The sequence below is a fragment of the Malus domestica genome, chromosome 06 (genome assembly GCF_042453785.1).
Source record: "Malus domestica chromosome 06, GDT2T_hap1".
Taxonomy (NCBI): domain Eukaryota; kingdom Viridiplantae; phylum Streptophyta; class Magnoliopsida; order Rosales; family Rosaceae; genus Malus; species Malus domestica.
In genome coordinates this window covers 23,896,677-23,960,770 of record NC_091666.1, presented here as the reverse complement: position 1 = coordinate 23,960,770, position 64,094 = coordinate 23,896,677, and the positions used below count along the sequence as shown (strand labels likewise).

The 64,094-nt window shown below is 39.9% G+C and overlaps 3 protein-coding genes and 1 non-coding gene across 5 annotated transcripts; 1 reads left to right on the top strand and 3 right to left on the bottom strand.

The window, feature by feature from the left end:
• The first annotated feature begins 11,419 nt into the window (after positions 1-11,419).
• Positions 11,420-14,065, top strand: LOC103400666 (probable E3 ubiquitin-protein ligase RHA4A). The gene is made up of 3 exons (XM_008339334.4): positions 11,420-11,882; positions 12,252-12,337; positions 13,276-14,065. The coding sequence occupies exons 1-3, from the start codon at positions 11,631-11,633 to the stop codon at positions 13,739-13,741; spliced, it is 804 nt and encodes a 267-aa protein (XP_008337556.2). The 5' UTR covers positions 11,420-11,630; the 3' UTR covers positions 13,742-14,065.
• Positions 14,066-14,217: 152 nt separating this feature from the next.
• TRNAS-UGA (transfer RNA serine (anticodon UGA)) lies at positions 14,218-14,299 on the bottom strand. Its single transcript has one exon. It is a non-coding gene; the product is annotated as a tRNA-Ser (tRNA).
• Positions 14,300-18,372: 4,073 nt separating this feature from the next.
• LOC103400665 (auxin response factor 9-like) lies at positions 18,373-23,297 on the bottom strand. Of its 2 annotated transcripts, none has more exons than XM_029103729.2 (14): positions 22,686-23,297; positions 22,473-22,579; positions 22,248-22,349; positions 21,896-21,952; positions 21,648-21,800; positions 21,449-21,533; positions 21,180-21,270; positions 20,847-21,011; positions 20,627-20,740; positions 20,453-20,525; positions 20,168-20,321; positions 19,418-20,031; positions 19,130-19,317; positions 18,373-19,020 (listed from the first exon to the last, which is right to left on the bottom strand). In XM_029103729.2, the coding sequence occupies exons 1-14, from the start codon at positions 22,699-22,701 to the stop codon at positions 18,891-18,893; spliced, it is 2,049 nt and encodes a 682-aa protein (XP_028959562.2). In that variant the 5' UTR covers positions 22,702-23,297; the 3' UTR covers positions 18,373-18,890. The 2 variants fall into 2 exon arrangements, with proteins under 2 accessions (XP_028959562.2, XP_070680104.1); XM_070824003.1 differs by having other exon boundaries at positions 20,174-20,321.
• A 16,956-nt stretch (positions 23,298-40,253) lies between these two features.
• LOC139196887 (uncharacterized) lies at positions 40,254-42,831 on the bottom strand. Its single transcript, XM_070823238.1, has 3 exons — positions 42,229-42,831; positions 40,549-41,622; positions 40,254-40,406 (listed from the first exon to the last, which is right to left on the bottom strand). Exons 1-3 carry the CDS (start codon positions 42,829-42,831, stop codon positions 40,254-40,256), a joined length of 1,830 nt encoding a protein of 609 aa, XP_070679339.1.
• Between the last annotated feature and the right edge of the window lie 21,263 nt (positions 42,832-64,094).

Genomic DNA, 64,094 nt, shown 5'->3' with positions numbered 1-64,094 from the left:
CTTAGTGCGCCTGCGTAAGCGGGCCCACCTCTGATTTCTTGTCGACGAAGCGCGCCTAGTCGTGCGTGCTTCCCACGGGCCTGGCGCAAAAAAAATTTAACATGACCTCCGAAGTCATGCTGGTGTCAGCATGACGTCAAATGGGTCTTCCTATGGGTCTGTCGATTTTAAGCTAGGTGCCGTACTATCCACATGGATTGGAGGGGATTGGTTGGGTGCTAGGCCAAAAATGGTGCTGGGTGCTGGCCTAAAAGTCCCCGTGGACCTGCTCTTACTGAAGCCTTCTTTACCTTTGACGTATATGTACTAATAGCTCAAAATAAGAACAATAATGCTTTCACTTTTTTGTTACACCGAAGTTTGTGCATTACAAGAAAAATGAACAATAGTCACTACTTGCGTGGTGATCAGTGTTGGGATAACAAACAACGTGTATGAAAAATAAAAAAAAATAGGGTTCTACTGTATAATCCGTCCCATTTATTTCTTTATTTTACTTCTATATTGCTGCTTTTATAATGATTTCTATCATATTTGAGTGTAAAATTGTCCCACCCCCTTTTATGTGTGTCAAACTCCTTAACTAATTTGTTTAGCCCTTAAACCTAGCTAAAGAGACCTCTCTTTTTGGTTAATCTTTTCAACTCACTGCGTATCGAATTCAAACATTCTTCCTGTTAGAACAAGTCACAATTCCAGTTCGGATACAACTACCTGAGTTTGTTGTGTTGATCTTTATGCCTTATCCAAGAAGAAGCTGGCTAGGTCTAGGATTGTTTTCAAATGTTTGTTATACTTTTTTGATAGCTGATAGTTTGTCTTTCGTTTTTGTTGTAAATTTGAAGTTCAAATTTGCCATGTAAGTAGGGTTTTCAAACCCTTCATGTAATACTGTTATAAATACAAGCAACCCATCCTTGTGACGGTATGCAATTGAAGTGAAAAAACCTCTAGTGTTCTACGTTTAACATGGTAATATCGCTTTTGAAAAAACAAAAGACTAGCTAGAGGGACCAAATCAGATGGAGAAACAGTAAGAATGTTAGGTTGCACATCTTAACATATACCAACAAATTTGATGTCCATTGGTGAACATGCAGGCCTAATTATATATAATTATGGGTCTGGTCACATGATCTATGGACCAAAACTATATCTATAAGGTGGAGAGGTGTGTCAATCAGTTGAAGTTGAGACAAACCACCATCTATGCTAACAACAGCCTAACTCTTTGCATATATATTTCTCTATCGCTTTGTAGGTTTGTTAGGTCATCGACCTGCCAACCATGGACTACCAGATCGACCAGATTGACCAACAGCTCGCTTAATCAAGACCAATGCACTAACTTGGCCTAAACCAACATTTACACCTAATTACACAGTAACTTTCTTCTTCTTCTTTCCTTTTTTAATTGAATTCAACGTTATACTATAAAACATGGAATTGAAAGAATTTATGATATAATGTTTTGGGTCCCTGGTGTTACTGTGGAGCAATTTAGGCCTCACTTGGTGTGAGGACTGAGGACCCCATGTTTTAGAGATATTCTGATAGACATGGGTTTCCCATCATTGAAGTTAAAGAAGGAATGTAATACCAACATAGCATCATGTAAATTTGATCTCTAGAAAGCTTATTGCTTTAGTTTGTTATTTTATTTCTTTGATAAGATTAACAAAGGTATTATGTTATTTTATTTCTAAAAGCAATCATTATGTATACCTTGCCCTTTGTGAGCTCTCTCTCTCTCTCTCAAGCCAAAAGAAATTCAGAGTCAAAATAGATATTTTGGTTCTATTTATCCATTCGAAGACAGTTTAAAAAGGGAGATGTTTTTACTTGCTAAAAAAGTCATTTTGCACTCTTTATAAGCATATCCAAGTTTGTAAATATAGCAAATTGAGAGTATAATATGACTTTTTAGAATGCAAAATAGCAACATCCTAAATAAAAAGGGCATATGATCTACTTGCAAGCTCTAAGAAACCTTTATCTGATTGATCGACACTCATTTACCAATTGATTATAATACTCATTGAACTCTTATTAAATTATAGGGTTTAAGTTTCAGAGACTTAAAACCCTAAAATATGATCCCTAATTAGCGAGTTCACCCTAAAGTTATAAACCATCTCAGAAATACGATTAAAGATATTGCCATGCAATCACTAAACTCAACGATGCTTGTGAAAAGATTAAAACTTAAGGTGCGTTTTATAATGATTTGGGTTTTTGTGTTATAGATAAAGAGTGTTTATACCATACTTAGGGTCTCCGTATTTAGACCTCGTATAAATACTCGAGGGACTCAAATGTAATTATGTAATAAAGGAATGGGCAAATATGTAATAAGTAAGGAGCCCTTATTCTATAAAAGGGACTCCTCACCCTCACAATGGGGAGGGCCTCACATCCCCTCTCATATTCAGAGAAGCTCATCCTCACATAAGGAAGCTCTCTTTCCCTCTCAATCCTCTCACATCTCAAAGAAATACAATATCAGTGTGGACGTAGCCCAAACATTGGGGTGAACCACGATATATCTTGTGTTATTTACTTTCTTGCAGATTCACGGTCGGATTTACATTGTTCCAAGACCCCTCCGATTTTGTGCATCAACATTTGGCGCCGTCTGTGGGAAACAACACGAAAAGTTGTGTCGATTCTCTTTCATTTTTTCCACCTCCGTCGTGAATCTGCAAAAACCCAAGATCCAAAGCCAAACCCAAAACACACAAAAACTCCAGCTCTCTCTCCCCCTCTCTAAAAATCATATTCTCTCTCTCAAAACATCAACCATTTGTCCATTTCAAATCTCCACACAAGACCCAAGTCTTTTTTCTCTCCCAAAACCCATTAAACGCACTAAAGTTCCAATCTTTGATCACCTTCAAGATCTCTTGTTCCACACATAGGTTCTGCGAAAGCAGCCAGAAGAACCAGGTGAGAGCAGCCGAAGTGGTGTCCCGGCCCGTGAGGGTGAAGCTGATGACGATGTCGGTGATAAACTTTTCGTCGGAGGGGCCGAAGCTCAAGAACTGGGAGAGTAGATCTACAAACTCCAACGCTTTCGCCTCGCTCAGATCCCACTTCTTTTCTTTGACAATGGTGTTCGCGAACTCGCGGACTTCCAATACCACAGCACGGAGGTGCTTTTCAGACCCGATTCCGAGAGTCCTTTTGAGTTTCCACACTGGGTGCGACAATCCAAACCTTTTGCTGCTGATTTGCACGACGTCCTCGAAAGCCATTGCGAATTTGGCTTCGGGCAGAGAGGGTGGGAGGTAATCCGGGTCGTACCCGAACCCTGCAAGATTTCGCTGTTCTGTTAAGCTTTCGACCATGTCTAATGGAGAATGAGTTGTTCGCTTATCCTTACCCGCTTCAAGCACTCTCGTAATCCAAAAGGGAGAGATCACTAAGTGGCCCGTTGACGGCTCCACGGATGCCATCGTTAATCCAGAAAAGAGCAGATGCTTGGAGGTGGTGGTGCAGATAGAGCTATACATGGGGCTGATGGCCCAGATCTTCTGCAAACAAGCTCTTAAACATCCAGAAACAAGCAAAGGAATATGCAGCTTTGATCATGAAAGAACTCAACCCGGACGATGTCGGCTACATCATGGTTGAAAATATAGAAACTCTGTTGCTGCAAGCTCCGGTTAGCCAATCTGTGAGCGTAAACGAAAGCCGGGTTTTGAGTCAGCTTCTGAGCCAGAAGCTGAAGCCGACGCAGGAGGATAACCCAATCCGAATATGCTACCAGAAAACCAAGTACTTCGTGCTAGATAACTGGCAGAGAGTCTAGGTTATGATGCTCTGGCTTGGCATAGTTTCCGGTTTATTTGAAGGGGTGAAATTGGGCGGCGATGCCATTGGAAATGGCGAGTCTGAAAGGTTCAATCGACCACCCACATGGAAAAGCTATGGGTGTGTTTGCTGTAAAGCAAAAGCTACTTTTGCTAAGCTATGGATGTTTGCTGTAAAGCAGAAGCTACTTTTGTTTTTGTCGACCACTTACAGGAAAAACTATGGATGTGTTTGATGTAAAGCAGGCACGCAAATCTGCAAAAGCAAAGAATAAAGGGAGCAGACCATGCCTGCTGACCAAACCTGCCTCCACATGAAGGTTTCCTCCAACAGCTGCACATGTTATCCCACTATCCAACCATATACGTAGCAACTTTTTTTAATGATGTAATTTATTTTTCTTATCTTTCGGAGACATCTGTATAAACCCCATTAGAGGGTAATAAAAAAAATTAAAAAAAGCCCAAAATAATGGGCTGGAATGTTACGTGGAAGGCGAAGGCCCATATGCCTAAAAGAGCCAGGCTCTCTATTATCACCAACCAAGTGATCAAAAGTACGCTCAATACTCCACAATTATTCGGCACCCTGCCGCTATTATCACCAACTAGGTGATCAAAAGCCCGCCCAGTACTCCACAATTATTCAGCACCCTGCTGCTATTATCACCAACCAGATGATCAAAAGTACGCCCAGTACTCCACAATTATTCGGCACCCTGCCGCTATTATCACCAACCAAGTGATCAAAAGTACGTCCAGTACTCCAAAATTATACATGAGCATCACTCATGTCAATCATACATAAACATTCATGAGCATCACTCATGTCAACATTCATGAGCATCACTCATGTCATCATCCATGAGCATCACTCATGTCAATCAACATAAACATTCATGAGCATCATTCATGTTAATCAGCTTTGAAAGCTTCATTTACAGAGCTCTAGCTTCAAAAGCTTCATTTACAGAGCTCTAGCTTCAAAAGCTTCATTTACAGAGCTCTAGCTTCAAAGCTTCATTTACAAAAGCTCCAGCTTCGAAAGCTTCATTTACAGAGCTCTAGCTTCAAAAGCTTTATTTACAAAGCTCCAGCTTCAAAAGGTTCACTTGCAAAGCTTCACCTACAAAAGCTTCAGTGCAGGGTATACAAATACCGCTTCTGAACAACCGCTACTCCGGCCCATACATGGTTCGAATTTGAAGTCTCCAGCCAACAGACCTTATTGACTAAAGACTTGGGGGACTACACTATGTACCATATATTGGGCCTCATAAAAAAATACTTGGGGGACTTAGCCCATTATTTATGTACTGAGGAGCGAGCCCTTATTCTATAAAAGGGACTCCCTTACCATCATTAGAGAGCATCGCCGCCAGCTGAGCAACCGCCTCGTCGCGAGCATCACTCCTAATCCATTATTCATGTACTGAGGAGCGAGCCCTTATTCTATAAAAGGGACTTCATCACCATCATTAGAGAGCATTGCCGCCTACTGAGCAACCGTCTCGCCGTGAACATCAACTCTAGTCCATATTTATGTATTGAGAAGTGAGCCCTTATTTTATAAAAAAGGACTCCCCCACCTTCAAACGCCATAAGCCAAGCCAACCAAGGCAACATAAGCCACAAGCAAAGCAGCCTCGCAACATGTGCTACTTCTAGTTAAACATCATTTCAGATTGGGCACCGCCTCATATCGAGTATCAGTTCTAGACGATATCTAGTTACTTCGACCCACACATGGACTGAATTTCAAGTCTCCAGCCAAAAGACTCTCTTAACTGAAGACTTGGGGGACTACTGTTTATACCATACTTAGAGCCTCTGTATTTAGACCTCGTATAAATACTCGGGGGACTCAAATGTAATTATGTAATAAGGGAAGGGGTAAATATATAATAAGTGAGGAGCCCTTATTCTATAAAATGGACTCCTCACCCTCACAATGGGGGGGCCTCACATCCCCTCTCATATTCAGAGAAGCTCATCCTCACATAAGGAAGCTCTATCTCCCTCTCAATCCTCTCACATCTCAGAGAAATACAATATCAGTGTGGACGTAGCCCAAACATTGGGGTGAACCACGATACATCTTGTGTTATTTACTTTCTTGCAGATTCACGGTCGGATTTACGTTGTTCCAAGACCTTTCCGGTTTTGTGCATCAACAAAGAGAAATATATAAATGAGAAAGGAGGAATGGAGAAGAGGTTGTGAGAGGGGGTGGGAAACAAATAAAAAGCAATAAATAAAAAGAAAATATTGAAAGTGAAAAACATTTTACATTTGACCAATCAAGTTTGACCTGGATTGCTTGTTTCGAGTTTGACCAATCGGCTCTACGTCGGCATTCATTGATGGAATGTGGTTCAATGTCATCGCTAAGCATAATGTCAACAGCTACTGAGTACGCGAATGCATTGTCGACGATCATCTCTTTCCTATTCCAAACCTCATCCAATACTATGTAATGGACTGAAATCTTTCGATTCTCGGAAGGCTGGCATGTTTCGTTTAAAGCATCACCGTAATCTAGAATAACCTCATGCGTTGGAACGGATGAGTAAACAATGGTTGGATTCAAACTAGGGTCACTAGTTGGTGTCATTTTCCTCTTCCGGGGTTGTGAATCCTTTGAACCAAGGGGTCTGCCACACTTCAGGGTTAGAGCAGGTGATTGGCTAGCCGCCAATGTACCTTGCCGTGTGGAAGGTGCGGCCTCCCCACTTTCGGGGACGGTCCGGCCTTTCTAGGCGAGTTGTTGACTTACGCAGGGTATATCTATCCTTGCAGGTGTGTTTGCAGCAGGTATATGTGATCTTGTCACATTTGCTAGATCATTAAAAGCATCCGGCATGCTTTGAGCAATGCTTTGAAGATCTATAATTCATCGCACCTCAGTTTTAGACTGGGCAGTGTGGGGATCTAAATGAGACATAATGGGAGCATACCACAACAATTCGCGATGTTCTACGAAAAGGTTAGTATGATTATCTCCCCCTAACGACAGGAAGATTGTCTCATCAAAGTGACAATCCACAAAATGTGCGGTAAAGAGATCTCCTATCAAGGGTTCTAAGTAGCAAACAATTGATGGTGAATCATAACCGACATAGATTCCCATTTTTCTCTGAGGACCCATTTTGGTACGTAGTGGCGGTGTTATTGGCACATAAATGGCGCACCCAACACCAGTAAATGCGAGACGTCAGGCTCGTATCCAGTGACCAAATGTAACAGTGAATGTGGTTGGGTAATGGTGGGCCTCAGGCCGACCAACATAGTTACGTGCAATATTGCATAGCCACAGGCAGATACCGGCAGTTTGGTTCTTATAACCAAAGTCCGAGCGATCAATTGAATGTGCTTTATGAAAGCTTTTGCCAAGCTGTTTTGGGTGTGAACATGGGGGTACAAGATGTTCCACATCAATCCCCACTGACATGCAATAATCGTCAAAAGTCTGTGACATAAACTCTCCAGCGTTATCCAGTCGAATCGACTTAATCGGATAATCAAGGTGGTGAGCCCTAAGCTTAATGATTTGAGCTAGGAGTTTAGCAAATGCAGCGTTGCGTGTGGACAACAGGAAAACATGTGTCCATCTTGTCGATGCATCAACCAACACCATAAAGTATCTAAATGGTCCGCAGGTTGGTTGGATAGGTCCACAAATGTCCCATTGAATCCTCTGAAGAAATTTAAGGGGGTCGTGAATAATTTTTATATGGGAGGGATGAGTATTCAACTTCCCTAGAGAACACGCTTTGCATGGCGGGAGTCCAACATAGGGATATAACTTATGCATGTGTGAAGATTTGAGGATACTGAGCATTATGTCACATCCAGGATGTCCCAAACGGTCATGCCAAAGCAACAAAGTGTCCTGGAACTCAGGCATAAGCCCGGCCACACTATGGGCTTATATGCCGCAAATGGTTATGATATACAACCCACTTGGCAGACATTCCAACTTCTCGTGAATATGCTTCTGGCCATATTCGTATGAAGTGATACAAAGAAATTCAGAACCATAATTTTCAATGGTTTCAATATGATATTGATTATCTTGAATATCTCTAAAACTCAGCAACATTCTTCCAAAACTTGGAGAATAGAGTGTCTCCTTAATGGTCAAAATTGTACCATTAGACAACATGATACGTGCCTTTTCGTATCCTTCAATTAGGTTGGATGGGCCTGAGAGAGTTGTCAAAGGAGCTTTCTTGGGTATTAAGTTAGTAAAATAGTGTTGTTCACGCAATATGGTGTGCGTGGTTGCACTATCTGCCAGACAACTAACTTCCCCACTAGACATACCTAGAAATAAATTGATTGAATTTGTCACATGTATAAATATAAGTCCATTCATTCAATTAAGCAATTCGAGAAAATAATATCCATTCAAATAACAATCCATAATTCAAAACAAACCAAAACCAAACAAATTATTCCAAATACTTATAAAATTGTTCAAAATTAAACCATAAACCTAGAAAATAGGGAGGTAGAGCCGGCCACTCCTAGTAGGTTTGGCCACTAGGGGTAAACACCCTAAAACCATATCTAATTTATTCATCCATAGGCGCTGACGCCTCCTGAAAATTCGATATCTCCATTGATGTAGTTACATCTTCCGGATGATCCACATGTGCAAAGTTAGACTCAGGACGGGAATGATACTTGGCAATAGCCTTAAGGGAAGCTCGGCATATACGTGACCAATGATCCCTTGATCCACAACGATAGCACATGTCCAGTTCATTAGAAGTGGGCTGAACGAGAGCTATGCCCTTGTTCTTGAAGTTTGGGGCGTTAAGGGTGAGTGGTGGACGCTGCTGGGTCACATTTCTTCCCTTAGGTGCAGCACTCTATTGCCCTTGGGGCCGTGGTAGGGTTTGCCGCCCATTGCCATAGTTACGACGATGATTTCGTTGTTTATGACTACTAGAATTAATCGCATGCGCTTCAAGTGCGGCGTTCGAGCCAGTGGGTCACGATTGATAATTCTTCATCAAAAACTGGTTCTTCTTTTCAGCGAGAAGTAAAACAGAGATCAAATCCGAAAACTTGGTGAATGTTTGTGTCCTATATTGTTGCTGCAGGACAATATTGGTGGCATGGGAGGTTGAATAGGTCTTTTCCAGGAGATCTAATTCGATTAGTTCCACTTTACAGAATTTCAACAAAGAATGGATTCTACAAACTTCAAAGTTGTATTCATTCACGGACTTAAAGTCCTGGAAGCGAAGATGCGGCTAGTTGTGTCTTGCTTCAGGCAAGTATATGTCTCTCTGGTGATCGAAACAGTCAGCCAGAGGGTGTGTGAGTCTTCCTCAGCGAGATACTCAGTCTGCAGTGTATCATAGATGTGTCTTCGAATGAAGATCATTGCAATAGCCTTCTGAGCTTAGTCAACAGGTTTGTCGGCGATAGGTGTCTCGATGGTGGCTCTAATGCCTTTTGCAATCAGATGGAGCTTCACGTCTTGAACCCATTTCAGATAGTTTCTTCCAGAGACTTCTAGAGCAGAGAAATTGAGCTTGTTCAAGTTCGACACGTCCTTAAAATAGAGGGAAAAAACGTGAGTAGTCATATGGTAAGTCATAGACATATATCGTAAAATATACAAGTTCTATAAACATGTATTGGTTTAATTTATACATGAAAACTACAGGTTTCATGTGGTATGTTTTGAATGAAAACTTTGGGTTTCAAAGGCACTAAATTTGAAACTACAAGTTCAATTTAGTTTTATGAACAATTAGTTCATAATGAGAGGTTCCTGCAAGAAACACATAATACAATATACTAATTTAAATATAGTGGATTTGAGGTTCTTCGGGGAACTCAAGTTTGAGAGCTTTGTTACTACGAAAGTATGCGACGGTTCAAAGTATACAAATAAATTATTGAATCGTTAATGTCCAAAAGTGATCTTCAGGTCAATAATTTGGATTCATTATCAGATTAATGGACTGCATGTCACTTTTAATTAATTCAATAAATCAGGCCATACGAGGTCGATTGTAGAAACTAAATAATATTAAAATAATATTATTGGATAAAAAATATAGCCCTAAAAATATATTAGGCTGGGTGCCGTGAGTAGGCAAGGCCTTAAAGGCCTCGGGAGTGGGCTGCAGGCCACGGGTCAGGGGTGTAGGCCCAGCCATGCAGGCTAGCATGTTGGACCAAGGGGGCTAGGCACGGGAGCAAGGCCCAGCAGGTTTGCTGGCCTGTTAAGTCACTGGAGCCCAGCTGCAATGGGCTGCAAGGCTGCACGCAAGAACAAAGCCCAGGCTCGTGGGCTGGCTGAAGCCGGCCGTGGGAAAAAGAACCCAACCAACTGGACTAGTGGGAGCGGTTGCGGGCTCGGGCAATAGCAAGGCCCATGCATGCATAAAAGCTTACGGGCGTTGGCGTGGGCAGGGCTGTAGACCCATGGTAAAAGATCCCAAACCATAACAAGGTGCCACGGTGGTGTGCAATTTTCCCCTAGGGTTTAGGAAACCCTAAATATGCTTCTAATTTATTTTATATAATTTGAATCACATATTCCACATAACAATTTAATTGTGCGATGCATGAAACAAATATATATATCGACAAATATATAAACATATTACAATATATATATATATATATATCAGAAGGAAAATATAAACATAGAGGGGTTCATGCATCATGGGGAATGTTTTCATGTTTCGTGGACGTTTCAAATATCTTCTTTTATTTTAAGCGTACCTGATTAGTAGAAAATGTATAAGCCTTTCAATTTGGTGAATGATAGCCTCCTCCTACGATGTGTCAATTCCTCAACTTTTGGAAAAAGCGTGCTAATAACATTTTGTAGGCCTATTTGATTGAATGATCTAGGGTTTAGAGAGAGAGAAGGGGCCGACTATGGTTAGAGAGAAGAGAGAGTGATTTAATTGTGAGGTGTGTTTGATTCACCTCATTGTGCCTTTATTTATAGTAATAGGATAGGTAAAAATCTTTCTCTTTAGGATTACAACATTTAATAAGTAATCTACTCCTAATAGAAATATAAGATACGTTCCCATATCTACTAGGGTTTACACAATCACATTCATATTCTAAATATGACTGCAACACTTGATATAATTTGAAATAATTTTAATTTTAATTCACTTTTTTCATCATTTAATAGTTATCCTAATTTATCTATTCTATTAAGAGAACCCTCCTTGTCAAATTTTTCCCTTTTTTCCTATTTTGCCCTCACTTTTGATACACACTATTGACAAAAGGAGGGCAAAATAGTAATTTTGTACCTTTTGACAAAATGACAATCATATCCCTATTTTTCCTATTTTACCCTCTTTTTTTTAGAAAATGACAATCATATGCTTGTTTTTTCCAATTTTACCCTCACTTTTAATACACAATATTTACACAAGGATGACAAAACAGTAATTATCTAATATTAAAAAAAAATACACAATTATTAAGATAAATTGTTCAAACACACAAAGTATGTGCTCTTTATTTAAGAATTCCCTTTGTACTAGATAGTGAGATAAGCTCTGTCTTAAAATATGAACCAAATTGTTTAATTAGGTGGGATCATATAAAATCAAATAAGATTTCACATGATCAACTATATATATATATATATAAAAGAGAAAGGCTGTGTATATAATAATATTATATAAAAACCCTCTACATACCACACCAACTTCTCTCCATTACAGTCATCAACAAGGCGTTTCTGATTCCTACATATATTGAGCTAATTAGTAACAGGCAAAATAATCTCTCCAGGTTTTGGAAGCTAGGTGATAAGATATGGCCAGTCTTCCTCAAACTCCAAACAGCCCTAGTAATTCTCACCTTTATCCTCAAGCACTCCAACTTAAACTTTACCAGGCCTTCATATTCTCGATTCCTATCCTTTTTTCCATCATCCTTTTTCTCCTCTTCTACTTGTTCTACCTCAAAAGAAGGGCTTCCGCTCTCTTATCATCTTCTCAACCAGTTCTTCCAAGGAGTAATAACTATAATCTTCAAGCTGCACCTACCACATATTATGTTTCCACTGTAAGTCTCTCTCTCTCTCTCATAACATTAACATAGATGCATGCATACAAACTAACAAAATATTGGTGAAGCTGGGTAAGGTGATGGTAAGAGTAGGCTAGATATATTGCGTTTGAAACCCTTCTTTGTAATAATAAAAAAAAAAACAAAAGATTCCGTAACGATTTAATACTATTTGTGTTATAACTTATGCTTAAATATATCTTGAGTTCCAATTGCAGACCTATAGCATCGATCGTGTTCGTACGCACGATTGTATTAACAAAGCAACATATTCATACAACAATTTGCAGAGTCTGATTATATACATACAGCATCCTTCATTTCCAAATCCAATTTATATCTGATGTTATTACATTATATGTGTAGGATTGTCCGGTGGGTTTGAAGGGGGAGCTCAAGGAGAAGCTTCAAACAATTTTATTTGATGAAGAACAAAGGAAAAAGGATTCACAGTAAGTTTAAATTATTTCTACCATAAACTGTACGTTTTTATCTCTAGCATACTTCTACCCAAATCGAATAGATCTTGTATCGAAGACAGCAATGCGGTCCAAAATCATCGTGCCATACAACACGTGGCATGTGCCAATATGGTGTCATATCACATCTTGAAGTTGATAAGCCAATATGCACTAATTAGCCAACCATCTTTGGATATTTGAGGAAAAAGAAGAAATTAAACAGTTAAGTTTCCACCTCAAAACTCTTTTAGAAAAGGACACGTCCTGGAAATTATCCTCTAGTTATCATGGCGTTTTATTCTTGCTACCGGTTATGGCCTACAAAGGCCCCGAAGGTAGTTGTAATAGAAGGTTTAAATCTCTACACATGTCAGTTTAGAATCTTACATGGCAACCACTACTTTTCTCAAAAGTGCTTTTGAGAAAGATACCCGTTTAGAAATGTTTTTATAAAAAACAAACATTTATGCTCAGAAGTGGTTTCAATAAAAACAACTTCTATTCATAATTTGATATAAATGCAGGTGCTTTTTAGAAAGAAAAAAAAAACAAAGAATTTGAAGTATTTTCTAAAAAAAAGCACAACCATATATAGTAGTATATTTTTAAATAATTTGAAAGTGTTTCTGGTGCCAAACATCATCAGAAGTACTAAAGAAAATGCTTTTTAGTTCCAAACAGAAGTATAGTATGAGAAGTAGTATATTTGGAGGAGACAAAACGTGAATAAAGTTCAATAAAATTGTGTGACCAATTGCTTTCTAAGATTCTTCACGGAAAGTGGATAGCTAACGAACATTGAAATCACGACACCTCACCTACAGCTCAATATTATTAGCTTATTCAACCTCTCATCATGTATTTTTAATTTGGTGTAATTACCAGATTTACGTTAGGCTAACGTAACCCTAAAATTTGAACTGTGACAGATGCTGTGTTTGCTTGGGGGAATTCGAAATGGAAGAAGAGTTGCTGCAAGTGCGATCATGCAAACACGTGTTTCATGTTGATTGCATACATCACTGGCTGCATAACAACACAACTTGCCCACTTTGCAGATGCACTGTGATTCCAATCAGTACCAAACTTGATAGTCCTGCACCACCACCTGCAGCTGCTGGTGTGTCCGACCCAGTAGTACAACAGCAGCACCATAGCATAATAATATCCCATCAGAGTCCAGGTAGTATTGTATTGTTGGACCAACAAAATCAGCAACAACAGCATCAAACGGGCAATAATGCTATTTCTGGTGTAACAACACCAACTGAAGAAGGTTCATCAAGTGACCAAAGTAGTTCGATTTTAAGGGACTCTGGGTGTTTACCTGGGTACTATACTAATCAAGATTTGAGAGAACCAGTCGTTGTCTATATCCAAACTCATGATTCATAAGTCAAGGCGTGTAAAAGAAAAAAACTTACGTGAGACTGTTCCTGTCACATGACAGTGCTGAATACATGACATAAACCACATTCTCGTGGGACTATTCTTGCATGAGGTGGTGCTGAACGAAAGAAGTCGCATCATAGTGAGAGTCCAGTTTTGGCGGCAACTAGTTAGATGAGAGGGTACGTAGTTACATTTCTAATTAGGGAATGGGAGAGTAGGGGGAAGCTCTTGTATTTTCTTAAACCTCGATGAAGGTGTGCACAAACCTAATTTTCAAAGCCTCAATAAAATTTTGAGCAGTGAAAGTTCACAGCATACATGTCATAATGGGTTTTTTTTTTGTTTTTTTTAGAGTGGTAGTAGCCCTTAAAAATTAAGCTATGTGAACAATATTGAAAAATAGAAAAATCACACTATTTGGTAAGGGAAACAGAGTATCATAAAATAAACTGAAAATTAGAAAAAACGAAAAAAATGATCGTCGACAGCAGGGTTCGAACCTGCGCGGGCAAAGCCCAACAGATTTCAAGTCTGTCTCCTTAACCACTCGGACATATCGACCAGTTTAGACGACAAAGAAAGTTCATTTTATAAAACCTTTAATGATCTCCACAACATATTTCTGGCTCTAGGTTTAGTCCACGCTTATAACATGTTTATTAATCTGTAATCAAAACTAAACAATAGGTTGGACTTACCAACCATGGAGGAATCAAAATAGAAGTGGGGTCCATACGGAATAAGAAATTCAATCCCTCATTTTAGAGGAATTAGATTAATTAGCAGACAATATAATGTCTTATAGAACAAGAGCATTTTTATATTCACATTGTTTTTTATTCCAATTCAAGCAAATTAGTTGACTTAGACAATTTTTTTTATTTTTTTATTTTTACAGAGGCAATAGAGTTTCATTACCAAAAACAATCGATTACAACAGTTCCAGATGGATGCATATTCCTTAGTGACCAATTTCTTGGTCTGGAGTTGACTCACACAAAATACAAAAATAATTTTAACCCGTATACGACTACCACACAAACCACACCACTAGAACTAAGAGTCGCGAGGCAGAGATGTCACATAGACGATAAACATAAACAATTTTGTCATAATGCTGTTGGTATCCCATCAAGGCTCAATCCACTACAAACATAGTTCCATTTTATTAGCAATGGCTTTGGCTTTAAATTATGAGTATGACAAGTAATGTACAAATCTCTATTTCTTTGATTGCTTTTATGAGAGCAACTGCTAGAAATGCTGAAACTATGGTAGCTTTTGTTGGAAATTTTCCCTTATCGGTCCTAAGATTAGGGCTTCATAAATTGGTATGTTGTTAACTATCCCAAAACCAGCTATAAACATCTGCACAAACAGCCCGTCCAGATTATTGCTTCCTCTGAAAATCTCCACAAGCCCCCAAATGGAGGCAGCCAAGTTCACAACGGCAGCCATTGTTAAGGGCACAAACATGGACGATGGGACTTCAAAATCCACGATTCCCTGTTCGTACCTTTCGCTTTGATCGTCGTCGAAGATTTTGCTAGTCAGATTGAACCCATGTGTGGAAATGCCGAAGGATTGAGTAAGAACTCAAGTGGATCAAAACAAGTAGCTTGAGAGTCCCCTAATGGTCCACATCATCCACATCCTTTGGTCATTACACCACCTTTGGAATGTTCCTCCCTCCTGCTAAAACAAAGTCTAGAATGCATATAAGAAAAAACTTGGCTCTAACATCTGCAATTGTACTAGTAACATGTCAAATTCGACCCTAGAGCATGAAACTACAAAACAAAACCGAATATTCTGTTTTAAGACATTTTGACTTGTTATATCATCAAATTGTTCATTTGCACTAATTAATCAAAAAATTTCAAGTATGTATTTAGATGATAATATGTTTATTTAGAAGTTAGACAGTTTGGTAATCTAATATATATTATCTTGAAAAATGATTGAAATGGAATGTTACCTTTGGAAAGATGATAATTCCTTTGAGAAGAGCTAGGTTTTTTTTTGGGGGGGGGGGGGAGAGCATACATGGTAAATGGGCCAAAACCCAGAATGAACATAAGCAAGGCCCATTAAAGGCCCATATCTTGAGTGCCAAATGTAATTGGACTATATTTAGAGAAAGCCACCTCAAGGAGGCCCATGGCCCATCGTTTGTTTTGATTCAACATATCAACAAGGTTGATTGGGAAGGATGTCCCCATACAACAGAATATAGACCTCCATCCCTCACACTGCAATCTATTGGAGCATTGGTCATGGTAGCTGAAACTCGAAGCTAATTTGCAGTAATTACAGAATACAGAGTAAGTTAATCTTTATTTGGGTTTCACTTCGATGCTACGAGCAATAGATGGCCTGGATTTACAAGACAATAATTCAAATCAATTTAGGTCATCCAATGCTCGTAGCATTTAGTACTACGTATAACGTATGATGGAAGATATAATAACTTAGCAAAATGTATGAAATGGTGAGCTGATGTCCTACTCTTTTTCTCTAGAGACATAAATCAGGTTTGGCATTAACTCATCTATGATGTCTTTGTCTTTGCTATTCTACAATAAAATTTACTCAGGAACAGATGACACTTTACCGCAGTGACCAACAGTAATGATGTCTATGTATTCTGGTGCATGTTTAATCTCCGCTGACCCCTCTAACCAATAACACTATCGTTTGTAAAACAAAAAACAAAAAAATAAAAAAATAAAAAACAAAGACTACTCGGGGTAAAAGACATATTTTGCATGCATGTTAGTAACATGTTAGTAACATGCATAACCATTGAATTATAAGTTATGTTGTTAGAAAACTTGGCATGCTTGTCGAATTAGAATGGATGAATACATACAACCGTATTCAAATTTACAATTGTAATTGACTAATTTACTAATTGATCTTAACCTAAACCAAGCCGATCAGATTCAATCGGTACTGAATTGGGTTAAGATTGGATGATCACTTGTAATATATCAAAATATGAATCTAATTCCTATCAAATCTAAAAATGAGCAATTAGCTACAATAGACAGGTTTTGACATTTAGTTACACTTTCTAAAAATTGTTATCTTGATCAATTCTGCCTGTGAAAAGTCCATATTATCCTTCATTGATCTTTTTATTGATCAACATGTCCTTCATTCATCATAAGCCACCAAAAACAGCAACGCCCAGGCACCTAACGACACTGTCAAATCCATTTTTCAGTTGCTCCGCCTTGACTAATCAAATCTGGAGCGGTGAAGAACATCTAATTTGAAATTTGGATTGCTCCACCTCTCAGATTAGTGGCTAAGTACTGTTTCGATTGCTCCACCTCTCAGATCCATTATTCTTCGATTGTTCGGGTTTTGAAATTTGATAGTGGTGTTTGGAGAATGAATAAGGAGAGGGTTCCTTGAATGAAATTGTTGTGGTTCGAAATCAGACAATGGAGGGTTTATTGTTGGAGTATCGTTGGGACATCATCAGATTGTTGTTGTGCTTGTGTTGGTTCAAAATCATAATAAGAGGTGCATCGTTGTGGCATCATCAGATTAATATTGTGGTTGTATTGGTTCAAATAAATTAAAGGGGGAGTATGGTTGGAGTGTTGTGGCATCATTAGATTGTTGTTTTGTTTAGAATTATAAAAGAGAGTATTGGAGTGTCATTGTAGCGTCTTCATATTGTTGTTGTAGTGGTAGTTCAAAATCCAAAGAATTTTGGTTTAAATAAAATTGAAATGCAAGTATTTTTTTTGGTTAAACGAGGTTCTTTAAAATGACTATTTGGTTGTTTTTAAAATTACTAGAAGTATAGTTGTGGTGTCAGTGTGGTTGTGTTGTCTGAGGGATGGTGCAACATCGAAATTGAAGAATGTTGTTAGAAGTCGTTGGTGCGTCGCTTCATTTTGTATCTCTTCCTGATTAATTAAGTATAGTATGAACTTTTTACAAGCAAATTCGATCAAAAAAGTAATTTTTAGAAAGTGTTAAAAAGTGCAACGAAATGTCGAAACATTTGTGGCTAATTGCCCGACAAAAATTCAATGCTCTATAAAGTGTTTTGATCCTCTAAATACAGCAGTTCTATGAATTGACTGTAAGTCTTAGTACTGTATTCGACTTTGAAATACCTTTAGGAAGAAAAAGCCAAGAAACTAGATTGGGTTGGGTTGGGTTGCTTCAAAAAAAAAAAAAAAAAAAGATTGGGTTGGGTTGGATATTCTGACCAAACAACTAGACCGAATTATCTCAATTGGATGTGTCCATCAGATCCAATCACATCGCATTCAAAATTTTGTGACTTAATCCGCTCCGCCAAATTAACAACCGATCAAAATTAATTTCGATTCATTAGTATCCAACTTGTCATTCATAAAATTCAATTGAATTCGATCGGTTGGTTTGGGTAGATTGGAGGTTAGTAATCCAATCCGCTTCTAGTTCAAATTCCGTCAGTGACTAATCTAACATCTAATTTAACAAAATTTATCGTTTTACATTATAAAAAATAACAAATAAAAAATAAAAAAAAACATGGCAAGGGAACAAGAGAGTAACAACCCATCCCACCCACAAGAAGCGACATATGCACAAATTTTGAGGGATTAAAACAAATTAGCAAAGGATTATTAAAAACCATTCAAAGGCTAATTATATTAATTAATTAACTAATCCAGCAACACAAGATTGCATACTGCATGGTGCAAACTGTCACACACTAACCACCAAAATATTACACTGCCAAAGTACACATATATTTACAACAGCATCACATGGAACAAAATACCCTAAAAACCCACCAAAACCCTAAAAACACCCAACTCCTCATCCGACCCACCACAAATTGCCTTTAAATATTCACAGATTCCCCTAATCCTACCCACTACCAAACACATTACAATTACACAATTGCCATTACATCTTTTTCAGTTTCCAGTCAAATGTTGTCTAGCTAGCTCTAAAAAAAGGAGCTATCAATTAGCCGATGTCCACTTCTTCCAACTTCAATCTTCTTCCTCCTCCTGCCCAAAAATCAAGTCTTCCCTCCCTCCCTCCCTCCCTCCACGAACAAACAAACAAACGACGTGACCTGAAAATCAACGAAACCAAAGCGGTACCTAAAAAATCAACAACCTGATCGATGTTAGTCCGAGCTTATTACCGGTCCCCCTTCAACTTCTTGTGACGACATTGGAAGTTTGCAGCCGGCGCTAATTTTCTTCATGTTTTGACTCGAACATATAAAGATTCTTTTCACCATGTCACAGAATTCCCTGCAAAGAAAACGACGCAAAGGTTTTAGAACTAAACAAGGAAACATGTTAGGATAATCCAAACACAACACGTTTGTGTGATATATTTTTTGCAATAAAGTATACTTACGACCACGGGTCATCACCCATAAGCATCATATCTCCTTCATTATCAGTAAAGACAATTTGCCAAATGTTGCCGGGGCGAATCTGTCCCTTGATGTCAAACATCTCCTCCAGTTCATCTATAAGCTGATCATATCCTTCCAACGTCGTCAAGTCCACTGCTCGGCCAACAGCTATCCCCTGCATTTGAACCTTTTGGGATGTACAAACACCACAAATCATCATAATCTACGACACAAATACTTCACACTTCAGAGGGAGAAATAATATAAACTAATTCTACTTTGAGCACCTTGGTGCGACTTCTGGCGGACATAGAGCAACTATGCTTGCTCTGTGTTTCCTTCGGTGATAGTTGCAGCTGTCCAGGTTTGCCTTCTTTAGAAGTCTTTGAAAGGTCAGATTTCTGGTCTGACTCGGTTGCTAACATGTTACTAACACGTCCTTCAGGTGTTCCAGTAGATCCACTAATTGGTTGCAGAGGTACCTTCTCCATGGCAGGGGAGCTTGTAGAATGACTTGTAAAGTCTATTCCAAAGATTCGACAACTAGTAGCTGTCTCAGTTTTCTTCTCTTTTTCAACATGGTCAAACATTGAGTCATTTTTCAGCTTTGATGAGTTTGGAGTCGAATATCCAGAGAAAACAGGCCAAGCAGAAGCACTTTTACTATCCTCCATTGTTTCCTGAAACATGTGCGGAGAACCACCTGCCTGAGAAGACAACCATCCCACATCAGTCTGAATCCTTGGAACAGAGTTGTTGCTGATCACATCTGCCTGTTGGTGTTGCCATCCGACATGATTTTCACTTCTTTTGCCTTCAGCAGAGACACTCGGTGGTGACTTGTCATGGGACTGTGACAGCCCAGAATTCCACATAGCTGACGCTGTTGAACTCATTGCATCTAATATCCATACAAGGTAAGTTAGAAGTTAGAATACTCGGACCTAAAAAAAAACTAATCCAAGGCAAATGGAAAAAAGGGGGCCGGTGTTGCTGTTTAGTTGGTTACTGGGAAACAAAAGGAAAAAGGTTCCTACCAAGACCTGGGATTTCAGTGGGTGGTCGAGGCCTTTTGTTCTTCACCACAGCTGGTTGAGGAAGGCTTGGAGGTACAGACGCCACAAAAGGTTCTATCTCCCAAGGCGATACCTTGTCAGGCCTTGGAATGGATGCAGATTCGTCCCAGTGAACCTTGGAAAGATATTTCACAAGAGCAAATTTATGTCAGAACATTTAACGTCCAATACAAGGACAAGGGGGAGGAAAGGAGAAAGGAACAAGACGACAAGAAAAAGAAAAGGAAACCGGTACAAAGAGTTTACTTTAAGTGATCGCCATTTTGAATCTGCCCAGTGAGGAGATATATCTTCAAGACCAACAATTGTGCCTGAAAACCTGGAAAGATTAAAGAACATAGAACAAGAATACATTAGAAAGCCCATAAACAAATTTATTGCGGGTAAACATACTATAGCACTGCTGAATTTGACTTCTACCTTCTCTCAGGAGCATCCTCCCCCTCGAACCTCATTTTGAATCTAATTCCGACTGAAAACTTATTGTTGACAGCCTCCAAATACTTGTTCAAACCAATAATGAACTGACTAGTCCTGGACATTTCAAAAGGAAATCAAGATAGAATATGAGAAATCATGTGTTAAATGATTCGACGTATAGATCATTTTAAATTCATCAGGTTAACATAATACAACATACCTTGGTTTATAATAGACGACAAAAAGAGTTTGGGTTGCAAGTGCATGAGATGCAGTTGCGAGCACCCCTACATGCATGCTTTGACTCGAGATCACAGATGACGGCATGCTGCTCTGCTGACGAGCAAGACGTCTAACTCCAACACGTAACTCCCCGTTGACCCCTCTAAGAAACCAAATTTCAACAGATTAGTTACTGTTTGATCGAAAAACATATGCCCCATATACCATATGGGAAAATTCAATTTTCCAGGCGGTTACACCTTTAAATTTAGTGGACAACTAATAAAGAGACAACAAGAATGAAGGGGCGAGAACAAATGAATATGTATACCTGAGAAATACAAAGGAATCTCCAGCACTTAATCTCTTGGAGGTGACAAAAGTACTCCATCCTGTTGTAAGCAAGTGCCTCCGTGGTTGACCTGTTCAGTTAATCACAGATAGAGGAACTGTGAGCAACGATTGATATGGTTAATTGACATGTCTGAATTTTTTCTTATAGGATTAGCTGTCCAACTCATGAGCTCTTTCTAATAATTATGAAATCAAATCACACATTTGGGACAACTGCAAGAGTGCAGAGCAGATGAAATACGTCACCTCTGAAAATATGCTTAAATCGCCACTCGTAACCATGAAGATCCTTGGCAACCAATTCCTGAGTTGGGGTTGCCTGGGTCATGTCCTGAAAAAGAATACACACATGGTGAAGAAGTACAGACATGCAAATCAAATCAAATAAATAATGAGACCTAGAAAGAACAGTAAAAAAGAAAGCTAGAACAGAAAGAATATATACCAGTGGAGGAAGGCATTCAGTGGCGTGTTTCCGAAGAACAGAAAACCCGCCATGGGTGCTCGTATCAGAGGCAGTTAAAACTTTGCAGAATGAGTGAACTGCAGGTCTTTGAGGTTCAGCAAGGCATGGATCAGGACTAGTAGGTTCCGTTTGCTAAACATATAAACATATAACGTTAACAATGACAACGAAATATTGCTCAGACAGAGAAAAGTTAATCAGGAAGAAGCAGCTCAGTTGAATCTTACATTTGCATCTGGAATTAAAGTAATCTGTGCATAAACCTCATCTGTTTCCTGCTCAGCCTAAAATTGCAGACAACTCAAGGTAAGATATTTCCAAACAAAATAATTTCACAAATTATTCCAAACTTGTTTGGTTACTGAGAAAACCCAGGAAATCGAAGACATATATTCGACAGATTTTAAAGTTGAAGACTTTCCAATCATTGGGACCTCCTAATCAGCTGAAGATGAACTCAACCAACAGATCCAACTGATCTCACTTATCATTTTCCAGGAATCAACAAAAGTTTTCTAATTCCAATCCCTCGTTTTCTCAGCAACCAAACACAAATTAGAGAAAACAAAGAGGAAATACCAGTAGGCTAACGTTAACGACGTGGCAAAGAATCTTCGAGGGAAGATTGAACTGCGGAATCCCTTGATTCAGTTCCTGATTTGTTGGCGTTGACGCCTCCAACTACAAAATAATCCCCAAAAATAGCAAAAAAAATTCAATTTCGACGAAAGGATAATAATTCCATATGCAGAAAAACAAAAATTAGAAAAAAAATAAAATAAAAAAGGATGATGGAAAACTCACTTGTTCCATGTGCCCCTGTGGAAAGTAGAGGACTCTCTCCTGGACGCGAGGCACATCGACGAGTGGGCCCGCGCAGGCCTTCCATAGCTCCGGATACAGATCGCCGCCTGCAAAACAGAACCCCCAAACAAAAATGGGAAGAAAAAACGTTAATTTTCCGGGAAAATCCGAGAAAGTCTGAGAAAATGAGAGAGAAAATCAACGGATATTCACCTTCCCGATTCGCCATCGTTGAACTCCAACCCTCCCGAGTCAACAAATTTCAAACTTGCCCCAACGAAAGCTCAGACGATTCTGATTCTCCTTCTCCCCTTTCTCTCTCTACCTCTCTCTGTCTCTGTCTGTCTCTTTCTCGGTCTACGCAGACAACGCTGAGCTGAATGTATACTTATACTTAAGCACAATAATACCACCAATAATGACTCCTTAATCAGCCGTTAATACGATTTTAATCACACAAAGCTTCCACTTTTTATCGCTTCACACAATCTTCGTGTAACAATCGCTGATCGATAAAAACCGTTTCGCCGAAACCACCAAACCGTTACAATACCGCCTTCTCTGCTCGCAAAACCGCTTCTCTTCCTCCTCGCTCCCTCTCTTTCTCTCTCTAAAAACACTCTCGCACTCTCTCTCTCTCTCTCTCTCTCTAGGGAATTCAGGTCGAGGAAAACGCAGTTACAGAGAGAATCCACAAACCGCTTTGCGCGCGTCTTATTATACGCGACTTTGTGTTCGCTTTAACTCTGACGTCTGACCCTCTCTCTCCCCTCCTCCCTCCACTCTCTCTCTCTCCCTTCCTTTCTGTGTGACTGAACTAACCGTAGTTAGAGAGTAACCGGAGGGGTGGGTTATCGGACAGGAGCAGCGCGTAACGGAAAGGTGGGGTCCTGCGGGGGTGTAAAGGAGCAGAAACACGACGGCGTTTCGTAACGGCTGGTTTTAAATTTTAATTAGTTGACGTGAACGGCGCTTCGGGATGCGTGTGGTTTGGTGTAACGGAGCCGTTTGTCGCCGTCCCCTTCGTTGTCTGCTTCGAAGCAGGCAACAGGGTTGGCTCGAGTTAACCCGGCAGAATATTGGGGTTGGAATTTTAATATCTTTTTTATTTCTTTTTTGTTTTTGTTAATTTAATTTCTTTTTCTTTTTTTGTTTTGTTTTTGTTAATTTTAATTTTATTTCTTTTTTGTTTTTATTACTAGACTTACCCATTGTCGATTTCTACACCCACCATAAAAAAAATTAAAAAACTAAAATCCTATTCATTCACTCCAATTATTCCTCAAATAACCTCAAATATCTAAATCCTTTTTTTCTTCCACCCCAACTGCATCATCAGCGTACGCAAAAGTCACCACGCCGTAAATGCACCATCGGCAGCCTCTTGAGCTGCTTCATCTGCATCATGACATCGTACGGCGTCGCGATTCTCTTCGAGTACGCGAACACCTCGTCATCGTCCATGTTCCTCAAGACCCCGATGTCCCCCCATCACGTGTCGTATAAGTCAAATGGCCTCGAAGATGTTTCCGGTGCCGACCAACAACTGTAGACGAATGGGAGGGTGAGGATCTCGTTCTCATCGACGTAGTCCACGCCAATGGCTTCGAGGATTTGGTCATTGACAAAATGGCCGATGCAGGCCTTGGCCATGACGGGGATGGTGACAGAAAGATTGATTTCCTTGATAAGCTTGGGGTTGGACATTCAGGCAACGCAGCCCCAGGATCGGATGTCGACCGTATGTGCTTAAGAGCCATGACGGCGTAGGCCTCCTTAGCGACGCGAGCGTGGGTCAGCTGATATTTATATGTCATTTGATGTAATTTTACAAAAAAGTAAAAATGGTAGTAAAAATTTTATAAACCAGTGGGTGGTGGGATAAGACATAGCCAAGTCAAGATTATCCATCTCTTTTAGGGGCTGGGAAGACTCATAGAAGCATTTCAGCCTTTTTCTGGCCATAAGTCTGGCTTCCACACCAGCAACGAGTTTCGAACTTGATACCTCCATTTTTTAGTTTTAAGGAAGTTTTGTAATCCGTCATTTACCATTGGGCCACCAGCTCGTGGTTGACATGGAGTGGATTTATCAACCCATCTTTAATTTTTGGATCTTTGATTTGATAATTACGTTACATGCCACTCGGTAATGAGGGTGGGACTCGTCGAAACACATGGGTGAGCGTTAGATCTTGATCGGTTTTTATCACCTTTTCTTTTCCCCAGACAATCTGCAAGCAGTTCGGTGGTTCTTGGTCAAGCATGTCAGCGGAGGTGAACCTCTGGGTCTTATGGCGACGTGTTATTTACCTTTCTTATTTTATCTTCCACGTAATCTTTATCTCCTATCTAATTATGATGATGTGGCACTTTTTCACTTAGTGGGTTGGATGAAATTGAATCTCTGGGATATTATTGGATTGGCAGGGACATATATATAAAACATAATTTGTAACTCATAATGTCCAATCTGTACATTTCATATTTTGACACAACAAACAATTGATTGATAGACTGTATTGAAGTCAATTTTAAGTGGTCACAACCTATTCCAACCAGACTACCAGGTAGGCATTTAAGGCCCTTTCCTGGGCTGTGTGGGATTGTGCATTTAGGATAGAATTGGATTGTCAGGGGCCATATAAAACAAGACTTGTAACCCATGTATAAGAATATATTAAATAACTCATGTAAGGAATTAAAACACTGCATGCATAGAATCACAAACTCGCAACATGCATACGTAAATACAATAGACTTACCTGAAGAGGAAGAGCTTGACATTGCTGCAATTAACGCTACAAAAGGTCTTCTACACTCCACAGCCAATGATCCAGCTAGAATAGGGTTCGCTCAAAAGGGACGGCGCTGTAAGTGCAGGGACCTCCCTATATATATGCATCCATACTCCTTGATATCAGGCCTATTAACTGATATCTCGGATATTCCAACAGATTAGGGTTTCAGTATAGTCCTAGTAAGTATTGAACTCTTGTCAAATCTTGATAAGGTTACGTGAATGTAATTGCATGTTATTAGGACTCTTATCCTTAGCCAAGTAGAATCAGAATTCCCTCAACCTAATAACTCGTATACTGAGCTATTAGTCTGTCGAGAACAAAACTCATTCTCCTTGACACTCATATCTTACATTCTCCCACTTGAGTGTCCAAGAAGAATGATATTACACAGGCTAAGTATAAGGTGATCACTAGTCCCCGAAAGCTGCAATTACCCTTTTAACAACCTGTCACTTATAGCTTTGAATACCGAATCATCAATGCAGTATGTAATTCCTTCTACATGTGCACTTAACGATTACAAGCATCTATTCCATAAGCACTGTGTTGTTTGACAAAATTCAAAAGTTAATTTCAAGTTGATACCCAAAATTCAACTCCTTAACTGAGCCTCATACAAAGTATGGCTCATATTATTACGACAACATATTATGAGAACAAGCATTATGAAAGCATCCAATTAACCAAGAAAGGAAACGTAACAAAACTAACTGTGGGTTTACTACTCCCACTTATTAACGTAATCAAATGGGTTTACTACTCCCACTCATTAACAGAATCAAAATCCTCTCGCATCCCCATGTTGTAAACATGCTTCTTGAACACTCCCACTGGTAAGCCTTTAGTCATTGGATCAGCCACCATAAAATCAGTTCCAATATGAACTATGTTGATCAGCCATTTTCTGACTTCATCCCTTACACGTAAATACTTAATGTCCATTAATCTGCAAGCAATGGATCTTTTATTGTTTCTAGAAAAGAAAACTGCAGCCTTGTTATCGCAGTATATAGTTATAGGTTTCTCAACTGAGTCTACAACCTTCAATCCCATGATGAAGTTTCTTAACCATATTGCTTGTTTGGTGGCAGTGTAACAACCGATAAATTCCGCCTCCATAGTTGAAGAAGCAATCACCTTTTGCTTGGAGCTTTTCCACGAAATTGCACCAGCAGCAAGAAGGAAGACATATCCACTCGTAGACTTTCTGTCATCAACACAACCTGCCAAGTCTGAATCAGAATAAGCCACCATTTCCAAATTCTCAACTTGCTGGTATACTAATGCAAGATTCCTTGTTCTTTTTAAGTACCTTAGTACTTTCTTAGCTGCAGTCCAGTAAGTATTCCCAGAATTAGATTGAAACCGTCCTAGAACACTAACTGCAAACCCTAGATCAGGTCTCGTGCATACTTGAGCATACATGATGCTGCCAACCAATGATGCGTAAGGCTTGTCATGCATTCCATTTCTCTCGAGATCATTTTTAGGGCATTGGTCAGTGCTAAACTTATCACCCTTTGCAATGGGAAGCTCGCCACCTGCACATTTCTCCATGTTGAATCTCTTCATGATTCTGTCAATATAGGACTTTTGAGACAACCTCAGCATCATTTTGGATCTATCTCGCTCAATCTCCATGCCAAGAACGAAATGTGCCTCACCAAGATCTTTCATATCAAAACTCTCGGTTAACATGGTCTTGGTGGTGTGCAAAAGAGTCAAGTCCGAACTAGCTAAAAGAATATCATCCACATACAGTACCAAGAAAATAAATTTCGTGCCACTGACCTTGAGATATATGCAGTCATCAATCTTGTTTTCTTCAAAACCAAAAGCAGAAACCACTCGATCGAATTTGATGTACCACTGCCTGGAAGATTGTTTTAAACCATAGATCGACTTGTTAAGTTTGCAAACCATAGTCTCTTTTCCTTTCTCCTCAAAACCTGGTGGTTGAACCATCACTATTTCTTCATCCAATACTCCATTAAGGAAAGCTGATTTTACATCCATTTGATGTAATTCTAAGTTGAAATGGGCTGTTAAAGCCATGATCACCCTCAAGGAGTCTTTCGATGAGACCGGAGAGAAAGTTTCGTTATAGTCAATACCTTCCCTTTGTGTGAAACCTTTAGCTACAAGTCTAGCTTTGTGTCTATCAACGTTTCCCTCTGCATTTCTTTTGGTTTTGAACACCCATTTGCAGCCAATGGGTTTAGCATTGCATGGAAGTGGTACCAACGTCCAGACTTGATTCTTTGCCATAGCTGCAAGTTCTTCAACCATAGCTGCATGCCATAAATCTGCTTTCAAGCTATTGATGGCTTGAGTAAAGGTGAGAGGATCATCATCATCTCCTATATTGTATTCTGTCTCCTGTAAGTATACAAAATCAGGTAGGATCACAGGTTTTCTTTGTCTGTGTGATTGCCGGATAGGTAACTGCACTGGTTGTAGTGGTTCAACAACACCTGGAGGTACATGGTGCTCAGGGGTTGGAAACTCAGGATCACAAGCATGCGTTGTCGATTGCATTACTTCAGAAAATGACATGTTGTGCACTGGTTGAACATCGTGCAGAACTGTTGGGAGTGTGCATGAGGTTTCTTGAACCCTAAGCAATGATGCATCAGTTGCTTCAGAAGACTGATCAGCGTCATTTCCAATTTCTTCAAAATCTGAGATTGTGTGTTGTACTGTTTCTTCTTCCAAATCTTCGATAAACTTTGCATTATTAGTCTCTTGGATTCTAGTATGAGAATCAGGACAGTAAAACTTAAAACCTTTGGACTTGTCCGCATATCCAATGAACCTGCAACTTACAGTTCTCGGGTCCAACTTCCTCTCGTGAGGATTATAAAACCGTGCCTCAGCTCTACATCCCCATACATGAAAATGGTTGAAACTTGGCTTTCTTCCTGTCCAAGCTTCAAAAGGTATGACTTTGACAGACTTACTTGGAACCCTATTAAGTGTATAATTGGCTGTTTTGAGTGCTTTTCCCCACAGAAAGATTGGAAGTCTGGATCTGGAAAACATGGATCGCATCATGTCCTTTAGGGTTCGGTTCTTCCTTTCTGCCACTCCATTTTGATGAGGAGTACCTGGAGTGGTATATTGAGCAATGATCCCCGAGCCTTCAAGATAAGATGCAAAGGCTCCCTTGTGTTGTCCAGTCTCTGTGAACCTGCCAAAATACTCACCACCCCCCGATCTCACTATTTTAATACTTTTTTCCAGTTGGTTTTCAACCTCAGTTTTGTATATCTTAAAACAGTCAATAACAGAAGATTTTTCAGATATATGATACACATAACAATATCTAGAAAAGTCGTCAATGAATGTGACAAAGTAGGAGTTGCCACATATTGTTTTATTTGGGAAAGGGCCGCACACATCTGTATGAATTATCTCCAAAAGATGATTGCTTCTTGTGGATCCTAACTTCCTAGTATTGGTCATTTTTCCCTTGAAACAATCAATGCAGGTTGGAAGACTTTTAAAATCGATTTTTGGAATAAGATTTTGTTTGGTTAAAATCACAAGTCTTTCTTTGGATATATGGCCGAGTCTTTTATGCCAAAGTATGGAAGAGTTTTCATTTTGAGACAATCTTTTGGAACCAATGTGACAAACTGTGAAACATGCATGTAAATAGTCACACTGCAGTTGCCACATATCAGCATGAAGTAAGGCATAACCAAGCAAGGTGTCTAATTTATTTGAATGGAAAAGTCTTACACTTTCATTGTCTCCGATAAAAGTATAACCTGACTTGACTAACTTAGAAGCTGAAATCAAATTCCTTCTCATAGAAGGTACATATAGTACTGGACTAAGAAACAAAATAAAACCAGAAGAAAGCTTTAAAGAGACACTGCCCACTGACTCGACTGCTACCTTGCTCCCATTCCCGACAAAAACATTGTAAACTTCATTATTTCTCTCCCTTAGATTTGTGAAGCCCTGCAAGGTATTTGTAATATGGATTGAGCAACCAGTATCAAACCACCAACTAAAAGGGGGAACATAAATCAAATTTGACTCGAAACAAACATAAACATTGATTACATTACCTTTCTTAACAAGCCAATTTTTAAAACCAGTGCAATCTTTCCTTAGATGACCAACTTCTTTGCAGAAATAACAAGGCTTTGGTGCTTCAGAAATGGCTTTAAACTTTTGAGATCGTTTAAGGGGGTTAGTATTTTTAAAAGAAGAAAAGTATGAAGTTTTCTTCTGCTTACCAGCAGCCACAGATTGCTGATCAACTGCAACATGTTTGCCCTTTGCAGTGTGGACAAGATTCACAGTCTCCACTTTATCTGTTGACTGCCTCAACTCTTCTTGCGCACACATAGAGATTAAGTCATCGATGTCCCAGGTTGCTTTCTGAGTGTTGTATGACACCTTCAGCTGACCATACTGTGTAGGTAAGGAATTTAATGCCATATGCACTAAAAACTGATCTGTGATCGGATGCTCTAGGTCCTTCAGCTTCTGTGCAATGTCTGACATCTTTAGTATGTGTTCTCTCACACTGCCAACACCATCAAACTTCATGGATGTCAGTTTTGTGAGAAAATTCCCTGTTTCAGCTTTCTCAGACTCCTTGAATTTGTTTCCCACTGCATTAAAGAACTCTTTTGCACTGTCACTTTTTGGAATGCCACCTTTAACACTGCTTGTCATGGCCCTTCTCATGATCATGAGAGCCATTCTGTTTGCCTTTTCCCATTGAGCAAACTTCAGTTTTTCTTCTACTGTGCTTGTAGGAGTCAAGGCTGCAGGTTTGTCTTCCCTCAAGGCTAAATCGAAGTCCATCATGCGGAGAGCAATCTCCATGTCTTCCTTCCACTTCTTATAGTTGGACCCGGTTAGTGTTTCGATATTGGAGAAGTTAAGAGAAGTCATAGCTGCATCAACCATACATGTTCAGTGTGCTTGTTCTCATAAGTTCTTCACTAAAAGTTCAGGATATGAACAATTAATGGCATCAAGAGTCATATAATACCAGTCACATCTTTAGATCGAAAACTGATTATATTATTGTTTGCACAATTGAAATACAAAATTTCACAGTAGCGATGCAATTTTAACACTTTTGAGCAGATAAAATTGCATCAATATTAATCTTGCATTTCACTTGTATACCAATTAAACATGACTGAATATAAGAATTCTTTAGAATTATCACAAAATATATTCACCATCAGTTTAAGCGTTCTGTTCAATTTGAATAGATAAATCATGATACAAACACTTTTGAGTTGAAATTGATCATGATTCACCAAGGATTTCCTGCTAGGTCATATAATGACTGTATCCACATTTGGTTTTAATTCTCCAAAATCTGGAGACTCATCCTCGTTTGTCTGCAATAAAACTTGCAGAACAGGTATATATATAAATGTGTATGTGTATAAGTGATTATTCGTTTTCTTAATGGAGTTTATTCATACTAGTTGAAACTATATCAGATTTATGTGTGGAAGTCTTATGACAGGATCATGCGCTTATTCACAATACATATTTGTGCTTATAAGGATTCTAAACACAACAGTGTGGCTCTGATACCACATGTAAGGAATTAAAACACTGCATGCATAGAATCACAAACTCGCAACATGCATACGTAAATACAATAGACTTACCTGAAGAGGAAGAGCTTGACATTGCTGCAATTAACGCTACAGAAGGTCTTCTACACTCCACAGCCAATGATCCAGCTAGAATAGGGTTCGCTCAAAAGGGACGGCGCTGTGAGTGCAGGGACCTCCCTATATATATGCATCCATACTCCTTGATATCAGGCCTATTAACTGATATCTCGGATATTCCAACAGATTAGGGTTTCAGTATAGTCCTAGTAAGTATTGAACTCTTGTCAAATCTTGATAAGGTTACGTGAATGTAATTGCATGTTATTAGGACTCTTATCCTTAGCCAAGTAGAATCAGAATTCCCTCAACCTAATAACTCATATACTGAGCTATTAGTCTGTCGAGAACAAAACTCATTCTCCTTGACACTCATATCTTACAACTCACTCATTCCGTCTTATCTGTCTCACATTTTAACATGACAAACAATGAATTAGACTCAAGTCCGTTTTAATTGGTCATAACTTATCTCAATCAGCCTACAACACAGGGCCTTACAGTTTTGAATGCAAAACTAAATTTACATTGATCAATAAAACTGCATTTTACCGTAGAGTTGAAATTGGACTAACCAAATGGTTGTACTTAAGTTTCTTTCATGCAGGGTATCGTTTAACTTGGGAAAAGTTATGTGGGAGATCTCTGTTTGGAGAAATATTCCAATAGAGTAGTATAAGCACGTAGTTAGTCATGTCACTCTCTCAAGTAATGAGCCATTTTGATGAAAGTATTTAATTGGATAACAATTTATTTGGGTAATGCTAAAGAAACCAGATTTGTGCACCAAATTATGTATCATATTCCACGTGATACAAACTTTTATTATAATTATTAATCAAATTTCAATTTGAATAGAAATTTAATAAGTTTAGTACATAAATTTAGTATGCCTAACATTATTCAGATAGTTTTTAATCATGACAAGATTCAAATTTGGTTATTTATTTTTAAAGGAGGCTACACCTATGTTGGTATCATTTTGCTCAAGAAAAACTTGGTGATGTACCCGATAGAATGTTGAGTAATATAAGTGTTGTTCAATAAAAACACGTCATATTTTTAAAAAATTAAATTATAAATAAAAATTTGTTTTTACATGACATATTTTAACTGGATGGTACGTGTCGCTCAATATGTCACATAGCAGGAGGCCCTTCACATGACTTATTTTATAACGAACGTACGGTGTATATCACCAAATGTAGCGGGGAGCGATCACTACCAAAGTTTTTTTTTTTCTTTTTAAATTTTTTATATGATTTTATTAGAGAAGGGAAACTAAGAAATAATAAAATATGCTCCTTAATTACCACTGAAACTAAAAGTTGTCACCTGTTTAGTATTTGCTTTTTGTATCAAGACTTGATTACTATTTGTTTAGCAAGGAAAGAATTTAAACATTGAAATTTTTATATTAAAAATACAAAAAGCAGCAGCCATCAAGCTTGATAATCACAGTAAACTGTGAAAAAAGACGATGAGAAAACATGCATGCTACGTCAGTTTAGGGTTTGCTTTACCTCTCCCCTCTCTGGGAAGAACAATGAAAAGGAAGTAAAAATATTTGTTTAAACCCACCTTTGATTAATTTAAACAAGTTAATTACCAGTCTAAGTAGTCATCCTCTCCCTACTTTGCATCTTTTAACAACTTAAGCAACTCTCTGTCCCCACTACCAGAATATATCTTATCATATGTGAATATATGAACATGATTTTAATCAAATTAATATCCAAGATGCCTTCCACACACCCCACTTTTATATGCTCTATCTTAATAATTAAATAGTTTATTAATCTAATCTTTTTTAATGTCATGCATAATATAGTGCTAAGCTTCCTTCTTTTCTGTGGGTAGGACTTTTTATTGATCATACCATATTTATTAATTAATGGGTAATGTTAAGAATACCAAATTTCTAAACCAAATGATGTAAATGTTGATGGTTGGATTATTACTTAAATGTTGATTAACGTGTTTATTTCTAATTGGATCCACATCATTTGGTTGCAAATTCAGTTTAAAAATTTAGCCTCCCTAGCATTATCCCTAATTAACCTCAACTGTATTACTTTAGGTACAATTCAACCAAGTGGTTAAGTATTACGTGCATTTGTATAAGAAAAATTATGGGTAAGAGTTCTAGTTTTAATCTGAGTGAGATTAAAATAAATTTGGTATATATGTTTTTGACATGAAAGTAATTGACCGAAAAAAAAGAAGATATGTACGTAATTGAACTGATATTAGTGTTGGACTAAATATATTTAATTCTAATAAAATATTATGGAGAAAAATAATAATTGAACTCATTTTGAATTAAGAGGGGGTTAAACCCTCTTAGGAAACTGATAGTAACTGACTCCATAATAAGAGGAACAGTTGCCATCAAATATATGCACGTCTTTAATCGCTCTTCTCAAGTTAACGTACGTAGTTCAATATACGCTCGTATTGTTGAGAGTAAGAACTATAAGGAACTGAGAGGAGAGAAGATCGAAGAACGAACTCATTCATGATGAGTTTTTCTACATATACGAACTGATATTAATTAAGGTTTACTTCTGATTAGACGTTTTGACTAGTAGAGCGTGGTTTAATGGCTTTATTGGTTTTGATAGTTGCTCAATATGTGTGTGTGTGTATATATATATTGTTTTTTTGTACAATGTCACAAACTTATTGTATAATGTCAAATATAGACCGACTACATTACTTAGTACAGTCATCATCTTATAGTCAGATATTCTTTTTTGATGTCATTATTGTATATATGACTATCAAATAGTGATGGTATTAAATAGTTGCAATTATAGTAGTCAAATTTAACTTTAATCATAAGTTGATTGAAATGTATATAATGAATAATCGTAAACATTTTTCTTTTCCTTTCAAATTTTGGGTCCTTTGAGTTGTTGCAATTACTACCATCAATTTATCTTCACACAAGTAAAAGGAAATTATAAATAATGTGGTTTACTAAATCAGATATGTTATTTATTTTACCTCATACATTTGAAACAAAGAAATGAAAATGAAAACACTCATCCTTTTCCTCCCACTTATCCATAAGCCGAGTTATTTTTTAATGTGGTCGCACCACAACGTGAATCATTATATTATAATTTCAGTTGAATTATTGTTGACCCTAGAAACTACCAAGCCTACGTGGCGCGCAGGCCGAGTAATCTATAAGCTAACTACGTCATTCGGTGAATGCGGGGCGTGCCAACTCGTCGGCCGAGGAGTAAATTTTGTTGATGTTGCATTGGGTGCGCGGCTGACTTCTGCGTCTTGCGATTGTGGCCGAAAAAGGAACACGTCTCGACCTTTTGGGCTCTCGAACCTGAAGACAAGGTTACTATTCTTACAAAGTTCACGAGTCGTCGTCGTCGGATTCAGTCACAGTGATGTTATTCGTCAGAGTAAACTCACGCCGAATCGACACCAGAGTGTAAGGGCACAAATACTCAAAGCAAATATAAGTTTTAATGGTGAACGTGGTTCGGCCGTCCGAATGCCGAACTCTAAATCCCACTTGGGAATATCCAATCATAAAATAACTCGGCGAGCAAAGCGCCGAGCTCGATATACCGTAACACCTCACTTCGCCGAGAAGGCTAATGAGATGACCTCAATCAATAAGGATCCGGAAATCCTCCTCGACCAACACTTGGATAGGTAATCAACCGTTCTCGCCGCAGTGCTGTTGATGCCAACGGAAGATACTGCGAGATCGACTGATTCTACGGTGACAGAGCTATCTATGCCGACTTAAGATATCACCGGTTGCTTCCACAGTGCTGTTGATGCCAACGGAAGATGTGTCAGCGAAAAAGAAAGAAAAAAATCTCAAGTTGTTGAGAGTTTGCGCAGGGCAGTTTTGTATTGATTTACAGGGGGCTTCAATGATGCGCAGTCTCTTCTATTTATAGCAACGGCTCCCCCCAAGGTCGAGTTAAAAACCTACTCGGACTAGGTCTTCTTCTCCTGATCAGCACCAACTCGACCAGTCCTACTTTCACTAGGATTGTGAACCTAGTCCTTAACCGAGCCGGATTCGCTTCCGGGTCTTGCCGAGACTCCTCATTGCATTAGGACTCGACTTTTTGCGTTATGACCTAGCCGACCTAGGTTTGGAGGCCCACGTACTAAACGATCCATGGTATTCTTGTCACAAGGCCTTCCGGGCCGAGAATGATTCTATACTCGGCCCAAACTATTATTTTGGGCCCAAACATTGCCCCCTCGCTTCTGAGGTCCTCGGCCTGAATTCGTTGGCCGAGGTTCGGCCTTGAAGAAGCGAATGTAATCCTCAGAACCCTAGTGTTCTATTTCCAAGGCGCATTTATTGAGCACGATTGCACCATCTTGATCCTGCTAACCAACTCGCCACGTGGCGTCTTCTAACACGACCAAACCCCAATAATGACGTCTAAGGCGTGCGGCTACCTGAACCGTCTTGCCATCATGACCTTATGGCTGAACCTAGCTACTCTACCTCAATCCGCGAGCCGCTTGTCATCGTGCAGACGTCGAAACGTCTTTCACCATTAATCTCGCCATCACACGCAATCGTGCGCCCCCAAAACCTGAGACCCTCGGTCTTCTCAACTGCATTTCCTAAATGTTCATCATGATTAGCGATTCCTTCAGTCGATTTTGCCCTTTGTTTTGAAATTCGAACGATTGCCCTTCCTTCCAAAATCCTATAAATACTGAGAATCCCTCATTTATACTTTACGCTTTCAAAACCTCTCTGAAATTTCTTGCCAAGCGCAGTTCTTTTTCCAAGTCTTCGTCTCCAAATCCCCCAACTCAGAAAAAAAACCTTTTCCACCGTACCTTTTAACTTTCCTACAATGGCCTCCTTCATCTCTAAGCTTTCAAAGGAATGTGATCAGTGTCAGAAGATCCTTGATCGAAGCTCCATCAAAACCATACGGTTTGAAAGTGACATGAGCATTTCTCACCAGATCTTGGGTCCTCTTTTCAAAGCGGCAGTACCGTCAGCCATTACTGGACTTCTCCAGGAGCACTGCCTATCACCCTTGCTCCAAGGGTTTGAATGGTCGAGATGGGATGCGGCGAAACCTCAAGGCTCCTGGCCTTCGACTACTACAACCTGGGCAGCTTGGGTTGTTCGAATGGAAAAGCTCTTCGGCGAGCAATGGAAGGCCCTCGGCATCTACGACGCCATCCTCCTCTCATCTATGGATGTTGTTCTCGACAAGGAGCTTCTCCTAGCCGCCCTATGCTTCTGGTGTTCGGCCACCAACACCATGGTTCTCCCCCTTGGTCCCATCGGCCCCACCATTATTGATGTCACCGCCATCTTGGGCACCTCGGCAACTGGACTCTCCGTCGATGCGGCCCTCTCCGGGTACCCGTCGAATCTTGACTTGAAGACGCTTTTTGATCGACGGGCTTTTGAGACGTTGAGCCGTGAGGGTCAAATCCCGTCGAAAGAAGACGTTCAGAAACTCCACAAGAACTTCTTCAATTACAAAACCCTCTATCTCCATTTCGCCAGCCGAGGAGAAGAGGCCCTACGAGAAGGGGAACATGAAGCTTTCCTCTTCTATTGGTACAACAAGTACATTTGTTGTACCAAGTCGAACAAATGTTTGGTCGAGAACATGCCGGTAGCCGAGGCTCTGGCTAGTGGTCACGTCCTGTCACTTAGCTCCAACATTCTTGCCCATCTCCTCCGCTGCCTGGCTGAAACGACCCTTCACAAGATCGATCCACACCAGAATGGTCCCCTCTGGGTCTTCCAACTCTGGTTGCAAGTTTACTTCGCCTCCCTTCGGCCGGCCATCGCCGATTTCTCGCCAACGGAAGCTCTCGGACCTCAACTGGCCTCCCGACCGACACCCCCTCACCAAGCCGAAGAGGTATTTAAGTACCTTTTCGCCCTTGATGACATTTCCAACGACGAATTCCTGGTATGTCGTCGTCAAGACTATCCTTCTTCCATCAGGCTACCCACGTCCATGTGGGGCACGGACGAAGATGCCGGCCTTCGTCAATCCTGGGGGTCGTTTGTGCTCACTTGCGACCTTCCTCTCGGCTGCGATGGGAAACGAGCGGGTTGGGAAGTGTACCATCCTAACTTCCTTGCTCGACAACTCGGCTACCTCCAAGGCTGCCCGGTCCCCCTTCTCTCCTCCCGAACCGTCCTAAGCCGTGGACGTGAACCTGGTTCCTCGGAGAAGGAATGCAATATCGCCACGAGGGAGTTCCAAGAGCAATGCCAAAATTTCCGCCTTCGACCGGCCACCCCAGAAACCCTTTGCACTGACACCTTCGGTGATTGGTGGGAGGAGTATACCCAGGAGTTCTTTGGTGCTCCGGTCGAATGTGTGTTAAACAAATGCTTCGGTGATCGACCTAAGAAAACCCCGGCCCCCCAAGCCCAAGGTAACTGTTCATTTCTCCCATTTTCTTTCAACTTTGCACATTGATTTGCCTTGCTGATTTGCTTTTACTCTCTCAGGTAGTCGGCCGTTGAGGAAGGTGGAGGTAGTCGCTGCGGCTGCGGCCGAGAAAAAATTGGTCATTGCTAAGAAGGCCAAGGCTGCTGGTCGAGCCGTACTGAACAAACGGCATCGCCAAGAGGCCGAGCCGACTATCGAACCTCCGCCGCCTACCAAGCGGGTCAAAAAGCTGGCAAAGAAATGAGCACGGGAGATCCACGTCATCTCCAGTCAAACCACGGGGGCGATGACTCCCAGTGTTTCCCCTTCTCCTGCCGTCAGCCAACCTTTGGTCAAGAAATAGCCAACTCCGCCCACGGAAACAGTCCGAGCCCGGCCTGTTTCTGGGGTCGGGGCACCCGTTGTAGCTCCCTTGGTCGAGACTGCGCCTGTCCTAGAAAAGGCAGTCCCTGCGACCGAGGGGACTTCTCCCATACATCCAAAACCTTCGATTTTCGTCCTGGAAGAGAGCGAGGGGAGTGATGAAATTCCATTGGCGAGTCGCCCTCATCTCCACCGTCGACCTCTACCTGCGTCCAAGGCGGCTGTTCCAGTCGGTCATTCCACGGCCGATCGTGGCAAACGACCGGTCGGAGAGCCAACAACGGCGGTGGAAACGCCTGCTCCTCCGCAGGACCAAGACCTCAATCCCGCACTCGAAGCGGCTGTCTCGGTCGGCCCTTCCACGGCCGACCGTGGCAAGCAACCTGCCGAGGAGCCAGAGGCGACGGCGGAGACGCCCGTTCACCCTCAAGACCAGGACCTCAATATTCCTTCCCAGGAAGCCACTTCAGCCTTCGTAAGTACCTTCCACCGTTTTTCCTTGATAACTTTTCTGCTTTAGAATTCTAAACGAGGAAAATACTAAATGTCAGGTGCCTATACACTATTTTCATCGAAAATTCTACGCGCCGAAGGGCGTTATCTATGTTTCTTGGCCGCCTCAGTGGCCATCGAACGTAGATAACTTCCATCGGCCGCGTGAACTTAGAAGCAGTTTAAGACACTGGGCTCGGCCATTGAGTTCTTTAGGTTCGAGCAACGATCCTGGAGACATGGCCGAGGTCTCCTCTCGGCAGGTTAAAAAACGAAACCTTCTTGCTATCATTTTCATGACTTCTTTTGAGCTTAACCTGATTTGTGTGTGCAGGCTTCGTGGGAGGTCGAATTCAAAGCCCTCCTCTCCAGCACAATGGCAGGGTCTGGTCCTTCGGTCCCCGCGACTGAAGCTGCCGATTCAACCGCTCTAACTCAGTTGCGAGAAGTCTTGTGGCTTTCGGCGTCGCAAGTACTCGAGCGCAACGGTCTTGACTTGCTTGGCGCATGTCTGAACGACCTCGGAGCTGACGGTCGTCTGAGCGGAGATGCTATCGTTCGGGCATCATCTGCACTAGAGCGGGTTCGGGAGACATTCAGTATCTTCCAGACCGCTCTAAAGGCCGAACAAGACCTGCAAGCTGCCACGGCCGTCCAAGACGCTCTCCGTCCGAAAATCGACGCTTTAAAAGCAAAAGGTGAAGCATTGGCCGAGCTCGACCGTCAAATGGCCGAACTAGCGAAACGTAGGTCGGCCATTGCCTCCGAGCTTGCTAAGGACTTCGAGTCGGGCGGAAAAGATTGCCTAACCGAGTATGCAGCTAACACAAAACGGGTTGAGCGGTTGAAGCTGGATTAGAGGAACCGGCAAGCCGAGGTTATTATGGGCGAGGTGCGGTGGTTGGAGTTAAAGGCCCTGCTCGGCACTCTTCTACCCTCTTCACCTTGAATGTACATGAATGTAAACCCATTGACTTACTCATTTTGTACATGCTTATCAATTTTAATGAATTGGTTTTCTATTCCCGCATTTCCCATGTGACCGGATAATATTTCTTTAAAAACTTCCCATTGATGGGTAATCTGTGCACTACACCGGTCTGGTCTTTAAGATGATACGCCCCTTTTCCGTATACTTTATGCACAACGAACGGCCCCTCCCAATTTGGCGACCACTTGCCGAACCTAGGGTCTTTTAGTCCTACGGGTAACACCGTTTGCCAAACCAATTCACCCTCGCCGAATGTTTTCTGACGCACCTTTTGATTATAGGCTCGCTCGGCAATTCGTTTTTGTGCCACCAGTAAGTTATAAGCGTCAAGTCGTGCTTCTTCCAAATCTTCTAATTCCTGTCTCATGGACTGATTATATTCGGCGCTAAACAAACTACTTTGTTCAATTAATCGCAACGAATTTATGCTTAACTCGACTGGTAACATTGCATCGTGTCCGTAGGTTAATGCATACGGGGTTGTCGCAGTCGCCGATCTGGGCGATGTTCGATATGCCCATAATGCCTCGTTCAACTTCAAGTGCCACATGCTGGGTCTTTCTTTTATTATTTTTTCGAGGATGCCAATCAACACTTTATTACTTGCCTCGGCCTGCCCATTCGCTTGTGGATAATACGGTGTAGACTGTTCGAGCTGAATTTTTAAATTTGCCGTATACTCTTTAAACCTTTCGGTTGTGAAGATTGTTCCATTGTCAGTTATGATCGTTTCTGGTACGCCAAATCTGGTCACAATGTGTTCCTCCACAAAGTCGCAAACTTCTTTAGACGTTAGCTCGGCATATGATTTTGCTTCGACCCACTTAGTAAAGTAATCGGTTGCGACTATTATCCATGCGTGTTTGGCAGCTCCGGAGGATGGCGTGATTTTGCCGATTACGTCCATAGCCCATCCTCTAAACGGCCATGGTTTAATGACCGAATGCAACGATTCGGCCGGGACCCTTTGTATAGGCCCGTGGATTTGGCACTGTACGCATCCTCGTGCAAACTCGATACAATCCTTTAGTATTCTTGGCCAAAAATAACTGTGTCGTCGAAGTAGCCATCGCATTTTTCGTCCGGATTGATGAGCTCCGCAAACCCCTTCATGGACTTCTGTGACCGCCCGAGCACCCTCTTGGGGGCCGAGGCATAGCAGTAGCAATCCATCTTCCCCTTTTCGGTATAACTCGTTTTGGTACGTGACATAGTTCGTGGCGTGGACTTGTGTCTTACGACTATGTTTTCCATTGGGATTGTCAAGGTACCGCATAATGGCCTTTCTCCAATCATCTGGTGTTGCCTCGACGGTGCAAACCTCTATAATATCTTGTCGGTCTAGCAACAAAGGTAAAGACATAACTCGAGTGCGTATTACATCATCGCGCCGGAGGATTTGCTGGTTGACCAAGGCCAGGTATAATTGTCGCAACATCGGTATTTCTCGGCCTAGCTTGCCCCTCAGGAGTTGTGCACCAGAGGCAATTTGAGCCAACTCATCTGCGTCGGTATTATGGATTCGGGAAATATGTTCGAACGTAATACCGTCGAAGGACTCGGCCAAATAGCTGGCAACCATGTGGTAGGGTGCCAGGGTACAACTCATGCAGCGGAAAGACCCATTAAGTTGGTTAATCACAAGCTCAGAGTCGCCGAGGACGAGGGCACGGGTGGCCCGCAAGTCATGAAGGAGGCCAAGGCCGACGATTAGGGCTTCATATTCGGCCTGATTATTGGTGTAGTCAAAATCCAACTTAAGCGAAAAATACCAACGATCGTGATTAGGAGATTGAATGACAACTCCAATGCCGGCCGAAGATGAAGTACTGGATCCGTCAAAATACATCGTCCAATAGTTGTCGCGTGTCTCAACCATGCCGATTTCGACATCAGTGTCCCCAAAACCATAGGGGGAAGGGTGGTGAGCAAGGAAATCGGCCAATGCTTGGCCTTTGACAGCTTTCTGGGGCACGTATTGTAGGCTAAACTCGGACAACGCCATCGTCCACTTCCCAATTCTCCCTTTTACGATTGGCCGGGTAAGCATGTACCGGATAACGTCAGTCTGGGCAATGACTTGTGTGACCGACGGAAGCATGTAATGCCGGAGTTTGGAAGTGGCGAAGAACACGGCAAGACAGAGCTTCTCAACGGCGGAATAATTGATCTCCGGTGGATTAAGATTTCGGCTGAGGTAAAAAATAGCCTGCTCTCGCCCGGCATCATTGTCTTGGGCAAGGAGGCAGCCGATGGACTCTTCAGCCGCCGAGATATATAGTTTGAGGGGTTTACCGCGCCGAGGTGGAACAAGGACAGGTGGTGTTGTGAGGGAGACTTTGATTTGTGTGAACGCCGCCTGATGCTCGTTCGTCCACGCAAATGTATCCGAGTCCTTAAGTTTCAAAAGTGTTGAAAACGCTTTCATTTTCCCTGCCGAGTTAGCTATAAATCGGCGGAGAAAATTTATCTTGCCGAGTAAGGACTGCAGCTGTTTCTTCGTAGTCGGTGGTGGAGCACTGATGATTGCACGTGCTTTATTTTCGTCCACTTCAATCCCACGGTGATGTACCAGGAAACCGAGAAAATTACCGGCCGACACACCGAATGCACATTTGGCAGGATTCATTTTGAGATTGTGTTGGCGCATACGAAGGAAAGCTTGTCGGAGATCATCCACATGAGTCCGCCGTTGTTTGGATTTAATTACAACATCATCAATATAGACTTCGACGATGGTTCCAATTAAGTCATGAAATATGGTGTTCATTGCCCGTTGGTATGTGGCGCCGGCATTTTTGAGGCCGAATGGCATAACAACCCATTCGTAAGTGCCGAGTGCCCCCGGGCAGCGGAAAGCAGTTTTGTGCACATCGGCTTCGGCAATGAAAATTTAGTTGTACCCGGCATGTCCATCCATAAAGGATAAAATCGCATGATTCGCCGCGGCATCGATTAATAGATCTGAAATCGGCATTGTATACTCATCTTTGGGAGTTGCCAGATTCAGATTTCTGAAATCAATGCAGATGCGCAGTGCACCACTTTTTTTTAAGACAGGAACGATATTTGCCAACCATTCCACATATCGAGCTGTCCGAATGAACCCGGCTTTCAAAAGTCGAACCAGTTCGTCCTTTATGCCGAGTTGCACTTCGGTCGAGAATCGACGAGGTGGTTGCCGGAAAGGTTTGCATCCGGGCTTAATACGTAATTCATGCTCGACAAGAGTGCGATCTAAGCCGGGCATTTCATGGTAGCTCCAAGCAAAACAATCTTTGAACTCTGTAAGAAAGGCACGAAGTTCGTCCTTCAGTTGTTGGGGAAGTAATGCACTAATAAACAAAGGGCGTGGGTCGTCGACCGTCCCAACATTAATCTCTTCCAGGGGGTCCTTAACTTGGGGCTGATGATCTTCGAGCTCGGCCGGGACGGCTCGAACTTTGTCAAGGGATAAGACAGGACCATTATTTCCTTCGGCAAGGAACTCGACGAGGTTAACGCTCGAATTTGGTTGTTGAGATATAGTATACCAATGGGCCAGCAGTCGTTCCATAGTAGATGAAACCGCGGCCCTTCGTTCCTCCCGATCGGTGTCAAACATCGGCTTCGGGGAGAAAGTTGGCTAATCCGAGTCTCGCCGAATCCTGGTGGACAGTCTCGGCGCCAACCTCGATAGCTTTCTGAACAGAAATCCGAGTCGGCAGTCCTTCATCATTGAAGCCTTGCAAAGTAATATAGCCGACGTGGTCATCATAATACCGTGCTTGGATCATGTTGGTTTCGAAGGGTTGGCTATCGGCCGGGTGAACCGTGACCGATTTACCGTCCCAAAAAACGAGCACTTGATACAATGAGGAAGGAATACAGCTGGTTTGGTGAATCCAATCTCGACCGAGTAGTGCATTATACTCGGTTTTAGAATCGACCACGAAAAAGGCGGTCATGTGAATGCGACCGGCAATATTCACTGTTAGCGGAAGGACACCTTTGGTTTGGGATTTGTCGCCAACGAAGCTACTCATTGTGATCCCTGACAGAATAAGTTCATCATTAGAGCGACGTAAGGCCTTCATGATGTTCATAGGCATGATATTGACGGTAGCTCCACAGTCGACAAAAACTTTAGAAACTAGATATCCCTCGATATGGGCCGTCACATACAATGGCTTTAAATGATGGAGGTTGGCCGATGGTGAACGAGGAAATAATTCGGCCAAAGCTGTTTTGATATTGTCATCTTTTGTTGTAGAGTCAACTTCGGCCACGGATACGAAATCAACATGGCCGGCTTCCTCGGCGACTACATCACCATCGAGGAAATTTGGCTGAGCTGTGCTGGATTGAAAAGCAGCGGGTAACACATGGACCATACTGATTTCCATGTTATCCAAGACGGATGGGCCCATCGGGTTAGGATCCTCCTCGTTAACCTCGTCTTTCGTCTGGTCGGCGACTACAGCTTCCGTTGTTGTCAGAGTTGGACAAAGAGACTCTTCTGCTCCTTTTTCAAGGGTTTGATCATGTGTTGTTGCTTCGGTAGCTTGTTGGTTCTGCGTGATTGCCTTAAGTGAGGTTGAAGGTGACAGTGTGCTTGGGATCAAGATCCGAGCCTGCTCTTGGTAGTGTATCCGGGCATCCCTGGTATCGAGTTAAGCATCCAATCACGCAACACGTGCTATTTCATCAGTCGTAAGGCCGAAGAGAGAAACAGCCGAAAATACTTCGAAGTGATATCGTAAATACTGAAGGTCCTCCATTGAGAACGGAAGGTCGGCTGCATCGATATCAGTGTATGGGTCGACTTCAAATCCAAGGACACGAGCTTCTCGTATGTGCTGGAATCTTGCTTTCAATCCTGGGTCTGAGGTTTTCTGAATGATTCGCTCGGCATCAGGACAAATCAGGACTAAATCAATTGTATCCTGACATGCCTTCGGCAAGCCATACAGATCATTGGCCGAATGTTTCTTATGGAATTCTCGCATGTACTCCAAAGCCTCCCCGAGGAACGGTGGGTGCAAATTCCGTCGAATTTTAACCAAAGGTTCTTGTGTGGCCGGCGGGGCTAATTTTCTTTCGGCCTCTTGCCTGAAATGCTCGAGGCGTGCCTTCATCTCCCCCGGCCGAAGAAGAAGTTTGATCCGTTTATCAGCCTCTTCGAACGTGGTTTCAATATCTCGGTTGACCAGCCGTTTCCCTTGAACCAACTCTGTCATAATAGCTGGAGGTGGTCGTTCATCATCAGTAACAATTGTGTCCTTCGGCCGCCATTAAGGAGCCGAAGTTTCTTGGGCCGCTTGTCGGCGGGCCATGCAATCTATCATTTGGTGCCGGCGTTTCTGGGATTTGGACAGTGCAGTGTAAACGCCTTTCGAAGAATGATATGTATACCAACGTTGATCACTAGGTTTGGGAGGTTTGAAAGTCTTTTGGCTCCGCGATGACTCCGAACTGCTAGAATTACGTTTATAGTAGTCCTCGTCGTAAAATGAAGTATTAAAATCAAGACGCCGCCTGACTGAGGGTGCCTCTTCCATCCTCACTTTGGGACCGAGCCTATCAAAAACCCCCTGATGTTGGCCTACGTCGGCAACCTTCTGCTGGGTTGCGGCCGTAGGTCATTCCGTTATAAGCGAAGAGGGTTTCTCCTCTGGCTCACTGCCGACCTTTGCTCTACATTTACTGCACAAAACCGCTGTCCCACTGTCTTCATCGGTGGTATAATCTATCATAGGTTTGACAATAGCGGGACCCGTTAAAGCTATAGGCGGTTTGTTTGAACGAAAATCGACCATGAAACGCGACCGAGAATTCTGATTCCGAAAGCGTTGCGTCGCAACATCTTCGGCCTTCCCTTTCCCTTTGTCTTTAGGGAGGCACGCATCGACCATATTTACTGTTGCCGTGGGGAACGGGTCAGTATCAACACTCATCTTCTTCTCTGGAAATTTCAGTTTGCCATTATCAATCCAGCTTTGGACGTTGTCTCGAAACACGACACAATTGTTTGTCGTGTGTTTGCTTGAATTGTGGTATTTGCAATATATCTTCCCTTTAAGCTATTCGGCCTTGGAAATGTTGTGCCCAGGTCGAAGTTTGATGATCCTTGCTGATAATAGTTGATCAAAAATTGCATCGGCTTTTGTAATATCAAAAGTATAAACTTTCGACGGTTTCAGTGCTCCTTCAGTAGCCGAGCGGGTTTTGACTTCCTTAAAATCAACTTGAGTCAGTGCCTTGCAGACGTATGACTTGTCTATCACTATCTCAGCTGCATCCACACTAACGCATTCATCCTCGGTTGATGCATAACTGACAGTAGGATTCTTGTAAATCATCCCCCGAGATGGAGCTTTCGAAATCTTTTCCTCGCGGAGCAAATAATCATACTGCTCGACATGCTGGGCTAATTCGTACATATCCCGAAAGTTTGCCCCCAAGAATTTCTTTTTGTATTCGACGTCAAGACCGTTCAGAGCAAGTCTGACGAATTCAACTTCGGGGAAAGGCACTCGGCACCAATTTCTAGCTGATTTGAATCTAGTAAGATAATCCATTGGTGACTCGTCGGACGCCTGAGCCATCCTTGCTAGTGAGGATACTGACATTTCCATTCCCGGTCGATAAAACTGCTCATGAAATTTCTCGACCAACTCCTCCCAACTCTGGACGGAGTTCGGTGGGAGGTTAATATACCAGGCGAACGCTGAGCCGGTCAACAAAAAATTGAAAAGTCGCAACTTGTGAAAGTCACTATTAACGTCTCCGCACTGTGCGGTGAAACGAGCTACATGTTCCAACGAGGATAAGGATGATTCTCCGGTAAAAAGGCTAAAATTCGGGATCTTGAAACCTCTAGGGTATTCGACCTGTTCCACGTAAGCTGGGTACGGGTGTATACACTTATGGAACTTCAGCCCTTTCTTCATGGCCGAATCGATCATCCGTTGAACTTCGGTCAGATCGACGGGCGTTACTTCCGCTCTCTGGTCAGATCCGTCTGACCTATTATTCGACCCTCCTCCTCTTTCCAATTGAAGCGGTCTGAGCCGAGCAGGAATTGGCTCGGCCGGTGCACTTGATAACAGATTATTCCTCGGCGGCAAATGCTGGGCAAGATCGAAAATTCTACCATCGCTGACCTTACTAACCAGTATTTCGAGTAATCTGGTTTGTGCTTCACTGGAATTGCGTATCACGTCATGAAGCTTATCGATTCCTCGACTCAATGTCTGTTCAACTGTCCGAGATTGCTCGTCAAGCCGTTTTCGAAGAAACGACCTTGTGGGTGGATCGGATCCTTCGCCACCATCCTCATCACAATCTTCTATTACTCCTTCATTGAGAACGCAAGTGTTCCTGTCTGGAATTTCAAGACTGCGAACCTGACCGCTGAGATTGACTTCCCTCTCTCGGCGAGTTGCGCTCGTGGACTCAGGTGTCACGGCGCTGATGGGATTCTGCGCTTGTGGCACATGGTGTCCTGCGTTCTGATTTGGTAGATCGGCTGTCGACTTTCCCATAGCTGTTTTCTTTTTTACCGATCGTGTTTCAATTGGCATGAACTTCGTAGTCTAGCACTGAGTCCCACTGGGCGTGCCAAAATGTTGACCCTAGAAACTACCAAGCCTACGTGGCGCGCAGGCCGAGTAATCTATAAGCTAACTACGTCCTTCGGTGAATGCGGGGCATGCCAACTCGTCGGCCGAGCTCGGCCGAGGAGTAAATTTTGTTGATGTTGCGTTGGGTGCGCGGCTGACTTCTGCGTCTTGCGATTGTGGCCGAGAAAGGAACACGTCTCGACCTCTTGGGCTCTCGAACCTGAAGACAAGGTTACTATTCTTACGAAGTTCACGAGTCGTCGTCATCGGATTCAGTCACATTGATGTTATTCGTCAGAGTAAACTCACGCCGAATCGACACCAGAGTGTAAGGGCACAAATACTCAAAGCAAATATAAGTTTTAATGGTGAACGTGGTTCGGCCGTCCGAATGCCGAACTCTAAATCCCACTTGGGAATATCCAATCATAAAATAACTTGGCGAGCAAAGCGCCGAGCTCGATATACCGTAACACCTCACTTCGCCGAGAAGGCTAATGAGATGACCTCAATCAATAAGGATCCGGAAATCCTCCTCGACCGAGACTTGGATAGGTAATCAACCGTTCTCGCCGCAGTGTTGTTGATGCCAACGGAAGATACTGCGAGATCGACTGATTCTACGGTGACAGAGCTATCTATGTCGACTTAAGATATCACCGGTTGCTTCCACAGTGCTGTTGATGCCAACGGAAGATGTGTCAGCGAAAAAGAAAGAAAAAAATCTCAAGTTGTTGAGAGTTTGCGCATGGCAGTTTTGTATTGATTTGCAGGGGGCTTCAATGATGCGCAGTCTCTTCTATTTATAGCAACGGCTCCCTCCAAGGTCGAGTTAAAAACCTACTCGGACTAGGTCTTCTTCTCCTGATCAGCACCAACTCGACCAGTCCTACTTTCACTAGGATTGTGAACCTAGTCCTTAACCGAGCCGGATTCGCTTCCGGGTCTTGCCGAGACTCCTCATTGCATTAGGACTCGACTTCTTGCGTTATGACCTAGCCGACCTAGGTTTGGAGGCCCACGTACTAAACGATCCATGGTATTCTTGTCGCAAGGCCTTCCGGGCCGAGAATGATTCTATACTCGGCCCAAACTATTATTTTGGGCCCAAACAATTATAATAACGTGTATCTATTTTTTAGTACTACACCCATTTTTTATAACTTATCAACAAAATTGTCTGTTTGGATAATAAAACAAGAATTAGAAATGGCATTGTAGCCGTCACCACTCACAAATTTATCTCATCTGCCGCCATAACCTCCTTCTCAATGTTTGGCCGTCACCTTTGATGCCCGCACCTTATCAACCTTCAACCTTCTCCCTAACCCCATCCATGAATGACACACCCTCTCCTCTGCCGTCCCCCAATGATGGCGCTAATACGTACGAGGCATTCACAACATATCCGCTATCAGCTCCTTCTTCTGTGTCTTCTTCTTCATCTTCCTCAGGCTTCGCAACGACCACAGCTACATGTCTGGAAGAGTTGTGATGATGAGAGTCGCTGTGGAGAAAGGAGATGAGAATTCAAAGTAAGAAAACAAATCGGGTTGGGTTTTAGTGGAGGAACAAATAACTTTTTTACCCTAAAAAATTGTTCATGTGGAAAACATTTGGCGGAGTATTGGAAGGAAAGTTAGAAAATCTAAAGGGAAGAGAGTAATTGACTAATTTTACAAGTTCAAGAGGGTAATTGACTAAAATTAAAGTACAGAAGATAAATTGGTAGTTTTTTACAAGTCAATAAATAACTTTTCAAGTTTGAAGTTTGAAGTTTGAAGTTAAACATATGTGGATGTGAAAGTAAAATGTCACAACAAGAAAGTGAGTTGAGCGCAAATATGAGTGATTGTGCGCATATGTGATAGAGAGATTAAGAAACCCCTACAAATAATGGGGCTTCTAATTGCGAGCGAAAATAATTAATTAGACTATCTCTTTGGTGATGCCGCCAACCGCCAAGTGTGATCACCTTTTCGCAAAGGTCGTATATGAAAAAGGATTATATTAATCAAACAGTGTAAGAAGAAAAGAGACCATCATTGTTCTGCACACACTTTTTGTAGTAAACAACCATAACCGAAAACCACATAGGATGAAAGAGGTGCGGTCGTATCTCTGGTAGTTGGAACTTGACCTAAGAGCAAGAATTTACCTTTTTGATTCCTCTGAGCTTGCACGGAATAGTTTCGTTTTTTTACTTTTTCCACCCCAACAACACCTTGATGTTATCTCTCCTTTCCCTAGATATATGTGATTGTGCTGAGATCTCTCCTAGTCTTCAAGAACACCATCAACCATGATGAGTTCATCAAAACGCACCATCCCCGTTTTCCAATTTTTCCCTTTTCTCTCCAAATATTGAATCTTTCTGCTTTTTCTGCTTGTTGAATTTTGTTTGTTTTTTCATTTTTTTTAAAAGAGTTTTTTTTTTTTTTTTTTTTTGGGTAGAGTTGATCAGGAGCTTGCATATTTACGGATTGGATGAGAGGAAGAGAAATGAGGTGGAGAGGGAGCTTGTGTTCAAAGAAAATGAGTCGTATGTGGAGCTGCCAACTGAGCCGCTTCTGCTATTAATAAAATTTCCAGCTTCCCAAGTGCTCCAAGGGCATGTCAGTGGCTCATTCGTCTGCATTTTAGCATTTTATTTCCCTCTATTTTTTTTCGGTCTCTAGGTACCCTTTTCAGTCTAATGAATTTAGTCTTATGTTGCCTCTTTGTTTTTGATGGTTTTCATGGTCTTGTTCTTTTGGTTCAAGGTGGTCATTATTTGTAGTTGTGTTTGATATGTACTAATTGTAGTATTACCCGACTAGATTTGTAAACATGTTAGGATTTGGTTGGCTACATTTTATTAGGACCTTTTATCCTTTTAAATTTCGTCCGCCCTAATAAATTATGGCTTCGCCACTGGACCATAACTATGATCATTGTAATCGGTGGACTACTTTGGTGTATAAGGAGTTATTCATTAATTCATTGTATCTCAGATTTAAACCATCACCCTCTATTCATCTACTTACTACATATTGGTTCAACCGTCTCTCTCTTGAATGTTATTTAGGATAGTAATATCAATTTGAATAAATTTATAAATGACAGTTAAGATTGTATGCAAATTCTGCCTATTGGATTAAAATTTGCATTAAAATTTGTCGTTTTGGTGGTGGCTGCAAGGCTGCAATGCATAACAACGTTTTGATGAAAGCAATGTGAATTCTGGTCAGCATTTTTTGTTTTGTTTAATACTAATAAAAGTTAAAACAGCATTAGTGCTGTGGATAAGCGTAGAAGCAATGTGAATTAAGGTCTTTAATTACTTTTGTTAATCCTTTTTTATTAGAGAACGTGGATGAGAGTAAGGACAAACCAATCACAATTTGGTTATGTGTGTGTTTGGCTGTACCTATTCTTTTTCTCTAATCTATGGCTTTGCATAATTAGGCCCCAAACACTTCGATTTTCTTATACTTAACTTTATCGTCCGACACCTGTCCTTTTATTATGTTAATTGTACTATCTTTGTGCTAATTATTGGATGTGTTTTTACAATAACATAATTTTTTGTTAAATTGGGGGGAATTACTTCTTTTGTGTTATGTTTTACAAATCAATTGGAAAATAAAAATACAAAAATAAAACCTAGAAACACTCTTCATTTTCTCAAAATCCTACTACCTCAAAACCCTTAATATCAAGCGTACATTCATACAAAAATGATTTAGGTTATTGAGTAAATAACAAAATCCACAAACTACAACGTTCAAAGGGTTATATTACTCATCACATATTTATTATTCCAATGTTAAAATTATGCATGATCAGAGGCGGAGTCATGAAGGAACCAGAATAGTTCCAGGCTCATCTTGACATTTTTTTTTCACACATAAAAGTTTAGGGTATGCTTATGAATTTCAAGGTTTTTCGGTCGATTCAGAGCCCCAATTCGACGTTTTTACTATAATTTCTTTCATTGTGTTTTTGAGCTTTGAAGATGACTTTTGTTTGGGGTCAAAATAGAGAGAGGAAGAAAGTCAGAGAAATTTGGGATTTAGGTTAAGGAAGAGGATAATGAGGACCACAACATATTAGATCCAAACGGCGGTGATCAATTACTCATCAACGTGCTCATAACTAATTCATCTAATTTGATTAGTATTCCATGCCAACTTTATCATGGCTTGGATAAAATCTGAGAGTGGTTTGCTCCTGCATCCAATCCTGATGACGTCCTAAGAGATGTAGCTGCATGTTGATCCACTGTTACGGTTTCGAAAGGAACATGCGGTGTATTTGCCCCCACCACAGCCCTTTAAACCTGGAATGCTCTTATCACCGAAGACTACGGACAAAAATTATTTAAATGAAAAGAAGAAAATAACTCACTATTAAATTAAATGTGCTTCAAAAGAGAGAGTAATACATTATTTTTTCTATATTTCTACTTTAATAAATCTTTTTGTTTACAAGAAAGAGAAACTAGCAAGATTGGTGGGGTTTGTGGTATTGTAGAGGCACACCCCATGTGGAGACCAATTTGGTTGGTGTTCCTTGGCTGCATTCACGCCTGCCCCAAAAATGAAATCAATGACTTCGGTTTTGGAAAACAAAAAAAATTTAACGTTATCCGCTCGTTCCTTTTTACCTTTTACATGTCCCTTCCAATTTTTGGTTCTCATATTAAATGAATTGAAGAATATCAAATGATAGAAATTAAGAGAATGTGTGTTGATAGCATCACCTAAAAAATTGTTTTTAGGTACCACTTAGTACTACTGTTTAGTTGTATTCTTTTTCACTTGTAAGTGATAGGTATTAGGTTCAATTCTCGTCAAAGGCGAATTTGAACCACATTATTATGGTCAGCCCATTGTGAGGTTTAACTCACTTCCCCCTCTCCTTTAATATAGATAGTATCGTTTGTTAAAAAAAAAAAAATTGTTTTGAGGTTGAAATCCCATGTGGGCTAGGGTACCCTACAAAAATTTAAACTAATTCTAAAAGAAATGCAATTAAGGTTTGTTTTAGGTAATACCTTGTAAGCATTAAAGAAAACTTGTTTTGGGGTTGGAATCCATGTGAGGACAATCATGGGGCAAATTGCAAGATTTTGAGTTTATGGGTGGACAGCTACCCTGGAATTGCCTCCATGTAAGCATATATTTCTTTAAACAAAGAGGTGATAGAGAAAGGTAAATTGGATTTTTGGTCCCCACAACCACACAGGTTTTGAGTTTAGACTTTTAAAATTGAGGATAGAAAACCTGATAAACTTGGATAGAGGCGCTCGATCATGTCATTTATAGGGCACTTATCGTAAAAATATGAAATATTTGAAAGAAAAAAAATCACCTTGGTGCTAGGCTAGAAGATCTATCCTGTATGGGGCATGCCGAATATACTTCGTTAAATATGTATTTGTTGTGTGGGGTCAGACCATATCTACTTATCGATTGCGTACTCGCTGCCCCCCTTTTTTGGAATGGGTCATTACATTAAGTTGTTGAGTAAAATATAACTCAAAGGCTACAACAAAGGTAAATCAACATGTATTTTGATTCTAATTGACTCTATGTTGGTCGCCACTTAGTACTATGGTTTAATGATATTCCTCTTCACTTGTAATTGAGAGATCTTAGGTTCGATTCTCATCAAAAGAAAATTTGAACCATATTATTGCTAACTCATTGTAAGGTTAAGCTCATCATCTCCCCTTTAGTGTAGATAATATCATTTGGTCAAACAAAAAAAAAACTTAGACTCTATGTTGGTCCCACCTAATATAAGAGTTACGTAATCAAACATTCACATTGAAATTTCTCACTAATTCAAAAATCTTAAAATTAACTGCACATTTTTATGAAGTGTTTTTACATTTTGGTTTTTCGTTTTCTTGAAATTTACCATTTGACACTTACAACACAGATTTGGGGACCTCACCACCCCATTATCATGTGTCCCTATCAAGCAACCATCAATATGATTTAGAAAGTTGATGAATATTAATTAAGTAACAAGGGTTTTAGATAAAAAAAAAACAATATTTGGCTACTCAAAGGATGAGTAAGAGTTTCTACTCAAAATTGTTTATTGCTGATTCATAGAACTTCGTGTTGGTGATTGGAATTGTTTATATTACAAATTACCCTATAAAGACTACCTCTGCAAAAAATTAATTAAAACTGAAGTCTTTTAGTCATCAAATTGTATAAAAACAAATGAACGGAATTGATAAAAGTATTGCGAACCTGTCTATATATTTGCTACAATAGATTGACTAAACAATCTTACATTTAATTCATCTTTTGTAGAGGTGGTATTTACAAAATGATTCATAATATTAACGGTTCTGATCATAAGCACGAAGCTCTGTGGTTCGAACACAAAGAATTTTGAGCAAGAGTTCCTACTCATCCTTAAGTAGCCAAACATTGTTCTTAGATAAATAGGCTAAGTTCTCTAGTGAGATTTAGCTTGAATGTCTAATGCATTATTAGATGCTATTTTAGATTATTCCATTACTTAATTATTGTGCTAAATTAAATTTCTCAAAATCTGGTAACGGATTTGTAGCTCAATCTGCTAGATTATATTTTTCAAAAAGTGTTACGATATCTAAACTTTTTAACAATATGAATAACTCTATACTTTTAATGAATTAGAATGCAATATTAAATGACTTGTGCCTACTCGAGTTCTTCTTGTGTTTGTGCTTCATGCATGTTATTTTTCGCTTGTGCCTAGGTTAGACGTATATTTTGTGTTCATACCGAATCCAACCCATTTTCCATCTCTCTCTATTTTTTTTTCAGGAACATTTGCGAAGAGCCTCTAAATCCACTTATCTTATTATTATTATTTTGTCAAACTAAAATTAATCACTTACTATTAGTTTGGTTCCAAAACGAAAATGATACAACATATCAAATGTTATTCCCACAATATACAGTCTTCTTTAAAAAGCATAAGCACGCGTGTATAAAGCAGAAACACCATAATGTTGTTTATGTTTAAACTAAAACATGTACTTGTTTAACTAAGCACACAAGATTCCTATTAATTAACTGCTTCGAGAGAATGCAAAGCAAGTCATATTTAGTTGTATGAGATTGGTTAACCATGATTATTTATCACTAATCAAGTCAAATTCCATGTTACTTAGCTCTGATTGGTCAATCACAAGCCTATAGGCAATCAATTAAGTGCTTCAATTAGGATCCATGGATACCTACATTGCACAATATCATTAGACTACTTTAGACTTTTGATAACCTTCCTAGACAATTGAAAAATCAAGCCATCTGTCAACGAGGGTTGGTTGAGTTGGTAATGAGTGTTCTCTTCACTAGACCAAGACTTAGATTCAAGTCCCGCTACTAGCATTCTCTTTTGATGGGTGATCTGTAAAAACCGAAAATGGACTAAGACCCCCTCTGTAATTCCTCAAAAAAAAAAAAAAATAAAGCCATCCATTTTAGCAGAGTGCCAAAGGGGAAAATAATTTAGAAGGTTCATATCAATATTAATCATGTAAAAATGTAGAGAGCTCAAGCACTAATTTACTATAATGGCCTACCATATTACAAATAAATTGTATCATCGAATATATTTTTTCCTTCGACTTTTAGTGCCATGACAAACAGAAGACATGTCTTGGATTATGACATTTTTGGATCAAATACAAAGTTGAGATCTTATGGAAATCTACCATCAGTTTCATGATGTTGACATAGGATCTCATAAGCATGTACATGAAGAATACTGAGAAGTAATTTTCAAAATTTCAACACATTTTTGTCTAGCTACATATTTATATTTATTTATGATCATTGAATTAAATAAATAAAAAGAGAATTAAGAGACGTAAATAAATAAAGGTGTGCATAGTGAAAAAAAGGAAATGTGAAAACCATTTCCCAAAACATTTTCCTCAGCCTAATAATGTTTTTGGTGTTAATTAAACGTGTTTTCTTTATACAACCTATGTTGTGAAAGGGAAAAGTCAAAACAAAACTTCAGATGCTGAAAATATTTTTAACCTCTTGCGCTAGACGTAAAAAATGAGTTACGAAGACAAAGAACTTGCGCGTAATCCAATTAAGCCTCTAATTAAAATTTGCCACCTAAACTTGTCCATTTGTGGGTGTGCTTGTGGAGGAAATAAGGTAACATTATATTTTGTTGCATATAATAATATATTAAGGTCAAGAGTTTAATGTTAAATGTTAACTTACCTACCAGCAGTATGACCGAAGATGAAACATAATTAGTCGTTGAACCGTCTGTGAATTGTGCTGTATTTGACTAAATCCTGGTCAAAGTAAAGATCGATGACAAACATAGAACAAAGCCAACTGCTCAGTAAATAAACACTCTGCAGGCTAATATATACATTTTTTTAATTAAGAAAATTTAGTGGGGATTCTTTTTTAATTTTTGTAATATCATCCACCTTTTATGTTTATGTCCTTTCTTTGTTTTGTCAAGGTGAATTTTAACCCATTTATTGGGAGTGGGAGTGCTAGCACCACTAACCTTTTATTTGGATTTGAAGAAGTGCGACTGAGACGTGTCATATAACACACAAAAAAAGGGTTAAAAATAATAATGAAAAATAAAAAATGAAATTTCGAAGGCATTAAGTTCTTGTTTTTTGTGTAACAAATGACAAATGTCATTTGAAGAAGTAAAAAGGTTCAAATACAATGGTTAGTGTAGAGGTTTTTAGCATTTCTCTTATTAGAAGTGGGGTTACCGTACTAATCCGAGGTTTAGGATGTGTTTAATTTGACTTTGCATGAGGATAATAGATCATTCACCTACTTTGACTTACTTTCAATATAATCAGGCACTTTAATGTCCTACTTAATTAGTTACAAGCTCTCGCTGGATTCGACGTTTATATCATTTTCTTGTTTACAGAATAAAATATTTAAAAAAAATTGGTCTTGTTTATGTTTGGTTTTGAAAATTGGTTTTTGGCAGCATTTTCAGATTGTGGGAAATGACTAATGTGCACATTTTCTGGGTCGTTCTATTTTTAATAAAAATACAAAAATCATCAAATAAAATTCCTCTGCCATTAACATTGAGGTTCGTAGGGTCATCTGGTCTTGCCCATTTGGTTATTACTATTTTAATTAATATCACGCGCGTTTGAGTAAAAACAAAATCAACAAAGGTCCCATAGAGAAGTGGCCAATTATGTGAATTTATGAGGATTTATTTTGTTGAAAAGTAGAAGTCAACCAAATTATATTAGAAGCAAATTTCTGCCATCTTTTTCTTTAAAGAAAATGTACCTGCAACATAATAACACTTAAAATTACGATAAAAAACCTCATATGCCCATGATGAATGGGGGATTTGGCTTAGAATTATAAAAAGAATGTGTTTAGAAGTTTGTAAGTAGCAAATGACTTAGCATTTTAGTGGGATAAGATGAGTATTTATAGAAGGGTGGTCGGCCCTATTGGTGGAGAGTGGTCGGCTATACATGGTGTATTTGAGTGAATAACTGAAAGATATCGTGTAATTAACATGACAATTATTTCTTAAGTGATGATTAACATGCTTATTTTTTATTAATGACACATTACATATAGTTTTAAATTTAATTTACCTAGCATTACTCATTTTTATGTTAAAAACTTACCAAAGTGAGCTGATGAGGTTAATTAATAGCGTTCCCATTTATCATTTCATTTCATGCCTATTTTACCCCTCTACAATTTATTTTTTTTGTCAACCATCAGTTTTCTAATTTAATATTATTTATGTGAAATAAATTAATTTTTATGTAATTATCATTTAAGTGATGATTAACATGCTTATTTTCTATTAATGACATATTACATAGTTGTAAATTTAATTTACCTAGCATTACTCATTTTTATGTTAAAAACTTACCAGAGTGAGATGATGAGGTTAATTAATAGCGTTCCCATTTATCATTTCATTTCATGCCTATTTTACCCCTCTACAATTTATTTTCTTGTCAACCATCAGTTTTCTAATTTAATATTATTTATGTGAAACAAATTAATTTTTATGTAAAATTTATTATATTTGAGTCTTATATAGTTGTAATGTGGATGTGTTTGATACCGAATGTGTAGATAATCTTGATGAGTTTGATACTAAATGTATAAATAAAGTTTATTGGTTAACATTTGTATAATCTGGATATATAGATTGGGGTGTGATATTCACACACCTCATTTTACTTCTCACACACCTTTTTAATTTTCGACCGTCGGATCATATGAATTAAAAAAAAATCAACGGACAAAAATTATCAAGGGGTGTATGAGAAGTAAAATGGAGTGTGTGGATAGCACACCCCTATAAATTTTGGTATCTATTGCAGATATGATGTGATAGGATTTATTTACCTATTGATAAGGTTTCAATTGATAATGCCTAAGTGTCCATTTTTTATTGTTTTTTTATGCAGCCTAAGTGTCCATGTTTTGATGGTATTCGAGTTTTTTTTTTTTTTTTTTTTTTTAATACAATCAATACTATTTATATTATGGTCACTCACTACTACGATCTAGTAATATTTCTTTTCACTTATACGTGAAAGGTCTTAGATTTGAATCTCGTAGATGGCGAATTCGATACCAAATTAGGTTGCTCATTATGTGGCTTAGCCGAACTCCCCCTCCCCTTAGGGTAAAATATATTATTGTACTAAAAACAATAATATTATTTATACTATGGGTTGGGTTGGGAGAGTAGGCTAAGGCTCACAATGAGTTTGCCATACTAATTTAGTTGGAATTCGTCTTTGACGAGAATTGAATCTAAAACCATACACTTACAAGTAAAGAGAAATATCAGTAGACCGTAGTATTAAGTTGTTTTTTTAATTTTAAAACAAACATTTTATTCTACCTCAGCAATAGGCTTTATGGCTAACAAATTGTTCTTATGGCGGCAATGCAAGTTTTCAAAATCCAAAAGGTGGATCAAATAATGCATTTAATCAAGATTTTTAAAATAATTTTCCTTATTTATCTATAGCAAATTAGTAAAAAAAAAAAAAAATCAATCATACAATAATAAATTCAATAGACATTAATTACTAAAACAATTAATCTAGATTTTTCCTAAAATATGGTGAGTCAACTAGGTCTAAATCAACATGCCTCTTTATTTCAATTATGTTTTAAATATAGTTTTTTTTAATAGACGTTATTATCTACACCACTATGTTTTGATGAAGGAAATAAATTTGGAATTTGGATAAAAATCAGAATTTATAAATTGACATGCACCAATTCCCTTGTTTGGATTTATAAACATAGAAATTTAGAATTTCCGTGTGAAAAAAAAAATTTGGAATTTGGGGCCTCCAATTCCCAAATTTAAATTCCATGTAAATAGGTGTTATTTCCTAATTTCTATGATTGAGAGTTTAAATTAACAAATTCCATTCTCAATTCCATTGTTCTTTTCAAACAAGAAAATTCACAAATTCTAGAAAATAAAATTCCGTCATTTTAAAATTCCTTAGTAATCTTAAATTTTTTCATCCAAACATAGTGTAAGGGAATGAGAGAATGAACAATGATATGGTTCAAATTCGTATTTGACGAGAAACGAACCAAAATCCTTTTACTTATACGTTAAGAGAAATATTATAACATCGTAGTACTAAGTGGTTTAAATATAGAGAAGTAGTCTTTTCTGCTTCTCTTTGCCATTTCTAAGCTCTTGGGTCCTCTAGACGGAGGATGTTCAAGTATCAAGAGATTTAGGTTAAAGTAGTTATATAAGTAATGCAAAATATCAGAGAGAGATATTTGAAATGACTGCTCTTTTCAACTAGTCATTTACAAACCTCTTTTGTGTATGTACGTCATTTCAAATCCTTCAATCTAATGTTTTGTGGTTTCCTGCTCGTCCAAATCGCATATATATACCATCTTACATATAATACTTACACATTTGACAGTAATACTAACTGGTTCAGGTACACTTCACATTTGGTGTATGGAAAGAGGAGACATCTTAAACAAAAGGCTTTTTATTCAAAAGGGTTTTTGATACTTGCGTAACTCCTTATTTTGGTCCTTAAGATTTGAAATTAACAGAACTGATCCCTAAGTTTGTCCACCATCAATCATTTTGGTTATTTCTTGAAAAAATCTCCATTAAATAAAAATAAAATGACCAAAATACCCTTAATTTTTGTCAAATCATTTTGGCCCATTGCTTATTAATTGAGGGTATATTTGTCATTTTGATCCTTATTTAACATAATTTTGCACGGAAGGACATTGATGGTGGACAATCTCAGGGACCAAAGTGATGTGTTATGCAAATCTCAGGAACCATTTTGGCTAAAAAGCTTAACAAAAATATGCAAATACTGTTGTGCGGAAGCGGCATTTGATTGCACGTGAAAAATAAAACAGAACAAAATAAAACCACTATCAACAAGAACACCAAGATTTATACTGGTTCGGCAATGCCTACATCCAGTTTGGAGACAACGGAGTATTCCACTATAATCAATGAGAACATACAATAGTGTTTATCACTCAATTTCCCAAAGACCCAAATAATCCAAGTTCTCACACTTACAATAGGAAGAGAAAACCAAAAATACAAAGCAAGACAATTTGAGAAAATTCTTCTCTATGCCGAATGGCTTCTTGCTATTTTTCTCTCTTCCTTGTTGTTTTTGAGTTATGCCTACACCTCCTTTTATAGGCCAAAGAAAGTGGCTTCTCAAAGACATCAATGGCCAAAGGCCTACCATCAAGTCAAAAGAGTTAGGCACAATTGCATGTAATTTTTGTTTCCTACATGTAGCATGCCAACCAACAATTTTGACCACAAAAGTAGCCGAAATCAATTGTTGGTTTTAGACTACTTTGTTTGAGCCAATAATCAACAATCTCCACCTTGGCTCAAACCCTCTAAGTAGAACTCCTAATAGTCGTCTCCCAATCCCCCATGGGGGCAATCAACAAATTTTACAAATGCCAATCAAGTCTAAGCAGTGCTTAAACTTGTGCAATGAAACTGGCTTTGTTAACATATCCGCAGGATTGTCAGCGGTCCCAATCTTCTGAAGAAGAATATCTCCCTCGTCAATAACCTCACGAACAAAATGGAACCTCACGTCAATGTGTTTCGTACGTGCATGATGAACTTGATTCTTTGCTAAATGAATAGCACTCTGACTGTCGCAATGAACATCCACATGGTCTTGTTGAACCCCTAAGTCATCAAGCAACCCTTGAAGCCAGATGGCTTCCTTTATAGCTTCTGTTATAGCCATGTATTCTGCCTTAGTAGTCGACAAAGCAATTGTAGATTGCAGAATCGACCTCCAACTTACTGGACCTCCAGCAATAGTGAATACAAAACCAGTAGTGGACCTACGCTTGTCCAAATCACCTGCGTAATCAGAATCCACATATCCAACAACACATTGACCAGTAACTTTATCCTGCTGGAACAATAAACCAACATCCACAGTACCCAGAATATACCTTAGAATCCATTTCACAACTTGCCAATGCCCTTTTCCTGGATTATGCATATATCTACTGACAATACTAACAGCTTGTGAAATATCAGGCCTAGTACACACCATAGCATACATCAAACTACCAACAACATTTGCATAAGGAATTTGAGCCATGTACTGACTCTTTTCAATAGTTTTAAGAGACATAGAAGCGCTAAGTTTGAAATGAGAGGCAAGAGGTGTACTAACCGGTTTTGAATTTTCATTCATCCTGAAACGTTGTAGTACCTTATTCAAATATTGCTTCTGACACAGACTAATCTTGCCATTCGCTCTATCTCTTTCAATTTCCATACCTAGTATCTTCCGAGCTTCTCCCAAGTCCTTCATCTCAAATTCATTACTTAGTTGAGTCTTCAATCTTTCAATCTCCACTTTGCTCTTACATGCTATAAGCATATCATCAACATATAAAACAGATAAATGAAGGTTTCATCTTGTAGTTTGCGAAAGTATACACAATGGTCATAGTGACTTCTTGTGTACTTTTGCCCGATCATAAATCGATCAAATCGCTTGTACCATTGTCTTGGAGACTGCTTTAAGCCATACAATGATTTTTCCAATTTGCAAACCCAATTTTCCTTTCCAGCAACCTTAAAACCTTATGGCTGAGACATATAAATCTCTTCCTTCAAATCACCATGTAAGAACGCAGTCTTGACATCAAGTTGGGCCAACTCAAGGTCAAACTGCACAACCAAAGCCAACAAAATACGAATAGAAGAATGTTTTACTACATGAGAAAATACCTCATTGTAGTCAATGCCTTCCTTCTGAGCGTAGCCTTTAGCTACCAATCTGGCTTTGAATCTTACATCGTCTTTTCCCAAAGATTCCATCTTTTTGGCATACACCCATTTACAACCAATTGCTTTCTTCCCCTTTGGTAACTGAACTAGATTCCAAGTCTCATTTTTATGAAGAGATTTCATCTCCTCATCCATAGATTTCTTCCACAACTCGCACTCTGAACTCATAACAGCTTCTTTGTAGGCGGATGGAATATCATCTTCAATAACAGGAAGTGCATATGCCACAATATCAGTAAATTGAGCAGGCTTTCGAATTTCCCTTCTCGATCTTCTGGTTGCAATATAGTCTTGTTGCTGTGGAGGCTCTTGGGTAAGTGCTTCCTCTTCATCATCCTCGTCCTTATCATCATAATTAACTGTAGGACTAGTGGTTGTAACATCAGACCTTACTGGAACAACTGGAGTCTTCAGTAACTCCACCTGCTTTGAGCTACTCATGGTCTCGGTCGCTTCAGTTTCACCTTCATGCTTGTTCTGATTAACCATAGCAGCCTCATCAAAAGTCACATCTCTGCTTACAACAAATTTCTTCTCATCTGGACACCAGAGTCGGTATCCCTTCACGCCAGTGCTAAAGCCCATAAATAGAGCTTTCTTTGCTCTTGGATCCAACTTGCTTTCTTTGACATAATAGTAAGCAGAACAACCAAATATGTGTTAAAACTTGTAATCAGTACAAGGTTTACTAGACCATACCTCCATGGGCGTTTTGCCCTCATTCGCAGCAGCTAGCAATCGATTAATGAGATGGCTTGCATAAGTGAGTGCCTCAGCCCAAAATGCCTTGCCTAATCCAGCATTAGACAACATACACCGAACTTTCTCAAGCAAAGTACGGTTCATACGCTCCGCCACCCCATTCTGTTGTGGTGTCTCCCTAACCGTGAAGTGCCTCACAATACCCTCATCTTGACAAACTTTCAAGAAAGGATCAGACTTATATTCACCTCCATTGTCTGATCTGAGAGTCTTGATCTTTCGACCGCTTTGCGTTTCAATCATCTTTTTCCACTTCAGGAATATCTTCAAGACTTCATCTTTACGCTTCATGGTGTACACCCATATTCTTCTAGAGAAGTCATCAACAAAGGAGACAAAATAATGGCTACCTCCCCAAGATGCATTCTTGGAAGGTCCCCAAACATCAGTGTGAACATAATCAAGAATGCCTTTAGTGTGGTAAATAGCAGTGCCAAATTTTACTCTAGTTTGCTTACCCAACACACAATGCTCACAGAATGCCAATTTGCATGCCTTTGCACCTTTCAATAAGCCTTGCTTCACCAATCCTTGCAACGCTTTTTCACCAGCATACCCAAGACGCATATGCCATAACCTCGTGGTGTCTGTGCTATCTGCGTTAGTAGCTTCGGTGACAGCTGCTCCACCAATAACTATACTCCCCTACAAGAAATACAAGTTATTTCGTCTTGTACCTTTCATCACCACCAGTGCCCCGTACACAGCTTTAAGAACTCCACCCTCCATGGTGATCTTGAGACCCTTGGATTCCAATGCACCCAGTGAAATGAGATTTTTCTTTATATCCGGTACATACCGAATATCACTTAATTCTCTGACTGTTCCATCATGCATCTTCAAACAGATTTTGCCTATCCCTTGTGTTTTGCAGGCATTATTATTACCCATCAAAACAACTCCACCATCCAGCTCCTCAAAATTAGAAAACCATTCCCGAATGGGACACATATGATAGGTGCAACCTGAATCCAAAATCCACTCATTTGAGTGACCATCAGCATATGAACTAGCCAAAGCAAACTCGAAATCATCATCATCTCCAGATTTTGCAATATTTGCTTCAGAACCCACTTTCTCCTTCTCTTTGTTCTTCAATTTGGGGCAGTCTTTCTTCTAATGACCCTTTTGGCGACAAAAAGCACATTCATCTTTAGCAGGAAACTTCCCTCGTGACTTTGAACGAGATTTTCCCCGCTTCCCAGATTTTCTTTCCTCTGTTCGACCCCTTGCAACAAATGCCTCGGTTTGTGAATTGTGAGTTTTCAGTTCCTTCTTACGACACTCATGATTCACCAATGCCGCAGACACCTCATCAAGTTTCACCTCGGATTTTCCATACAATAGAGTAGTTGTCAAATGATCATAATCATCAGGCAATGAATTTAACAAACATAGTGCCTTGTCCTCGTCAGGAATTTTCACATCAAGGTTTGCTAAATCAACAAGTATTTTATTATAATCATTGAGGTGTTCGTGCATAGAGATACCTGGACGATACTGAAATCGGAAGAGTCACTTCTTCAAGAAGAGACGATTTTCTGCGCTCTTGGTCATATACTTCTCCTCCAATTTCGTCCATAACTCCTTAGCAGAAGTTTCCTTCATATACGGGTATTTCAACTCCTTATCAAGGAACGATCGAATAGCAGCACAAGCATGAAGATTAATTCGCGTCCACTGCTTGTCATCAATATCTTCTGGTTTATCTTCCAGAACCATATCCAACTCTTGTTGATACAACACATTCATAACTTCACATTGCCACATACCAAAATTATTAGAGCCATTGAATTTATCAACCTCTAACCTTGTAGTAGTGGTTGGATGTCTATTGGATGAAGACGATGCTGACTCCTTCTTTGCAGATTCATCTTTATCTCCAGCCATCTACTCGGCACTGTTCACAGGTACAATACTGTTCACAGATACTGTAGCGCCAACACTATTCACGGAACTGGGCTCTGATACCACTTGTTGTGCGGAAGCGGCATTCGATTGTACGTGAAAAATAAAACAGAACAAAATAAAACCACTATCAACAAGAACACCAAGATTTATACTGGTTCGGCAATGCCTACATCCAGTTTGGAGACAACGGAGTATTCCACTATAATCAATGAGAACATACAATAGT

Excerpts from the sequence above, each read along its gene's own strand:
- LOC139196887 (XM_070823238.1), bottom strand. The coding sequence starts at position 42,831 with ATGTTTGACACCGATCGGGAGGAACGAAGGGCCGCGGTTTCATCTACT. Across the intron at positions 41,623-42,228 it reads ATTTCAGAAATCTGAATCTG|GACTCGGATACATTTGCGTG; the intron begins GCAACTCCCAAA and ends TTGAAACTTAAG. Across the intron at positions 40,407-40,548 it reads ACCGACAAGATATTATAGAG|GGGAAGATGGATTGCTACTG; the intron begins GTTTGCACCGTC and ends TATACCGAAAAG.
- LOC103400665 (XM_029103729.2), bottom strand. Across the intron at positions 19,318-19,417 it reads CCGCCAGAAGTCGCACCAAG|GTTCAAATGCAGGGGATAGC; the intron begins GTGCTCAAAGTA and ends ACATCCCAAAAG. Across the intron at positions 19,021-19,129 it reads ATGGGTGATGACCCGTGGTC|GGAATTCTGTGACATGGTGA; the intron begins GTAAGTATACTT and ends TTTTCTTTGCAG.
- LOC103400666 (XM_008339334.4), top strand. The coding sequence starts at position 11,631 with ATGGCCAGTCTTCCTCAAACTCCAAACAGCCCTAGTAATTCTCACCTT. Across the intron at positions 11,883-12,251 it reads CCACATATTATGTTTCCACT|GATTGTCCGGTGGGTTTGAA; the intron begins GTAAGTCTCTCT and ends TTATATGTGTAG. Across the intron at positions 12,338-13,275 it reads CAAAGGAAAAAGGATTCACA|ATGCTGTGTTTGCTTGGGGG; the intron begins GTAAGTTTAAAT and ends GAACTGTGACAG.